Source organism: Aplidium turbinatum, chromosome 5, assembly GCF_918807975.1.
Source record: "Aplidium turbinatum chromosome 5, kaAplTurb1.1, whole genome shotgun sequence".
NCBI lineage: Eukaryota > Metazoa > Chordata > Ascidiacea > Aplousobranchia > Polyclinidae > Aplidium > Aplidium turbinatum.
In genome coordinates, this window is record NC_137476.1 from 5,795,950 (window position 1) to 5,868,038 (window position 72,089).

The 72,089-nt window shown below is 37.2% G+C and overlaps 1 protein-coding gene and 1 non-coding gene across 2 annotated transcripts; both read right to left on the minus strand.

Annotated features, from left to right (window-relative positions):
- Positions 1–15,101: 15,101 nt before the first annotated feature.
- Positions 15,102–41,897, minus strand: LOC145770874 (tyrosine-protein kinase FRK-like; the record flags this gene model as incomplete). The annotated part of the gene is made up of 14 exons (XM_082582618.1): positions 15,102–15,650; positions 16,064–16,163; positions 16,376–16,590; positions 20,085–20,240; positions 32,022–32,166; positions 33,469–33,586; positions 34,048–34,194; positions 34,340–34,401; positions 35,908–35,980; positions 38,449–38,549; positions 38,993–39,157; positions 39,370–39,519; positions 41,356–41,452; positions 41,804–41,897. Coding segments are annotated over 14 exons (1,713 nt in total), but the record flags the coding sequence as incomplete, so codon positions are not given.
- Positions 41,898–49,951: 8,054 nt separating this feature from the next.
- LOC145771439 (U6 spliceosomal RNA) lies at positions 49,952–50,053 on the minus strand. The gene has a single exon (XR_014289227.1). It is a non-coding gene; the product is annotated as a U6 spliceosomal RNA (small nuclear RNA).
- Between the last annotated feature and the right edge of the window lie 22,036 nt (positions 50,054–72,089).

The window sequence follows — 72,089 nt, forward strand, 5'->3', positions numbered from 1 at the left end:
ATTGACTGATCTTTGGCAAAATTATAAAAATATTTCAAAGTGCACCATGGGCCATGATATCATCAACAATATGATCTGCAAGTTTTTTAATTGTTTTATGTCCAATTATGTTCGTGATCTATCACAAAGCGGTAGATCAACGTCATGCCGTAAAATTACGAAGTTGCGTGGTGGATACTAACAACAACCGGAGATGTGACTTTATATTTTCGCTTAACTGCTTACAAATGTGCTATTGAATTGGTTCAATATTGGTAGTCTATGTCTATTATCTTTCACGTGCTCCTCTGCTATATCTAGGTAAATCTGAAATTGTGTTCACAGATTCTGTAAAATACCTGGGTGTATTTATTGAGAGTTCTCTCTCAGATGAAAATGATATTTCAAGGCAAGTACGCTCTCAGGACTGTGTTGCAAACAATGCAAAATCTAATTTTTCTAAATGCTCACCCACTTAAAAAACATTGCATTTCGCTCTTATTGTATGTCGTTTTACGCATCCCAGTTGTGGAACAAGTTTAGATCTTCTAGAATTAAACGATTACGTGTTGCTTACAATGATTCTTTCAGAATATTGCACAATTTGCCTCGTTATGTCAGTGCCCGTGAATATCGAGTAATGAATAATATAACAACGTTTGATGCTTTATTGAAGAAAAACATGTTTTCGTTTATCAACCGTTGCATACACTCCTCAAATCGCTTTATATCAGACCTGATGTCATCTGATTGTTTTTATCGTTCTGAATACTTTCAACTCTTCCAACGCTCATTGTAGCCTATATGTAAATTTGTAATAGTAGATATTTAGTGAACTCTTAAACTGACGACATCCAAAGTGCCTCTCTGTGACCTTTGTGCCTTTGCAGTGTGTGTATTATCTCGTTATTTCGGATTGGACAGCTTTGTCTGACGCAAATAAATAATAATAATTAACGGACAACCGATATTTTGGCGTCGTCGTCAGTGGAATCGTACCTCAAACATGGAGAAATTAATTAAAGCTATACCAGCACAAAGTTTCAGCCAAGAATGCGATGAACATAATTCAGTGATAACTTTCTTGGACATTGTTCCGCGTAGCCTACCTTGTTGTTTGTGTTGCATCAATGTCACACCTCTCCTTAAATTCACGTTGCATTACAACTTTCTGTGCTGCTTAATGTACTAAAATTAATAAACAAACATTTGCAGCTAACTCTTTGCTATATTCCACATAACTCACACCTAAAACAGTACTGCGGTGTTGTTTGTCCGGTAATTACGGTTTTCGTCGCATGGGGCCACTAGCGTATTCAATAAAAACCTGTGTCCAGTACAGGTAGTCTATAAGTACATGATATAGGACAGACTTCAGGGCCTAACCTGTCTATGCACTTCAACTTAGGATTAGCTTAGTGACTGCTAGCCCAGGTTTAGCTGTTTAATCCTTACAACTGGGTAACTTCAACCTAAATTGAAGACTTATGCAAAAACATCAGTAGAAAGCTGAACCCTTGTTAACTAGGCCTAGTCTAGTTGACTAGTGAACTCTTATACCAGTATACCCAGTAGAAGTGTGGTACAGTAGCTGTTCAAGCTAGGCTAGCCGAACCCTCATCAGTTTACTTCACACGTGGCATGGTGGGACAAGCTTTACAACGCAACAACCTAGTCCGACCAGCCAAACACAACGAAATTACGAAAATGAAGGACTGTACTGTACCTCGTGACGTCACAGCGCAAGTGGCTTATTCCAACAACGTTTCATGTAACACGGGTGAAAAATGACAATGCGCACTTTGCCCCTTGCTGGGGCGGTTGCATATGATTGTTTTTTTGTAAAAGATAGTAAAACGAGTTCAAAAATGCATAATTTACGCATTCCAATCGTTTATTTGCGTTTTCAATTTTCATTCCCCCGCTCTTTAATGAACATTGCAAAACTGAGACATAAATAAAAGTCATCATAATGGACAACATAGGCTATTATTTGAAATCCGGACCTTTCTGGAAGCTAAAAAGTTTAAGCTTGCGGACCACGGTTTGCGCACTTCTGGGATAATGTATGATTATAGGCTAATAAAATATGTCTTTAGCATGTATGATGCTCTCCAAACGATCCACATATATTTTACTGCAACTGTGACAAATATATGGCAAATGAAAAGCGCTACAGTATTAGTAATTTCATCAAAAGAGGCTACGAAGCCATTAGTTTGACATGAAGCTTGGAGATTAAGATTAGTTCTGGGTTTTTCATAAAGTAGACTATGCAAACATTGCACTAAACCAATTTTTTAGCTCAAGATAAAGTTAAGGCTAAGACGTTAAGAGTGCCATGGCGTAGCCGTAGGGAGAGCTGCTCAATCACTATGACAATTGATACTTCTGCAATGTGCACGGATAAATGGCACGGAAATAATAGCACACAAAAAAGTAGCACAAATGCAAAAGAGGAAAAATGACATTCACTTCTTTGCTGAATTTGGAGATCAAGGATAAATCTCATTGTTTTTTCACTTTAACCAAAAAAGAAAAAGAATTAAGCAGCAAGCAACTAAATTACAATAAAGAAACTGCTTAAGACTGCAGTGGCGCGGGAACTATTTTTCTCTAGGGGGGGGGGCTAAAGCTGCCGTAGTGTTGTCAGCTTCTGGGGGGAAAAGCCCCCCAGACCCCCCTTATGTGGGAGAACATTAAAAACTGGTAGTAAGCATTTGGTCCTCTCCTGTGTAAAAAACGACGCCAAATCACACACTTTGTAAATTTTACCAAATGAAGAACGGTAACAACAAAGCAGTTGTTCAGGAAATCAAAATGAAAACGTACAAATTAGAAAGTGTTTTCTCTATGAACTGTTCCATGAGTTCTTTGACATCGACAGTCTTTTTATGGACATGCATCAACGCAAGATGAGTAAGTCTTTTTTGTGTCATTGAGCTTCTCAAGCATGTTTTCAGGCGTCTTAGAGCAGAAAAAGAACGTTCTGATGATGCAACTAAAACCCGGAGGCAAAGGCAGAGCTCCACGAACTTTCGAGTTTCTTTGAAAGGATCTAGTGTTTGGGGGTTTAGTTGTGTAGCGGACAACGGGTAACTTAACTTATCCGCCCATACCTAGCTAGTCTACAGACACCCCCGCATAAAGGCAAACGGGGGGAGCCGTTTGACTTCTGATGAGGATGCAAGGCGGAACGTACAAGTGAAAGGCACACAATGCGTAGCACAACATCGCATAATACATCGCACAGAAATGACACACGGTGAACAACAAGACGGGGTCGGATAACCTCCGCACGGCGCGAGAGCCAACAGTTCCTCTGATTCCAGGGAGCGGCTGGTCGGCTCTTGATTGGTAGAAGCAGAGGTCTCGTGCGGCGGACATCCGGCCACGATGATTCCTAAATAGCACAAAGAAATGTGGGAGGTTACAAGAACAACGCTTACAATTAAGTTACAATTACAACAAGGTTACAATTACAACTACAAGGTTACAGTTACAACGAGAAGGTTAGAATTATAGACAATGAGAAGCACAATCTACGCTTTACGCAATGACGATCCAATCACTACGATTATTATACAGTAGGTTATACTGCGGAAACAGATAATGTCTAAATGCAGTATACGAAGTTTAAGTTGTGAAAATTGATGAAGCATGTCAGAGGGCACAGAGCGCACCCTCTCTACGAAACGGAGGGACAGTCCGAACAACGGCCGCGCGAAGCAGTCGCACGAACTGCCACAACCCGCGGCGCGAGAGCAAAGCGCCGTGACAGCAGGACGAGAATACCAGCTAAACGGGGAAGGTGAAAAAACGGACAAACGTTTTGAATAAACCAGACCAGGACTGTAGTGCCAGCAGACGACCAAGGGAAGCGACGAGGCTTGAAGTGCCTAGTCTCACGACAACCTGCACACATAGGAACTGAAAGATAGATGTACTGAGAGCATGCTAGCTGTGCGAAGCGACTGAACGTAGAACCGGTCCAACAGGGCGAACAAGTGACTGCGAACAACATGTCGGTTATATGCATGACATGTCGGTGAAGGCTGTGGCTTCACAGCAACGCTTACTGAGACGGACAGTGAAACCTGGAAGATACACATTAAGTACAATCCGCTGAGACGACACGCCAGCGAAGACGAACAGCGTATAAGCAAGTTTCTAACAGTGGCTACAAAAATGAACAACAAGGCGCTACGCAAACAACCGACTCTTACGGCTGACCAGTGGTCAGACAAGGATTATAACAAGGTAGCCTAAAGGAAGTGTGCTGCGTCGCACGCCTATACGGGGAAGCGCAGCTCCTAAAGACAACTACAGAGCAGGGAACTGCTAAACGAGGGAGTGATTAACTGAGGAAATCTATGCAGTTCCAAGTCTTATCCAGGACTAAGGAATGGTTGCAGTTTTCCGTCATGCCCAGGACAGACTATTGTAATAGACCTTTTGCATAACAAACCAACGGAGCGTGACGTTGGAGTCGTGAACGACTAGCCGCTGTTTGCAATGCTGTGCGATAGGGTTAGTGCATGGGTTAGTGGCGTGGTTTGCAGGCGAATAAATTGTTTAACGTTTGCTTGAGCTGTTGTTTTTTGGTCTTTACAGGCGTGTATCATTGTTTGTTTCAGTATAATGTTCCAGAAAATAAAACTCTTTTTAAGTTGTAAACTTAGGCTACAGAAGTGTTAACCTTCGACCAGTTCTTTACTGTATTGGAAGCGATCTTGCCAGGCAAAGATAGGAAGAATTTCCTGTATTATATACAGCTTCAAAAGCTAAGCATGCAAATCAAAATGTTTTGATGCAGAACTTGATGACGATGCTACTTTCGAAATACCTCAAAATGATATAGGAGCACTGCATCTAGGCTACATAGACTAGCGGTGGAAGATGGATTTTTTTCTTTGTGCTGATGAAGCTTCGCCTGGGTTTGTTTTATATAGACTTAAGCACAAGGTTTGGTATTAGTTCTGCATTCGTACGGTACTGTACACCGTACTTTTCATTCATGAATGCATCTCATGTATTTAAGGTTGATTAGTTTGAACATATTCCGTCATCGTGATGTTATCATAGCAGCTATGAAGCCAGACTTCAAAAAGGAATACTCAAGCACCATGATCGTCATCGACTGCACTGAAGTAGGCTACGTCTCGAAACACCATGCTCGATCACTTCACCGTCAGTTGCAAACGTACTCGAACTATAAAAGTACGAACACTACGTACAAAGGCATTAGATTAGTGGGAGTTGATCCAAGAAATGGGGGTATTATGTTTGTATCTCAGTTGTACACTGGTAATGTACCGTAAGTGACAAAGAAATATGTCAGAGGAGTGGATTTTTCACCTTTTGAAGCAGAAAATAGCTGCTAATGAACTGCACTTCAATGATGCTGGTATGGCCGATAAAGGGTTTCTTATAGAAAAAGATTTAGCATAGCCTACATGGTATTGGTCTACATTTGAATATCTCACCCTTCCTAGGTAAGCCTCAAATGAGTGAAGACGAAGTGTTGAATACACGAAGTATATCACGCCATCGCATTCATGTAGAGAGCGGGCCATAAAAAAAATTTGTCAATTTCATATCTTCGACAGGAAAATACCAGTGACTATGCTTGGCATCACCAATGAAGTGTGATTGGTTTGTTGCATAGGCCTATGTTATGCAGAATGAAAATAAAATGTTGCAAGACAAGGTGATCCATAATTCCCGGTCAAAATGCACATGCTCCACAATGGCCGTCCTAAATTGCCTTTCCTAGTCTGTTAGCCAACACGATGATTAAAACGAACAAGAACTGAAGTGTACCGATAACCTACAACAATTCATAAACACAAAAAATTTACTTTCACCAGCCAGCGACCTCACGCTTGCTTGCAATAACAAGAAACGCCTTCATAAACCGTAGAAAACAAGCGATTCTGAACTCTCAGACTCCGCGTAACTCAAACGTCACGCTCTGGTGATTTTGAATGTGCAAAAGGTCTATTAATACGATAACTGTATACTCCCGGTACTGATGTCACAAATTAAGGAGACCCCGTGGTCGGGTAGAGTTTTTCTTTCTAACTTCAAGGAGTGTTCGGATCTACAGAATTCAGCCACTGATTTGTCATCCTCCTGCTCGATGGCTAGTTTGAGTAAGTCAATACCTGGAAAGTTTTCGAAGATGGCATATAAGAGAAATGTCGAGACTGCCTACCTGTAGCATGGGCAAGCGTACCCTTGAAAGCCGTGATGAGAGGTTTGTGATCCGTGAATATGGCGAACTTACGACCTTCCAGGAAGTACCTGAAGTGCCTTAAGGCGAGATATATTGCTAATAGCTCACGGTCGAATGTAGAATGGCGTCTCTGAGTGTTATCCAGACACTTGGAAAAGAAGGCAATGGGCTTCTGTTTACCACCGATTTCCTGTTGGACCACGGCACCGACAGCAGTGGAAGATGCATCTACAACGAAAGAGGTCGCGGCGCCGGGGGCTGGATACGCTAACAGTGAAATGTTCTTTAAACCTTCCTTAGACCTGTCGAAGGCTGAAATTGCATCATCGGTCTAAGGTATCGGTTTCTGACCGGATAGCTTAGGAGTTAAGATGCCGTGTAGCGGCTGCAGGAGCCGTGCACAGTCGGGAATAAATTTACGATAGAAGTTCACCATGCCAAGATACCTCCTGAACTGCCCTGCCTGTAGTGGGCGCTGAAACTTCTGGATTGCTTCCACCTTTCCAGAAAGGGGTTGAATGCCTTCAGAGTCGACTTCATGACCTAAGAATTTTACCTTCGGAACACCAAACACACACTTTCCCTTATTGAGAATGAGCCCGTAGTGAGTCAAGCGTCGAAAAACTGCCCTCAGGTGGATCACATGTTCTTCCTTATTTTTGGAGAAGATTTACACATCATCGACATAGCAAAACACGAAGTTCAACCCACGCAAAACCTCGTTCAAGAAACGTTGAAACGTTTGGCTAGCATTACACAGACCCATGCTTAATTTACAAAAATCGAAGCCGCCAATGGGCGTAACGATGGCCGTTTTTGAAATGTCCCATTCGGAGACACGAATTTGATGGTAAGACTTGAACAAATCCAGACTAGAGAAGATAGTAGAGCCATGCAACGCGTCAACGAAGTCATGCAGGAAGGGTAGCGGATAAGTGTCGCGCCGGGTTTGACGGTTGAGATTTCTATAGTCCCCCGTGATGCGGTAGCGACCTGTGTCCCCTTTTGGGACCATGTGAACAGGAGAAGCCCAGGGAGAATTGGAAGGACGAATGACACCCAGGTTTAAGAGGTGCTGTATCTCCTCGCGCAGATGTATTAACTTTTCGGGCGATAACCTGCGCACGCGCGACGCTGTGGGAGGACCAGAAGTGAGAATATGATGACACGTTTCATGTTTCGACGGACGATGATAGTTTTCCAGAGCAAAAACCTTCGGGAACTCGACGTTTAAGAATGCGTAAGCGCCTAGCTCGGCAACATTGGAGTCCTTGCCTTTCAGTCTGCTAGATGGTGCGGTGTGTCGCACAGGATTAGCATAGTTATCACGATTCGGCATAATCAGGCACCTATTAGGAATATCAATGGACAGGCCAAAATGTAACAAAAATTCTATGCCTATTATGGGTACAAGTAGATCAGCGAGCTTAAAAGTCCATTCAAATTCGACGGGTAGGCCAAGTGAGAGCCGCTTGCGCACGCTGCCGAACACCTGAATGGGCGAGCCGTTCACAGCGGTAAGAACACTAGAGGGTTTCGCACGATTAAAGGAACGGCAAGAAAGTATACTTAGACTACTACCAGTATCAATAAGAAACGTTAGATTCGTGTGCGGGTCATAGAGCCGAAGCATTGCGGCGGAGTTCAAGTTGATGGTCCCCACTTCGCCCGCTCTGCTGAATTGGGACTCGACACGTTTTTTGCTCCTTTCCTGTTGCAAGGAGGGGCGCAGCGACGTGCCCTAGGACCAAACCTATCGTGATCGAAACAGAGTAAGGGGCGACCTCGAAGATTGTCACGTGAGGGCGTGGGCCTCCGAGCGGCGAGAGAGGGGGACGCCCGAAAGTCAGGCGTCCTGGAACTCCCAGAAATCTCACTACCGGAAGAGTTCATCCTGCGATCGAACGACTGTACAGACTCAGACAATGCGGAAACACGCCTATCTAAAGATTGGTTAATGTCTGCCTGCGAGGAAAGACTGCGTGAACCCTGTGCAACGGCATCATCGCCGCTTGAAATTTTAACTATTTCATCCGCTCGGCGCGCCAATGTCTCCAAATCATCACCCGCATGCGCGGCTAGAATGCGCCTAACGTCAGTCGGCAACTTGCCCAAAAACAATTCACGCAACAAGGACGTATTGTCTTTAGCGGCACTACCCAAAAGTCGTCGTATTTTAGCTAAATGAGTCGATGGCCTTTCGGCTCCGAGAGGAGTTCTATGGAACAAGGCACTTGTAACATGTACCATGTTTTAACTAACAAATTTACATTTTAACATTTAACCGAAACTTATCAGAATTGCAAAATGCATTTCAACGCTGCAAATTCAAAACCTAAATTCTGTTCTCACGGAATCTAGGCCACGCTTTCCCAGAAATGCCACTCTCACAGAATTAGCTCACCACAAACGTATTTCTGAAGCGATGTAATTGTGTAACTGGCTTCGCTTAATAATTCTCACGATAGGCTATTACTGATAAAAAGGCACTACATTATGAAATAAGCGGGGAATTGAAAAAGGAAGGCATTCGAAAATAGACTTGCAAAGCGAACAGACTGAACAACGGCAGAAGGAGAGAACTAAAATTCCCAACTGGAGAATGTCGCTATTCTGACACCGTTGCAATAAATTAAATTAAGTTAGTTAGACATATTTCAATTTCCCGCATTTGTAACTTTGATTTAATAAAAAATGATTAGTTTTATTTAATTCGTTTTGCTTTATGTAGGAAGTCATACCCCTAGACAAGACAGCCAGAAGCCTAAATTATCCTTTTTTAATTAGAGACTCAGAGTCTCTCAATATCCTTTTAAATTATCCTTTTATTTAATTTTATAAACAAATTACGACAGTTAGGATAGTAAAACCCTACGCTGGGGACTTAAGTTAGGCAAAACCCTACAAAAGGGGCTTCAGACACGTAAAAACCCTACACACTCACACGGTCTCCCTCAGTGAGACCAAACTCGCGCAGGAGGGCCCGTTTAAGCATGGCATAGGGGTCGTCACAACCGTCACTGTCGACTACGGCGTCGGCGACCCTATGCAATTGCTGCTCGTTGAGTGCCTGTATAACTAAGTCATATCGTTCGTCAGTATCATCAATGGTCCTATTTCTAAAGAAGCTTTCGACTAACTCAATCAAAAGGGGTACGTCCGTCTCAAAGAACCTCGGCAACGACATGCCACAGGGTCTGGGATGCCTGCAGACACCACAATCCAGTGTCTGAAGGGAGTCGTCCGGACGGGGGCGAAACACATTGTCATTGCTGCTGTCAAGACGCCCCGATCGCGAGCCCCGAGTAAGGCGACGACCAAGGACAGCAAAGGCGAGGGAGATTAAAAGGCTTATGGCCGACACAATAGCATAAAAGTAGTACATAGACATTGTAAATTAACACTTCTTGAGTCCAGGGATCCAACTCGAACTTGAACTTGATCGAACTCGAACTTGATAGTTGTCGCAGTCGTTGTTGAAGCGTCCGGTAAAGAGAATCGTACAATACTCCACAGGAAAGTAATCCAATATAATCCAATGTAAGTTTCACGCTAATCTAAGATCACGTCGGGGTCACCATAAATATGTAGCGGACAACGGGTAACTTAACTTATCCGCCCATACCTAGCTGTGATACTAGTCTACAGCGACATTTCGCGCACAACAATGTGGCAGAAATTATCCGAGAACGAGGTCTGTACTTCTTTACTACAAGTATGATTTTATTGTCACCACGTAACTTAAAAGATTGCAATCGTCTTTCCACAACAGAACGTAATCTAAATCATAAGCCCAACCCAGGAAACTGCACACTGAACGTTGACTGACGGAGCCAGAATTAATATCACTACTGTACCAAAATCATATTATGGTGACCTGCACCAAAATTATACAGTACTCTGACGTACTACCCACACCAAAAGTAAAATTCTCTGTCTGTCGAATGGTCGGCCAAAACGCGATATACATAGTCGCTGAGGAATGAAGCATCTGTAAGCCAGAACGTTAAAAAGACGAAAAATTACGCATATGTGATTGAAAGGTGCCGGTTGCAAGAATGCGTTTAGCTGATTGGCATACGATTTCTTAAGAGGCAAGCAAATTCCTAATCATACTTCAGGAAGCCTAAAGCACACTTGCCAAACTACATAAATTGCTTGACTTACTGGGTAACATCACATATATGCAACAGAACGATAATTTCAAAGCGGTAACAGGCGTTTAAGAAAAGTTGAAAAGACCTAAGGTGAAACGCAGGGCGCTACAGTTGCGAGAGTATCTCAGCAACCTTTTGAACGGATTTTGCGGTTTTTCTACTTACAACATCGCTGAGCAAGGTGAGTTCCGTTTTTAGGCGATTTTTCTGATGGCATCGGGTAAGATGATCTCAGTATCACATCTTTTCTCACCGTTTGCACAGCTCAGAAGTGCCTTCTCTCTGTTGGCTGCTGTAAGCAGATCTACCTGGTTGAATATTCGATCAAGCTCAACTTGAACCAAATTAAAGGCTTCGGTGTATTGTCGTTTCCACGCTCCTTTTCCGGCAGACGACAAAGCATCCGAATCCTCTGTGTTTCGAAATCTTACTGGAATTTTGCTCATTCGGGGACCCTTTGGCGTCTTTAGGTTATTAGCAGACGTAAAGACGTTCGCTGCTTCCATAAGCTTGGCAACGGATTTATTTTTTTCTGAGATTTTTGATCGGTTTGTGGAGAATGGTGATGGATTCTAAAGTTGTAGAAGCAGAAATCTTCTTGTTTTGGAGCTATCTTGCGACGGCTTCTGCAGGCTGAAAAACTTCACCGCTGCAGGTAATCGCAAAATAAAGTCGCATCGTGCGTGCTTGTTTCACCAAACCGAATATCTTTGTACATGCGTCTTCTCTCGTTGCACTATCTTCTATCATGTCGGTCGTCGTCGTCGTCTGAGCTTCTGGGGCCGAGGGTCTATCCTTTTACCACCCCAGATTCACGATGTTCCCGGACTACACTGGAAGGCTGCTAGAGAGCAGCCAGTCTTTAGTTTCATCATCCATGACGCGCAGACCTTCCACTCCGTTAGGTGGCTTGAAGATGGTACAGTCATTGATGATGTGGTCTGCGGTCTGTTCCTCGGCACCACATTCACAGGAGGAGGAAGAAGCCATTCCCCATTGGTGCATGGTTGAGCGGAAAAGGCCGACGCCCGTACGGAGACGGTTGAGGCGCACCCACGCCTGTCTCTGTAGTGTCAGGCCGATTGGGCGTGTATCATGTCGTGTATCATTGTATCATGTCGGTCAGACATTGCAACAGGGTAGGGTAGCACTTAAAAACACGAACGAGGCCAGAAGCACGAACGCACCAACGAGTAGGACACAAACCCATCAAATTGCAGGCAACTTTATGGGAAGCAAAAGCGACAGGAATAAAGATTTACGTTTAGATTTAGACGATTTACGAATTACTGTACAACTGCAACTCTTTGAACGAAGTAAGCATCGGCAATTTGCCTCACCTCCTTTACAACGTTATGTACCTTAAATTGTCAAATTTTTTTAGGGGGGGCTGAAGCAATCATCGAAAATTCCAGGGGGGGGGCTGAATTAGCTGTAGGAGGGGCTGCAGCCCCTTGAGCACCCCTACTTCTCGCGCCCTTGTAAGACTGTACACTTCATCAGGAAGTGCATTAAGGCATTTAGGCAGGGAGAAGCTACAGTCTCTGCCATGCTGGCACAAGATGCTGTTGGCTAACCTCTTTAGAAAATACGGAAGAAGGTCAACATTGAACAACAACGCCTGATCATCCTCCGTGAAGACTACATAGCGGGACGCAAGACAATTGCACAGTTCCTGGCTGGTGTCGGTCACAGTATTCGGTTTGGAAATGACTAGTGCAAACTATGTGAACAGTTGGCTATTCTGGATGAACATGTACATGTAAACAGTTATTAATCATAAATATGTTCAACATTCCATTTTACATAGCTAAGCAATGTTTACATTGCATATTAAAAAGGTTTTTGAAAAAAGTCACAAAATAATGTGTTTCTCATCAAGTTGCCCATTTTTTATTGTAATTTAGTTTGCTCGATACTTACCCCTTTTCTTTAGTTGATTAAGTCACAAAGAAATAAAGTTGCGCCATTTTTCTTCTTTTGCATTTTTGACGCTTTTTCCAGTGCCATTTTTATCTAAAATCCTTTTGCACGGTTAACGTGTTGAATGGAATCGTCACAAACAAAGTTGGAACATCATACTTATCCTACATGGAGTCTGCATGGTGACTATTTGGTTGACGTTCTCACTGATGTTGTTTCTTTGCCCCCTCGTGTTTTAAGTTGTGATTTGCATGAAACAATAAGTAAAACAGGCATGACCGAGTGTAACTTAACGACCTACGGTACTGCGTCAATTTGCCAGCATTTCTGAAAACCAACTTGTGGAAGATGTGGATTGTGGAACTGGTGTGGTACAAACTAATAACTTTTAAAAGATTTTCAACTGAACTAATAGTTTGGGGCTAGTTCTATAAGCTCACAATTAGTTGTCGTAACTAAATTTGAAACACAACAAACAGCACAGGTTTGCTTAACTAATTGTTCTAAACGTGACCTAGAGTGGTGTTGTTTCACTGATGGTGGTGTAAGTTCTGATTTCGACACTCTTTTGTGATTAACGATATAACTTTCTTTGGTTGTTCTAGTGTAAAATAATCAAAATGTACTCGACTAAAAAATTACAGTACATAGACTAAACTGCATGACTGCATGTACGATTAGCATATTTACTTAGAGTGTTTTAGTTTCTAAATTTTTCAGAAAAAATCTTTATTTACAAAGTTTTGAACAAGTTCTCTAAATATTTGGACACAAACTTTTAAATTTTAATTTAGTCGTTTTCTTAAATGATCAACATTGCAGATAATATTTATCACAAAATTTGTGCATTGAACATGTACAAAGCTCATACATGTCAAGCTGAAAGAACTAATGTATTGATGAAATCAATGCAAGGTTAAAAACAGATTAGGCTAACAGTTATTTCTGAAAGCTTACAAATATTGTAAAATTTTCTAAAAATTTAGGTTCAAGCATTTAAACTTTTATTTAGTTTGTTAAACAATAAAAATGGTGGCCAATTGATAAATAAAATTAGACCGAGTGTAGTAAACACTTGAACAAATGTAACAAAGTAGCTGGCAAAGTGCACTTATGAAGATGTTCAAAATTTGAAAATAGTGCAGGTACACTGAAATAGTGGTAATAATCGTGTGTTTTGTGTTTGCTTCCATTGCGATAACATTCAGTACACTGCTATCACAGATCAGTGACGATCGGTGAGGGAAAGCAAAGAAAGCAGTGCTTACCTGAGCGAAAACTATGCAAAATATAATGACTGAATTCTAGGTTTAACTTCTTATTATTTTTATTACGTCTATTTTAACTTGAAAATTACTGTATTTGTGACTAGAATTACTCGTAATGCTTGTGAGTAGTCTAAGTTCTCACCAAACCGCATGTCTTGCCTATAAATGCGAATTAACGCAAATGCTGCTGTCATAAACAACCACTGAGGCTTCAGGGAAGCAACTATCAAAGTTGCTTTCCCCAGGTTCAAAAATTTCAAAAAACGCCTTCGTTTTATCCAATCCTCACTCGTTTTGCTAAACGTGACCAGCTGCTTAGCCAATCAGATGTGTTATGGTTAGAATTGCTTTCCCAGTGACGTCAATGCGTACATTCGCTAGAGCGGCTAGACTAACTCGTCAGAATGGTCTCTCGTCACGGTACACAGCACAGCATCATAATGCCGAAAAGATTGTTGCTGTTTTTTGATGTCTCCTCGCCATGTACTTTAGCCTACTGTACTAGCTTTCATAGTCATGCCTTTGCCCTTTTTACAGCGTTGGTATAACGTTACTTCGCCAACGAACGTTCAGGTGCGGATAAAATATTTAGTTCGTTAAGCTTCTATACGCAGGAAGCACACTTATCCAGCTTTTTGTACAAATTGTATGGGGTTGTAATGTTTAGGCCTAAGTGTTAGTTTTTGTAGTGTAGGACTAACTGAATATCTGAGAATGAACATTCATGACGAATTACATATTTAGACAACTATTATTCCATGTCTAACACAGGATTTTGGTCCTGCAACGTTAAAGTTAAGATTGTTCATGACTTCTAAACATTAAATGGATGTATGATCACGACAAAGGCGAAGCACAATTTGACAGATTTTTATTTTTGATTTGTTTTGGAAATGCTCTCAGAGTGCACCAAATTGGAAGTGTTTTTCAACAATTTCTGGGGGAGGCCCCCAGACCCCCCGCTGGAAGTGTTGTCTTCGGCAACACGTCTTCGGGCTTCGCCCGACGGTTACGCCCTTCGTGCCTACTACCTTGCTGCACCATATTTCCAAGTTGCTTTCCCAACGGCTTAAGCCACCGAACGTCACTGTCACAGGTGGGATACTATAAACAGGAAGCAACGAAGTGACATAAATTATAGTCTTCGAGTCAGCTGCTCCCATTATTTTGGCTTGGTATTACTAAAAGTGTTTTTGCCGAGACGAGGTGTGCTCTGGAGCGGTGTCAAACCCATGTCCTTTCTAACGTCAAGCAGACGTTGTCGCGACTCGGCTACGCAGCCAAACGCGGTACAAGTTTTCTCTGTCAGTATGGTACTTGTGCCGTGTATATTCAACTTGCACATGTCGAACATGTACTGTTCATGTTTCTGGCAAATAAACCATTAATTCATTGATCATGGTAGCAATGGGAATCCTTAAAGTGTGTAATTTGATCATAAATATTGATATTTGGCCAAGATTTATTTTACACTCCCAAAAACGAACCACAGCTAACAACCCAATCTACAACATTGAAAATTTATTTATTCCAGATCAGTTATCCCTTTATTTCTACAGTGCAAACAGAAATCATGCAGTACAAGACAAGCGTGTTTAAACATATATCACAGAAAAAAATAAACAAGTGCAACACATCTACTGTTGCGGCTTTCAAGAATTTATATTCTATTAACTGCATAAACATACCGTAGAAAAGGGACAATATAACTGTTGACAAGCGTTGTACATACAACAATGCTTGATATAAACAACTTCATCAGCCAACGTGATTAGTAACTAAACAAAATTAATTTATTTGTGATTGAATTGAACAGCACGAAGCTAAATTCAATCTTATTTCATACACATATTATGACCTATAATAACAATATAACTAATAGTTTTGTTTCATAAATAATAGTTCTATAAAATTAGCATGGAGTTACAAGTCTTTCCAGAGTTAGCCTATTTAGAGTTGATTTAAGTCTGGCTCCAAAGATTTTCTACTTTGTCTTCACCCGATGGCAAATCCTACAACATCAATGGTCACGTCTTCATATAAGTTTGCTTCCTTCATAACGTTTTCATACACTGGTTGATGGTTCTGCGTAAGAGATGAAGTTGCATCGTTTTTATAACCCATCTACTTACTTTTTTACAAGATAATTGTTGTTCGAAATGAATAGCCTATTGTTTGTTTTGAAGAAGTTTTAAATTTTATTTTCTTTCACCTCAATTATTTTCCATTTTATCCATAATTTGGTTAGGGTACATGGGAAAGTTTTATATCGTTCACTGTAAAATATAATTACGTTCAAGTTTTGTTTTAATCAAGCAAAAATAGAGTCACCACTAAATTTTCAAAAGAGAACTGTTAACATACTGAAGTTTTTCCAGGTTGGCTAGCCAGCAAGACATCCCATCAGCTTTGTCAAATAAATTAATATTCTATGATCTTTAAGTTAAAACTAGCAATTAATTAAGTCAAATTGTGTTTTTAAGAACTTCTTTATTCACCTCGATTACACCAACCAGAGATTCCAGCTCTCTTCGTAACTCTGCAAAGGTCGGACGGTAAGATGGATTGATATTCCAGCAGCGTTGCATTATGTTGTACCTGGAAAAACACAATTTTCTTTTTACGACGTGTCTAAAACATACACGCAGTTATTTCAGTACAAAGTGGATGTCTTGCCAGAACAAGATTCTTGATTGTAATAAGGTTATGAAAGGAGAAAAGTTAAAGCACAATAACAACTGTAGTGAATTTGCCTCTGTTGTAGTGGCAATGTACAGTAGTAAAAATTAAAAATTACAATAGAAACTCACAATTGAGTTGGGCAATGACGGGGTTGAGGCAGTCTGTAGTTTTCCTTTACAACTTTGTTTTGTAATTCTCTTCCATTCAACTTCTTGTACGGGGTGTAACCAAATGCCACTATTTCCCACATGACCACTCCAAACGACCAGACATCACTTGCACTGGTGTATGTTTGGTCAAAGTAAGCCTCCGGTGACATCCAACGACTTGGCAGCTTTGCGCTCTGTAAACGAATTACATAACTTACATCCCGTAATGCGTATCATGATATGTAGTTGGATCAAAGTTGGGTTTAGGTCTTCTTTTTCTTCGTATAACCCTTTATCTTATTTGCCACTCAAAGGGTCGAGAGGCTCTGCATATAACCACCTTTGAGCAGTGGTAAAAAGGCAGAGAAAGTCCAATAATAAATTTTACTTTCTTTTGAAACACCACATGGAATTTGATGTCGAATTCTATTCTGCACAACCTACAACGTTAAGAAATGGAATTACTTCAACTTTTCTTTCATTAGAAAAATAAGCAAAAGTAAACTTGCTTGATTTGCACTAAAACAAATATAAAAACAAAAGCAATTTGAAAAAGGAGTAGCCCACGAAAGAATAGTCGTCGAACTAGATTAAAATAAAGGACAATTAAAAAGCAATGCCGAGTTTATATATGAAATTTTCAAATATTATCTTTGTTGAGCGAACTTTATAACAAATTTTGCAGGATTGTTTGAAAGATGCACAACAATTTATGAATCTTCAAAGTTTTTAGTTGCTTTTGAACATTGTCAAAATATATTTGTACTCAACACAGGTATTAACAGTACAGATACAATGCAGTACTAAATAGTTATGTATTTCTTGGCAGTCATACACAAATCTACACGGAATCGCCTTTTAACCCTTTTTCCTGTGACGTATTTTGGCCAGTTGACTTGCGGACGGGGGGGTCGGTTCAACACTATCACTTTGAGCTCGTGTAACTCAAAAACTACGCAAGATAGATCAATCAAATTTTCACATGGTGTAGATAATTTGTCTGACAACATAACATCGAAACTCTTTTGCAATTTGTTCAACAGCGCAACTTGAAAAATCAAATAATTTGATGGTTGGTCATATTTTTTTTATTTGACTTAAAAAATTGCTTCTTATTTAACTTATAATTGAGTGTGACGGGATAATTCCATTGTGTAGATTTTAATTTCTTACGCGGAGACGTCGTCCACGCTTCAATGAAATCGTAATTGGCATCCGACTCGCGTTTGCTTGTTGTTTTGCCGGAGGCATTGTAAAAAAAATTTGCTTTGTTTCAACATTTGCAGAGAATGAGACAAAATCACCGCAAAAAAACTATTGATATTGATATCATCGCGAAGGATCAAATAGCTGCGAAAATCACTTCAAGCAATTCTTTGGGGTGATTTTCATTATGCAAACCAAGGTGAACCTCAATATACATATTTTTATGCCAAACGATAAAAATCGTTCTTTCTTTTTTTCAAGGTCAAGGAAAACGATCCGTATAAAATATAATTCAATTCAACATATTTTCCTTATTTTGTCAGATATGCATTTTGTGTAACAAAGGTTTAGAAAAATTGCTGAGTATGGTATAGCGTTTGAGATGCAGTCAGAGAATACAACTCTGTGGTTGATGGCGTTATTACAAAGGCCAATCTTTTGTCACGGAAATGTATTCGAAAACAAAATAGCACAAAAGCGCTGACTGATAGATTACGTTACGATACGTTACAAAAACGAGGCATTGATTTCAGATTCTTTCAACCCAACAAACAACTTTGCTCCAAATGACACAAACGTCCAAATTTATGCAGAAAAAGATATAGGCCTACACCGTTTTGTGAAAATAAGCTTTTGAAGACCAACATTTCAATAAAATGTTTAAAGTTATTGAGTTTGTCCTAATAGTGTCTCTGCTGAGATATATCAAAACTTTTCAATCCTCGTATAAAAAAATAATTTTTTAATCTCTCAAGCAACTGCAAAATTACCATTTAGGTAAAGATTCAGTGATGATACAATATGCACAATGCTTGTCAAAGCACAGTAATTTAGCTGCGCGTGTTTTTCCACAAAAGCCAAGCAGTTTAGATAGTCTGTGTCAAGTTCTTTTCAGTATCCGTCAATCTCTCGTTTTCATAAAACATTTTCACAACTTCCATAAATATTCATGTGAATATAAGTGTACAGGCACATGCAAAAGTTTATTGGCGGATCAAGAACGCACTCCTTGCTTTCCGACAAGAAATCAAGAAACTTACCACATCAGTCTGTTTGTTTTATGAGATAAACAGAGTTTTGTCAAGAATTTTCCTACTGCTTCTTGTTATTAGTTAGAAACAAAATGTATTCACCATAGAAAACAACGTAAAATTACATTTTTTGAGCATAGCTTATCGGATGCTCTCTGATAATTTCAGAGCAACTCAGATGTAATTAAAAGATTAATCAAAGCAACTCAAAACTCGAGTTTGCAAACAAAAGGCGGAATCATTACGGTTGAATACTTTACAACAAAACCACCTCATGAGATATCTGCGTCGCAGTTCCACGCACGGCGGCGCTCAGTAATCCTATTAATCCGTATAATTTGAAAACAAAAGGGCTAGCTAGTAGCTAGCTAAAATATCAGAGTATGTTATGAAATTCATGCTTTATCTCTAAAACTATAGACAATAGCAACGTCATTTAAAGCGGAATAAATACTTGGAATAATTTTTAGGAAAAGTCAAGAAATTTCAAAGCTGTGGATCGCGTAGTTCTTTAATGATATTGCTTTGAAAAGTACCAAGTCCCCACCGACCCCTTCCCCACAGGAAATAGGGTTAAAACGTATCTTGAAAACTTTAAACTTGAAAACTTGCAATAAAAGAAAAAATGCAAAAAAAATTTTAAACTGTAAAGTTCGGATCGCATTAATTGTCCTTCAAGCCAATCTCTCTCAATGTGCGCAATGTGCTAATTGTCGATTTCGATAGCCTTTTATGGCACATCTAATTCCGCTTGATGCTCTTTGCCTTTGTTGTGAAGGCACTATACAGTGTGTGAAGGACAGTAGAGGATTCTCCTCGATAGCTAAGTTGGTTGGCGCGTGACATCGTTAAAGAAGCAGCTTCAAGATCAAGCCGCGCAAGTTCGACTCTTGGGATGTGCGTTTGCACAACGCATTTTAAAGACTGCTCTCCGTTCAGAGACACCTAATTGATGGAGTAATTCTCGACAACAACACTTCGACAAACGGAAACTTTACTCTGTCAATCTGACCTGCCATGCGTCAAGAGCTTCTACAAGTAGGCGAAACTACCAATATAGGAGTAACCTACCAAAGGCTTCGTCAGTCTGACAATAAAGATTCAAAACCAAAACAACCGATTGAGGAACATTGTTTCCACTGGAAGTTGCAGTCTGACAGTAATAATGCAATTACATCAGAAGACAAAAATCCAACATTGATCTTTCCGGAATAGTCAAAACCACAATAAAGGAAGCAAAAACTACAAACAAGTTTAAAAGAAAAGCTGGTTGCGCTGCGGGCTCCACAACACTCTACGAAGTAACAATGCTACAAAAAAAGACTAAATTCGTCCGACTAAACACGCACAGTAACATGAATTGCAAAATATTAATTGAGCACTTAACAGGTGGGGTTATTTTGTAAACCAAACGAATTCGAACTAATTATTAAAATCGCCAAATTAGTTACTTTGAGATTAAGTTTGACATAAACTCCTTCGGTCTCAGTGACTTGACGGGAAAGCCCAAAGTCAGATATTTTGCATCGAAGTTCCTCCGTCAACAATACGTTCCTACAAGCAAGATCACGATGGACCAGATTCATACCAGAAATAAATTCCATTCCCTACAAATAAAAATTTTGATGAAATGTTGAAGCAATTGTAATGTTAATCTTAACCCTATCTTAATACGAGCTGTTTTCGTACGCGGAAAGCACGTCACGGACAATCTTAGTCCGTGTTACTTAATCGCTAATAACATGAGTGTGGTACTCGATTTCGGACGTTTCTGTCCTGAAGCGCTTTGCGCTGACCCTGATTAATTTGTACGCTTACTTTGTTTGCCACAGTTGAGTTCTGTCTTGTGTACTGAGCTGCAGTTGCTTTGTTTAGTTTAACCTTTAGTAGAAGTGTTGTTTGTTGAGTTTTGTGAGTTAACCTTATTGTGTTTTAGGTTTATGCAACTTCTTAGTTAATTAAAACCAACTTTATTTGTGTGACTAAATGTATGGTATTACAATTTAATTAACTAAGATTAGCGGCAAAGCTGGCCATGTATAAAGTGCTGAAACCTGCAAGGTTTGATGTCAGCCCGAATACTCAAGATGCAGCAAAACTGTGGCGACACTGGCTTGTCACGTTTGAAAACTTCGTTGCTACTTTGCCGCCAGAGAACCTGAACAAATTGAATGTACTCATCAATTACGTGGCAGCCGATATTTACGACTTGTTCAGCGAAGCTACTACCTATGAAGACGCCTTAAGAATTCTTAAAGCAGCTTTCGTTAAAACACCTAATGAAATTTTTGCGAGACATGCCTTATCCACTCGTAAACAGCTTCCAGAAGAGTCCTTGGATGAATTTTTTCAAATTCTGAAGAATATGAGTAAAGATTGCAATTTTCAACAAGTAACTGCCACTGTTCACAGAGATGAGGCCATTAGAGATGCTTTCATAAGCGGTATTTTAAATAGTAGTATTCGACAACGTCTCCTTGAAAATCAAACGCTAACACTTGCAAACGTATTTGATCAAGCGAGGGTTTTAGATGTAGCACGAAAAAGCTCGGAATGCTACAAAAGTCAGGATGTCGGTTGTCGATCAATACATCATGTGTTGAAAAAGAAGAGTTTGCGTCTAAAAGTGTCGAGGAATCAACTCTTTCTTTTACAAAAAGGACTTGCTTCTTCTGTGGTTCAGACTATCATCCCCGTTCGTCGTGTCCTGCTCGAGAGGCTACTTGCCACAAATGCAAGAAAAAGGGGCACTACCAGCGTGTATGTCGAGCAAAACAGACCAAGTCTTTAAACGCAACAGTTCGAAGTCTTACACTTGCTACTACAAGGTCTGTTGGTGTACCTGATAGTTTAAGAAAGTCCTCCATCCACGTCGTTGGATCAACATGCGACTGCCCTCGTTGACTCGGGAAGTACGGACAATTTCATTCACTCAAGAGTGGCAAAGCGTTGCTCCTTGGAAATAACTCCGAGTCGGGAAAGCGTTTCAATGGCCACTCATAACTTGTGTGCTGAAGTTGAAGGACATTGCATTGCCAGTATTCGTGTTGGCGATAGGCATTATCGTCTTAAACTGTTTGTGTTTCCAAACCTGTGTGCAGATATTATACTGGGACAGGATTGGCAAGCCAAACACGAAAGTGTAACGATCAAGTACGGCGGAGAAGAACCACCTGTAAAAATCTGTAACTTGACCACCTTGGATGCTCCACCACCGCCGTTGTTTCTGCATTTGTCCCCGGAATGTAAGCCTACTGCCACCAAGTCGCGTAGATACAGTCGCGAAGATCACGATTTCATCAAGAATGAAACTGAAAGATTACTTTCAGAAGGGATTATAGAACCAAGCAACTCACCATGGAGAGCACAAGTGGTTGTCACGAGAAATGAACGTCAGAAAAAAAGGTTAGTCGTTGACTATTCACAAACGATAAACAAGTACACTAATCTAGATGCATATCCACTACCAAGGATAGATGATACTGTGAACAAAATTGCGCAGTATCGTGTGTTCAGTACCGTGGACTTGAAAAGCGCGTATCATCAAGTCGCTATTCGAGACGAAGATAAAAAATACACTGCTTTCGAAGCCAATGGTCGGCTTTACCAATTCCGTAGAATACCCTTCGGTGTTACGAATGGCGTAGCTGCGTTCCAAAGAATTATGGACAATTTTATTACTGGCGAACATTTATGTGATACTTTTGCGTATTTAGATAACGTAACCATTTGTGGTAAAGATCAAGCACATCACGATCAAAACCTTCATCGCTTTCTGGAAGCAGCTAAATGTAAAAATCTGGTTTACAACGAAAATAAGTGCATATTTTCCACGACAACTTTAAGCATTCTCGGAAACGTAGTTTGTAATGGTCAAATAAAGCCAGATCCAGATAGACTTAAACCTTTACAAGATCTTCCCCCTCCCTCCAACATGAAAAGTTAAAAGCGTGTTATGGGATTATTTGCTTATTATTCACTGTGGATACGCAATTTTTCTGACAAAATCAGACCTCTTAATCAAAACAAATCGTTTCCTCTTAGTTCAGAAGCATTATCAGCTTTCCAGCAGCTCAAGCGTGAAATCGAAAATTCAGTAGTTGCTTCTATTGACGAAGCACTACCCTTTCAAATTGAAACCGATGCTTCAGAGTTTGCTTTAGCCGCAACGCTTAATCAAAATGGCCGCCCAGTGGCATTTTTTAAGAAGGGAAGAATGTGGTACTCGATTTCGGACGTTTCTGTCCTGAAGCGCTTTGCGCTGACGCTGATTAATTTGTACGCTTACTTTGTGCTTTGTGTCAAACATGTAGGCAACTGACTTCTAGTCAGTAATTAAAGTAAATCGTTTGCCTGTGAGATAGTGTTTCCACTTCCGAACGGATTCAATAATGGCGGCTGCCTCTTTTCCAACTGCTTTAATGATCACTCAAGTAATGACGAAATTCACCAACAAGTTTCTGAGAACAAGGAAAATTCATCAAGCGGGCCTACTGTTTCAAGTCCCTCAGATACCGCTACACAAGTTAAAAACGACTCACAAGGAAAGACGGAGCTTCGGCGCTCGCGAAGAACAAAAAGACCTCCTGATCGATTCAACCCATCTAATTACCTGTAATTTTAAGACTATCGTGATAATTTGCCAAAACATTTTAAGAAGGGAAGAATGTGGTACTCGATTTCGGACGTTTCTGTCCTGAAGCGCTTTGCGCTGACGCTGATTAATTTGTACGCTTACTTTGTTTGCCACAGTTGAGTTCTGTCTTGTGTACTGAGCTGCAGTTGCTTTGTTTAGTTTAACCTTTAGTAGAAGTGTTGTTTGTTGAGTTTTGTGAGTTAACCTTATTGTGTTTTAGGTTTATGCAACTTCTTAGTTAATTAAAACCAACTTTATTTGTGTGACTAAATGTATGGTATTACAATGAGCTATGACAATCACAGAGCCAAAATGAAGGGTTCAGAACGAAAAGTGACTAAGTCACAAAATGCTACTAAGAAGATATTGGCATGTACAGTTTTCAATGGTATTGTAAAATCAAGATTTAAAAGATTTTTTTGTTTTTACCATATGTCAGTGTCTACAACCCCAACCTAGTTCTGATTGCACTATTAATTGATTTTTTAGTTGAACTTGTTAAAAAATATTGATAATATTCTTTTTTGGACTTATGCACTTTTCTTCAAAATTGCTGGACTTAGGCACTTTTAGACACAAATGATGAACTTAAGCACTTTTAAGTGTTCTATAGGCCTAACAGAATTTGCCATCTCTTTCTCCAGATACTACTGTAAAGTAAGCTATTTAAATATATTTGTTCAAACCTCGTACTAATATGACATTGGAATAATCTGCAAAGAATTATTTTGGGTTAGAAATATCTTGAAAAAATTAGGCTAGTAGCACATAATAACTGTTACTGGTAATTAGCCTAATTGGATAAAAAAAAAAGGTAAAGTACAGAGACTTCCCCACCTTCATTGGCAATGTACAGTAGAATAATAATTGGGTTAGGCGTACTAGACTACATAATAATAATTGTGTACACTTTCAAAACCTTCTTCCCTTCATTAATAGTGTAGGCTAGTATAGAAGTAAAGAAGACTGGTAGATAGGCTAGGACCTTTACAGAATAAGTTATAAAAATAATAGTCCAATCTAATAGGCTACTTATACTTAATCTTAGGTTAAGTGTACTTCATTTCGTTATCTGCTGGCACCAACACTCCATCGAATAGCCTAATCATGTTCCATGAATATTGAAGTATGCACTGCTAAACTTCTTGCAAACTGGACCTGCGGACTGCTGAATTTGATTCGAAAGCAGTAGGCCTATAAATACTACCGGTATTTGATCACTTATTTGCAAAATATCCACAATCAAAAGCTGATAAAAACACTACCGTTTTAACACTACCAATGATCCTAATCTTTCACCTACCCTACCTAAACCAGAGGCAGTGTCCCAGTCTAAATAACAGGTAACCAGCTAATGACTTTATATCCTCTAAAATGGAACCCCATCAAAAAGCAAAATAAAAATCATGTCACGTGGTTAAATGACTCGACGCTAGTGGTCAGAACGGACTTAGCTACTTTTAGAAGAAAAAATTACCTTTCCGCTCAAAACCTGTATTCGAAAATGATGGCTTAGCAACCTTTATACCAAAATATTTTTGTGTCTGGTGACAAAGGACAATGAAAGCAATACGTTTTTGTACTTAACTCAATTCGAGTGAAAATGTGACTTATTCACTTTTCGTTCTAAACCCTTCAAATATTTTACAAGATAATAGCCATGTGTGTTATGCGTATAAAAAATAACTTTTTACCCAATAAATTTATTGAAACAAACTGTTTGAGAAGAAAAACGTCAGAAAGTCGGTTTTTATTCTAATTTCCAAAAATAGCTTCAAATTTGAAATTTTTGAATTATAACACAGAGTAATGCTAAACTAAACAAAAAGTTACTTATGCTCATAAAAATAAGCCATTTTTGGGCGTTTTTATATTTCAAAGTAATTACACTAACATTTGTATTGCACTTACAAACCCTATATGGACAAATTTATTGTTTAGTTAAAAAAAAAAATTTTTTTCTATTTTTTGAAAACATTTTAGTCCAGTCAAAACATGTTGTATTTTAAAAATTTTTTTTTTCAAGTACTTTAATTTTTTTTCAAACGTAGCAAATCTGTTACGTCAGGCACATTCGCACTACCTACAGAATTTTGAAACGTAGCAGATCTGTAACGTCAGGCGCTCTAGCAACAAAACCACACAATAAACAGTAACAAGCAACTAGTTTATTTTCACTCAAACAGCACAAAATTGTTCATTTTTTGTGGAATTTCAAAACAGTGTTTCGTTTTGTCTATGCAAAGGTGTTCTTCACACTTCTAACAAAAGTATAGGCAGCTTGTCCAGCCAGACATTTGCATAATCCCCTTTCTTTGTAAATATATATGCAAGCTTCATAGCTGTTTTTTCCGAGACGTTTGGAAGGGTCTAACTGGACCAAATACAAATAGGACTGCTCCACAATAGCTTCATCATATAACAGTTTGAAGTAATTGGCTGGTGATGAAATGTGGGTCAGCTTGTTCACGCACAGTGGTCATCAAAGGGGTGTTTCTCATGGAAGGACTTTTTCTTACACAGCTCCAAATTGAACACTGTGGTTTGGTTGTCCTTGTTGGTGGATTGATGGATTCCATTATGCCTTCATCTAAAAATAACAAGTTGTAAAAGAGTAAGGAAAAATACTACAAAGCTGCAGCATAAAAGTAAATGACAAGAATCACCATTATTTTCCATTTATGAATTTGACATACATATGCAATTATGCATTGTACAAACATTACCTATTGTGGGACTGAGAAATAAGTGAGACATTCTCAAACAAATACAAAACTCAATGTGGCCCAAGAGAGCATGGTGGAGAGTCCTTTTTACCATCAGAGTATATATCGAACACATCAGTTTGATAGTAGAGAGGTATGATTTATATTTTTAGTTGTCGTCGCCGTGTGGGCCTCTGGTTATCATTATAACATGGAATGGATTTTTTTGCAGTACATGTAAGTTTTTTTGTGACAAAGTCCACTAAAGCTGAGTTAATGCTTGGTTATATGGAAGGCCAGCCATTATACGTGTTCACTGATAGTGTTTATTTGTATAAAACTTACCTGAATCACTAAAGCTGTCATCTGGCACATCAACAAAGGTAGAAGGGCCCACTACTGGAACATTCTTAGTGTCAGACTCCAAAATATCAAAACATTCATCTTTTTTTTTCCACCAACTGGTCTTGTATACCGATTTTTTCCATACAAAGATCATGCATTCATTTTGCACCTATGAAAATAAAACTTTATTGATTACAAATCTAACAAAATAAAAGTTTTGAGGTCAAAAAACAGTTGCATGATGGACGAAGTCAACAGATTTGTTACGTTTGAACTTAGGATGACTGTAGCATATATAAACATCATTTATGAAATATTTTGTTATCAACTACTCCAACAGTCTTATTTTCAAATAAAACAAAAAATCCAACGCACCTGGGTGATCTGAAAATCCAAAACTTCACGAGAGAACATCTAGGCTAAGCTGCTGTTGCTATGACCTGACTCAAAGAACTTTGTGTTCGAAAAAATCAGTGAAGCGCGACCGCAGTGTTTCCAAAATGAAATAGCACTATAGTCAGATGCCACAGAATCAAATTCTTCAAAACTAAAACTTATGAATGCTTTTACAGTAAAATAAATTGCGATAATTTGAAACGTAACAGATCTGTCACAAATGTCCAATACTACAAAAAGTGCTCAATGCTAAGCAAAAAAGCATAGCAGAGGGAATTAAATCATATATACTTATTACTATCTAAACACTTAACAGCCTGTTTCACCTAAAGGAGGATCATCAGAAGGTCCTTATTCAAAGAAAATGATTCTATTTGAATAAGGACCTTCTGATGATCCTCCTTTAGGTGAAACAGGCTGTTCGGGGTTTAGATAGTAATAACCAGTGATTTTTTAAGGTGTTTTGGGGGACCGAAACGGTCTCCCAAATTTCTCCAGCGGTTTTCCAAAATTTGGACTTGCAACTACAGTAGAAAAGTAATGGTTGCTTCTCGCTATGTCTTGTCGACGAGTATAGCCTACGATCAATAGTTCACGTCGGGAAAAAAGAATAAGTGGAGGTACAGCTAACAGTTGAATCAAAGAGTTACTCACAAAAGAAGTGCACCTTCGATACTCGTCAATGTTTATTTCTGATTTATAGCGCATAATGATCAGTTTTTACGTGTGGAAACATAACAAGCAGAAGCCAACAAGCACACTTTGTTTGATTGTGCAGCAAACTTGTTTGGCGGCCTTGTTGGGCAGGCTGTTTGGTCGCTGTCACAATCATTTAACCGTATCTGTCACTGCTTCCTTTTGGCGGCAAGAGTTACTGGCCGAGACCATCAGGTCTACGTCTCTCTTATTGCTAATTACTCCGTCGGCTAATATCAAATAACACCGGGAAAAAGTATGCCGTTGGTCAAAAGCGTTATCTATCACTTCAATCAATTTATTTCGCAAAATATATTCGTGATTGTGTATTTTAGGTAGAAAAGGTGATAAAGACTCGGTTTTAGACCTATTTTCGCCATTTCTTGTTCATATTTTTCAGTTGACATTTCATTTTAAAGTCTTCTTGCATTGAACACAGAATTTCATTAATTTTGTTTTTCCGTTTCTGTGCAAACAGTATTACATGCACTTTTTGCACTACAAAGCAATTTGCGCAAATAATGAATTACCTTCCTAATTATTGTCTGCCAGCAAAGAATGACTCATATCGCGTCAGAGACCGACTCCCTACCCAGACAGCAAAATCGACGTTGAATCAATGTAAAAATGACGGATTTTGCTGCCTGGAATTTTAGCGCCGCCGACAAACACAAAATGAAACCGCACTCTAATAGTAAACTGTTAATCAAGCTATTGAATATCAGCAAATTTCTTGCATTTCATAACTGGCTGTGACAAAAGGTTTTTTTGTGAACTTCACAATTATCCGATACCAACATAATCAGGATTAAAATTTGGGGCAAGAAAAAAAAGTAAAAGTCAAGAAATCTCAGGTTTCTAGCGTCTCTGCTTCTATGTGAAAATGCTGAATTAGCAGAGGGCGAGACCATAAGGTTTATGCCAGTAACAGATACGGTTAAGCTGTGTCTTGTCGAATAATTCATTTTATGTTGCGTTGATTGTATGTAGTTATGGCTATTTTTTGGTATTTAAATGAAACACTTGCGGTCTGTTAAAACTACTTGGCGTTTACCCAAACCGAACCTTAAAAAAAACCTGGTAATAACTGTATTTGATTTACATTAAATTATATATATCTAGCATTGCACGTAAATGTCTAGCCGTCTGAGACGAAATGCTTATTGTGAAGGGCAGAAAGGTAGACAAATTAGCAGTGTAGGGTTAGAAAATTCACAAAGAATAAAAATTAAAAGTCAAGAAATTTCACATTTCTAGCATATTTCACTTTCATGAAAAAAGGCTACAATTTGTTCCGTAAAATGTGCAAAAAACACTTCATCAATAATCAAGAGCTATAAAAGCGACATCCACTACCTGACTTTATGTCCATTGTTATTATTATTATTTTTTGTATTTCTTGCGTCTGTATCTGTAGTTTTTTTTATGATGTTCCCTTTCCTCCTTTTTTGTGTCAATTTGCTATTTAAAAACGCAATACTTTCTTTCATATAATTGTTTGAATGAGGGAGTGCAGACTCGACGAACTTCTACGCCTTCAGGGCTACGGTCTTTCGCATTCTCTCATTGGATGCACACTCTACGTCTTTGTTTTATGTACGTGTTAGAACCAAGCAAATATAAAATGACCATCCATACTAGACTGAGTCGTCCTCATGAAACCTCGTGTCGCTACAGACAGGGTTAAGCCGTAGAGTCATTTCATTCATAAGAGAAAAACTTAAACTAATTGATAAGATAAACTATTTCGATAAGAAAGACTTTTCTGGCATTTTGGCAATCGTCGGTTTAGCAGTTTTTACACCAGTAGCGGCCTGGCAACACAGTTTGACGGTGTCCGACGTTTTTTTTGTAAACAGTTGTTCGTAAAACAATTGTTCGTAAACAATTGTTCGTAAAGTTAGTTCTTCGTAAAGCATTTTTTCGTGCGTGCAATTGACCGTAATACTAATTGTTCATAAAACAGTTACAATTCTTTACGAACAATTAATTAGGGTAGCGTATATGCTAGAGATGTGCTAGATGTGACGTGCTGTGGACGAGCAGACAGAGTGTAGAGTCCCTGGTTCACAATGGCAGCAAAAAAGGAAAGCCAAAACTTTTGTATGGTGGCCAGCTTTATTACAAAGATTATAGTGCACTTAACGCACAAGGGCAAGAAAGAAAAAATTTGAGCATTTTCAAAGGAAATGACCTGCACGAGTAACAACAAGGGCGCCGAAACAATTTTTGACTGTGGGGGAGAGGCAGGATTATGAAAAAGGACACTTTTGTTGCTGAAAGGCCAATTTTTTTTATAACTTTAAAGATAAGATATAGCGATAATGCTCATCTATCAGCTTACTATCGGGTTATGATACAAGTGTCCGGTATACAAAAAAGGAAATCATGCTATGTTATGATGATACAACCTATTGTGTTGCAGAATTTGTGCTGTGAATATTATTTTGAGCTTTTGATTGAAAGCTTTTGATTAACGATTTCAAAAATATTTTCATTGTCGAATATCTCGAAAACTAGAGCCAATTTGAAAAAACTAAGTGCACTTTCGGAATTAGGGGCCTTGAAATACTTTAAAATGACTCTCACCTTTATTTGTGCCAAAAAAATTTGTAGACCTGTGTTATAATTAGGCTAAAAGCAAATAGCAGAAATTGTTATATTGCAAAATGTGCAGTAGCTTACATAACTTTAAAAGGGCACCATTGCCCCCCTGTCCCTCCATGATGCCCCCCTGCCCCCGCTTATGGCGCCCCTGAGTAACAACTGAAATATTGTTCACAAACAATTGACCTATCATCTGTTTACGAACAATTCACTATACGAACAATTGATGTATACGTAGAAATGATTTACGAAGAATTGTTTTACAAAGAATTAATTTTTCGAACAACTGTTTACCAACAATTGTTTTACGAACAACTGTTTACGAACAATTTACCTATAACCCAGTTTGACAAGTAGAAGTTTCTGCTTGTAAGCGATTATAAATGAGACGTGTTGCATGTAACTAAATCAATGCACTGCGCGCAAGTGTAATGAAAATTGTCACAAATTGAACATACAGTAATTGAAACTGAAATATTTTTGTTAGATCCAGGGATGTCTGAAGAAGGGTCTGACAAGTATTGCGTCTGACAATAGAGGGGCTTTTGTTTGTCGTAGATAATCTTTGTTTATCGTAAAATTACAATTGGCACTGATAATATTTTAATAAACCTTGTTATGATAACCTGCAATGCGATATTATCATCAGGTATGGCTTTTCACTGAATAATAATAATAATCTTGTTTATATGTAGCGCGGAATCCCCCGCAGAATGCGTTGCACCTCAGCGCTTTACAAAGCAGAAAGTGCCATTCTCATAATTATTTGTTAATTCAACTATCCATATACTCGCTTTACATCTAGCCTACTACAAAGGCTTTGTTAAGACAAACAACTTACTGGTAACCTTTCAACCGTATTTTCCATCAAGTATATTTAAATATAGAACGTTCATGTACATAGAACGTTCAAAGTAGGCCGATATTTCCAGCTAAAGTCGCCTACGTCCTTTGCTCTATGTTCTAATATCGTTTATAATTTCAGTTGTTTGCGTGATGCAAGCCTGACATACATCGGTATGTCAACAAGACATTTATCGACTAGAGCCGGGGAACACCTGAATTTGAATTCTACACAGAAAAGCGCAATTAAAGATCACATTTTCTCATGTACAGAATGCTAAAATAACGTTTCTATCAAGCAATTTGAGATCATGTCCAGAGGCAGGTCTGAGTATTAAACTAAGATCTTGGAAGCCTTGTACATAAAACGTTACAATCCACTTTTGAACAGGCAATGCTTGCGGCTCGTCTTTCTTGTTCTCTGTATTTTAAAATTAGTTTTTTTCGCACCTTGCCTTTCTACCATATCATGTGATCTGTTTAACACCTTTTGATGCAGTTACCTTTGATTCTCGTGGAGCCTATATCATTGAGTTTGAGCTAGTCAGAAGAACTGTGCAGCTTTTGTCATTTCCTGTTTATAGATTTATTAACAATTGTACTTTATTCAGATGTAGTTAAGTTGTATGTATCTTATTCCTGAAGAGGACGTCTTGTGATGTCGAAAACGTTCGATACTTAATTGGTTGCGTAGTTTTGTGTTTCTATGTAATAAACTTGAAGATGTTAAACTTGATCACGTTACTTGGCTTCATATGCCTATGGTGCATCAAGACAAACTCTCTACCCAAGCTCTATGTTTAAATATGCTCTACGTGACATTTGCTAACTGTCTTCTGTAACTGACTGCAATTTTGAAAAGAACCGCATGTTTAACACGACTTTAACTACCGGTCTTCTTGTGGCGTGCGAATAAGGCAATCGCTGCTGGCTTTCCTATCTCATTCTCTAGATATCCTTGGTTAAATCTTAATATTTTTGTAGTCTAAAATAAGATGCATGGGCCTATCAATTAAGTCATTACAACAGATCACTAAGTAGGCTGTTAATCTACAGGTTATGTTTAAAATGCAACAAGGAAATGTCATTGTAAAACTCCACTGCATAAAGCAAAAAAAGTACATTTGTTGGAATAAATCGGAAACTAACAAATTACTAACCGATGCAATATCTCGCGAAAATTCTGTCATTGTTGTGGTTCCAAGTGGGTTAAGTGGCTCATAATCTTTGGAAGCTGCGGGGCGATTTTTGACCAAGAATTGACGAAGATCTCCGTTCATGACAAGTTCTGTGAGCGCTACGCTTCTATCTGGAGTTAAAATCACAGAAAATGTAAAAGAAAAAACTGTTTGAAACCACATGGTAAAGAATTACATGAAACTTTTTAAAAATGTTTATTGTAAATATATTGTGATGAGCAATCGATGTAAATTGATCTGCTGGTTTTAGCTAACAGTGCCGTAGCTGATTTTTGAAGTTAAGTGCCATTCATACTTCAAGTAAAACAAATTTACAATGAAACTAGTCACTTTATCAATAAAATGGTGTATACTCTGATATTAATTTTTAGTATCCCTAATAAGTTTAAATATCGTTGACCTTCCTATATCGTTATCGAAACTTTCAAATAACAATACTTCAATCAATATCTTTGTTAATGCTTCATGGTTGAAAATTTGGATTGATTGATTGGATTGATTGGTTTGTTGGTTTTGAATCTTTATACTCGGACTGACAAAGCCTTGAGCGGTCTTTATGGTAGTTTCCTTTCTGGTAGTTCCGTATACTTGTAGAGGCTTTTGACGCAGGGCGGTTATCTAGATTGACAGAGTGAAGTTTTCCGATTGTTGAAGTGTTGTTGCCGGGGAATGATTCCATCCACTATGTGCCGCTGAATGGAGAGCAGTCTTGAAATGCATTGCTTAAGCGCACACCCCGAGAGTCGAACCAGAGCCGTATGATCTTGAGTGGGGCACTTAACCACTGAGATAACGGGGAAGACAAATTGCACCCTTTCATTGCAAGATTGCTTGCATTTAGATTATACACATTTTTTCTTTGATTTCATCCTATTTTTCTTTTACATTTATTTATTTTCTTTCAAGTCGTCTGGAGTCCTTTCAGTCGGTACGGTGAGCTATCCATTTTCTTTCACTAAAAGTGTCGACAACGATCGATTGTGGTCTCATGATGGTGTTTCTCTATAATTTTTCACATTGCCAATTCATGCCATTTCAAATTGACTTGTTTACCGAAGCCATGATCATCGTTGTTGTTCTCACAAATTATATATTGTTGACTTTGTTTTTTTTATTGAAAATGTGTATGTCTTTTCCCATGTTTATTTTCAAACAAGCTGCGGCAAGTATTCTTATCTGTCGCTTTCTAAGTGAACATCTTTCTGGTTCATAAGTTCACATAATAAAATACTATTTTATCGGCTATGTTATTTTGTTTCAAAATGATTAAAGCATTATATTATTTAAGACTTTATTCATATAAAATTCAGCTGTCAAATAATCATTGCTCACAGACCTAACAAATTTTTGATTATTCAGATTACCAACTTATAAAGAGATAAGAATAAATATGTTTTGTTTTCCTTACTGACCTTTATCTTGGCTGATCCCATAAAGTTGAATGACAAACGGATTTTGTCCTAACATGTGCATGAGTTCCAATTCCATTTCGAATTCTTGATGTTGTTGAGCAGTGAGTTGAGCTCCTAAATTACATCGTATCAATTATGCTAAAATTTGTGATTGCGATGTTTACTAGCAAACCAAGTCAAAAATCATACTACAATAAAAAAATAAAAAAAACATTTTCTTTCCAAGTAATGTCATATTCTTTGTACACAGATTTTTCTCACTAATCGGGTAATTTAACTTTGTTGAAATTGTATCGATTGTTTCTTAAATTATAATATTGTTTATATGCTACTTGTTCAAGTGGTCCATATTTCACTATCTTGCAAAAGAAATCTTTTCTTTCATGATGTTTCGTTAGAGTACTATTAAGCTTAAAATAGCACAGGTTAAAATGTACATACACTATAATATAAACAATGATATAAAAGTTGTTTACGACTTAATGTGAATATAATTGCAGGGACAGGTCAATGGCTTTGAATGGGTCACTTTCTATATGGTGTCCTAACTCTATTATAGGTTATTATTTTCTTGCCTTTTATTATTTTTGCAGCAGCTTCCACAGAATTGAAAGTCTTATATGAAATTCTCGCTCTCCAAACTTCACTAAAATGACCTTCTCCTAGTTTGTTTAGCATTGTAATGTTTTCAATCGGAATTTCCAAAGGTTTTTGTGATTTGTCTGAAACAAGTTCTGTATTTAAGCATTATCAAATTGTAAAAACCATTTCTTGTTTACAAATACATAGAATAAATACTTGATTAATACAGTATTTTTCATAAAACATTCTTCAACGTATGTAACAGTGACAATGTTACGTACTAACCTGTTTGACCATCAGAAACGTGATAACGCAATACTTCAGATGATTTTGATGAAACTGTTTTTCTACGAAATAAAAAAAAACAATAACGTACTTCAGAATACTTCTTTTGTTTATGTTGTTTGTTTTATTGATGACTATATAAAGTTTATATAGAGAAATGGCCCCACCTATAACATGAAGATGAAGGGTGGCACAAATAATGGAAAAGGGCCGCACGTTGCCCACCCCTGATATAAACTAGCATTGCCTAATATAACACATGCCACTTATTTTTTTATTCCTTTGTGACAACAACAATACACGTTACTATGATTAATAAGTATCTATAAAATTGGTCGAAAATTTTGATATGAGAATTGCAGTTAGGTTATACAAACGAATTTATTGTCACACGAGTCAGTTCAACCATAAACAGCTAAAAATCGATTTCGATCAGCTAGCAGCTAGATTATCTTCGGTTAAGCGGAAAGCAAAAAGCACATAAAATCAAATGGTGAAAGTGAGAAAGAATGAAAAACATTTCACTTTTTCTACGTTAAAGAATTGATGGAAAAGACTAACAGCCACAGGTAAAATAAATGAAAAATGGCACGAAAGAGCATGGTATAAATTTGTAATACTGTAACATAAACCTAACCAAAAAACATCAACAATACGCAAAATAATTGTTAAATTGACAAAAAGGATAAAGTCTGCACTATAACTAATAAGGCGCCTATTTTAGCAAATATAGCGACGAAAAGAACTAACAACATGAAAAGATATCCATGATGTAACATGACAATTACCTGCACAAAATTTTTTTTTACTGACTAAAATTGCAAGATGTAAAGGTGGATAGGCCAATTATCCTACACGTCCAGCAACTGTACCTGCACGATGTATTCAAATGGAAGAATTGCAAAAAAAAACAATTGTTACGTCATCAGTAATTGAATACACTACAACTAAACAGTCTGCAATCGCAGTCATACACTTAATGCGTGTGAATCTTGCTTATAACCTGCTGTATATCTATCAAACCAGTAGTGAGTCACGCGCCTTTATTTTGGATACATTCCCTCCAAAAATCAAGTAAATTTTATACCTTTTGCAAAATTTTCTGGCTTGCTACACTTGTCTCCCAGATCTTCTGCTAGACTAATTTCCAACCTCAACTTTTACATTGTCAGTTTTAATTTACGAAGCTTGCTTAAAATGTGTTTAAACCTATATAAAAAATTAAGCCTACAATATATGTCGTTTTATCCTATTGCCGGTACGCGAAGTTCGTTTCATTTTAAAACCGGTCCGTGATAGTATTTTTTGTAAATTTTCTACAAAATCAATTACTTTTGAAAATTTCGCTTACTCTTTTTTTTCCAGATTTTAAAATTGTTCTGCGGTGTTTCGGTCGTTTCAAATGTTAAACGAATTATAATAATTCGGTCTCAAGCACAACATGACGTTTTCGGTTTGATACTTTCAACGTTTTTTAGACCTCTGCCATGTTTGGCAACATGACTGTAATGGTTTTATTGTGACAGCCAGAAATTAAATTAAATTAAACTGAACTATGTTGTTCTCACCGTTTGAAAAAAGCAACTAGTAGTGCAATGGCTACGACTGCTAAAACAGGTCCAGCAATCCATGCTTTGTCTCCTGAAGCAACAATTTTTTAGATCATAAGTTTGACATTATAACAGAATCACGCCGTAACATAATATTATTGTAATTCGTTATAGTATGAAAGTAAACAGTTTATCATTTCAACCATGTGGCCTTCCCTACAAGTAACTTCGACCAAAGCTAACAAGCACTAGAAGTGAAACCAATGTCTTCACCACGTCACACGACAACCGTGCCTACTCTAACGCCTAACCAGCCCTTTTTAGGGCTTGCTCTAACGGTGATCTCGGCCAAAATCGAAGGGTTTTCTTCAGAAAAATCAGCCATCCTTGCTGAACTCTGCAAGCAACATCAATGCAATGTCCTCTGCCTACAGGAAACTCACCGAAGTGCTACCCACCAAAGGCCAAGAATACCCGGAATGGACCTCGTTAACGAAATCCCTCATGGGAAACATGGCAGTGCTATGTACGTAAAATCCGGATCACGCATTAACTCAGTTTCGTCCGATGATAGCAATAACACTGAATGTCTCACTCTCCACCTCGATGGAATAGACGTAACATCTGTCTATAAGCCCCCAAATGAACAATTCATACCAAACAATCTGATGGTGCAAAATGGCAGTGCGTCTGGCTTGTTTATTGGTGATTTCAACAGCCACAGCTCGAGCTGGGGCTATAGAAACACCACTAAGGATGGCGAAGCTGTTAAAAATGGGCTGACAATAATAACTTACACCTCATACATAACCCCAAGTTGCCTCCTTCCTTTAACAGCGGAAGATGGAAACGAGGCTTAAACCCGGACCTCATCTTTGCAAGTGACTCCATCACTATGGGCTGTGTGAAGCATATATTGGATCCAATCCCACATACTCAACATCGCCCAATCCGGCTCCGAAGTACAAACTTTTACCAAAATATGTAAATGAGACAAAAATCTCGTAGGAAAAAATATTTCGCATCCCGGGATGCATCACGCCAACTAAACATTTCCTGGAATGGAACCAAACTGGCACACTGTATCAATCCCACATACCTCGGTGTCAAATTAGATAGGTCCCTCACATACAAATCCCATATCGAAAAAGTAAGAGCTAAGGTGGCTTCTAGAAATAGTATTTTGCAGAAATTCGGAAACTCTGATTGGGGTGCCCTCCCTGACACAATACGGTCAACTGCTTTAGCCTTATGCTATTCGGTTGCAGAATATGCTTGCCCAGTGTGGGAACGCTCAGCACATGCCAAGAAAATTGACCCCATATTGAACCAAAGCTGCCGTCTGATTACAGGTTGTCTCAAACCAACCAACATCACGTCGCTGCACATTCTGTCTGGAATTGCTCCGCCAAACATCAGAAGAAGCGTGACCAGCAGAAAGGAAAGATCTTGTCAGGACATAGATTTGAGACACCCACACACCAGCACACAAGAAAAAGTTTCCTTGCTTCAGTTGTCCCATTAGGTCAAGACGATGTCGCCGCCAATGTGTGGGTTCAACTATAGCAGGAGGGACTGGTAGCCGGACCAACATTGGCCAATGTGGAGCTCACACCCATGTAGAGCCTTCCTCCCGGAAAACGTAAACTGTGGAAGTATTGGCGATGCCTCAACCGCTTAAGAACTGGTATTGGCAGATGTAAAACCTTGATGAGACACTGGGGGTATTCCATGGGGAGCACAAGTTGCAAATGCGGACAGGAGCAAACGATGCAGCATCTACTCGAATGCCCTGACCTAAAAGCAAGGTGCTCTGCACAGGATCTGGCCGAGTTCAACGATAGAGCAAGAGCCTGCGTGATGCTCTGGGCTACGGCCGTGTGACACACGATAAAGACGAAGAAGGCAATTAAATCATTGCAATTAATATTACCTCACGTTATTGCACTCGCCAAGTGGATAATCATGAAATAATGTTGTGAAAATATTCATCCTCGGACTTAGAAGGCCTTTTTGAAAAGTTAATCTTGACAGCTTCACCCACTTGTAAGGTCTTTGAGCCACTTATGCAGGTGTAGCCACCAAGATTGATGGAGAGAAGTTTTCGCAAGTAGATGGGTTGTCTGGAAATGATTCACTCAGCATGATGTGAACTGAATAGAGAGAGAGCTGTTCTTATAGTCGGTTGCTCAATCACACACCCCAAAAGAAGAGCAATTTCTTGATATTGCTGTTTTTGTGTTCAGCGTTATCCTAGTGGACTATTATTATAACTTATCTGGAACTTTCTCATTGTAGCATTTAAAATAATATTTTATTTCCTTTATGAAAAACATTTTATATAACTTAGTATCCTATTATTTTTTATTTTTAGCTAATAAAAACTAATGTGCATTGTAAAACCACAACTTAAAAAAAATAAATCTAAACTATAGTAGAAAACCGTTGCTTCAATCATCTAGACCTGGTTTCTAAATGCGCATTTTTAGAACAATAAATAAATTAAATCTTTGTTAATTCTAGCAGATTAAGTGTTGTTGCTATCAGATTTGTATTTACCTGTTTCGTTTGCATTCGGCTGACTTGCAAAATATAGAGAATCACTAGATGCAAAGAGTATTTTTCCGTCAAGAGTTGGAGTCGAAGAGATAACATACATCCTAAAGAATAATTAACAATAATACTAAACAATTAGTTACTATAGTTATTTATTATCTTTCTACTCTACTATAGACTAATAGCTAATCATATTATTCAAAGCAAAAAGAGCTGTCATAACAACATAACAACTTGCAAGCGATACGATGTTGAGTTGAAGTCAAACTTCAAACTAATCAGATAAATATTAATACTTCATGACGCTAAATTCTTAACCATCTTGACATCATCATATTAAATGCGATCTTATTTGGCTAAAATTAAATTTCTTGTGATATAAAACTTAGAGCATGAATCGTTATGGAGAAAAGAAGCTTTTAACTCGGTGCTTTTAATAATAATATTTTTTCTAACTTGTAAAACAGAAGTATTATTTGTGAAGACTCTGCCAATGTCTTGATTAGGGTTACTATTTTTATACAAGTATCAAGTTAAGGTGTCTTACGTATAGTGTTTGTTTTGCACAATAGGAAAGTTTCTTGCAGCGTATGCAGCAGTGGGCAAACTGCGCCTTTCACGTGCAGATGACGTAACTTCTGATCCCTCCGTGATGTCACAGCTACTTATGCCGTCATCTCCCAAAGTAAGATCGATGCCTTGCTTTTCCGAGCTGCAACAGTGGGAAGTTAGAAAGAAGATACTGTTGTACTGTACAAAAAATATTTCAATAATACTCTCTAATAGTGTAACAGAAGATTTTTATAAATTCCCAGATTAAAATAATTTTCTTCTAAGTAGGCTATAGTAGAATTATTTAATTTAAAATATATACGGTACGTTTATAACGTTGGCTCTGTGTTATGCTTTACAATTAAATCTTACTGTTTCACAGCAAAGGCCAAATAAGGAAGTCCGTTATTCGCTTCTGATGAATTGGTAGACTCCAAATCAATGAGAAGTGATTGCGAAAGATTTGCTGGTTTGTTGTTAGACAAGGAAGAGTCAGCAAATTGCACAACCAGGAAGTAACAACTGTGTGAATAACGTAAAGATAGTAAAACTATGTAGGTGTAAAGTTGGATGGAAACCAGGAAGAGGCGGTGTAAAGTCGTTTTATGATATAATTATGATGACAATCTGCCCATATTACTATAGCTTCTGTACGGGCTGTCATCCGTGCCTAACATTGTTCAGGCTTCTCGAGAAAAATGAAAAAAAGTAACGTTCACTGGATAACTAATCTGATTTTCTTAGGAAGCACGTGGCATGATCTCAACCAACCTCAAAATAACAAAATCGGTCATTTGTTACGATGATTTTAAGCAAACCTTTCATTCAACACGGGAACGCTTAATGTTACATTGTTGTAACACCGCTTAACTTTAAAACGATGATCAAAAACAAAACTTCATTGTTTAAGCTGCTGAATTTGTATTCTCCAGTACTTAAAACAAATTTTCAACTGGCATTTTTTTCTTCTACATTCTTATTTATAATACTAACGTTATGCTGCTATAAACTTATTTTTTTATACTTTCTAATGTGACACTTGTTCTGGTAATTGTAAGATCAATGTTGCCTGGCAATTTAAGGTGACGTAAAAGCAGTTCTTCATGTTTGTTCGGTTGTGTAGGGTTCGAAGTGCATTGTGCTTTACGACTTTTGAGACACTAGCAGTGAGTTTTTTTGCGTGTCAGGGCAAGTATCCAGCGAGCAAAACAGTTCATTTTGCTTATCACGGTTAATTCAATGCCAAACGCCTTGCCAATGCCTTCCTTATATGTTAATATTACTTTTATTACAAATTATTTTTACAAATTTTTTTGAAGGCTATAGAATTATGCTTCAATAATTTAGGCTGCCATCACTAATGCATTATGCATAAGCCAAAAATGTGTAAAAGTTTCGTATGTCGACCGGCATTCACTATTATATTAGCGCTGTCTGTGACTGTGGCCACTATTACAGTATCCATGTAAAGAAATGTTAAGTGATGTTGATCGTTCCTTGTTGAGATTTTATGCAGTCTCTTGCACAATTCATACCACTTCTTAGCAGTAGCGTACGGTGACTATTTTTTGGGTGTTCCCTTTTGTTCAGCAGGCCCTAAACACGCACGAGGTATGCAGCTTACTCAATAGATGTTCACACAATATCAAAATAAACTGATGAGATACGGTAAATAAAAAAATCACTGTGCAAAGTCTATAAAAATTTAAAAAAAATCTGAACACTCCAAAAAATGGTCGCCGTAGGCCTACACCACTAGTTAAACAGCATATTATTAAATAAAAAAGAATAAAAAAGTTATTTGAAAACCGAAAAATTTCAAAAGTAGAATTTTATGATATCGAATAGAAGATTTCAAGCGGCAAAATTTGGTGTAAAAGTGGGTTTTGGTACTGCTGCAATAAAATACTTGTAGATTTCAAAAACGATGCAAATTTACAAATTCCTGGGAAGACTACAAGGTAAAAATCATTCACTCAGCAAAACGTCAGAACGAAACTGCATCGTATTTATTTTCAAAATTAATAAAAAGTAAATTAGTTATATCACTGATCGAAAAAGTGATTAATGCCGTAGATCCATGCTCCTAAAAATAAAAGCGACAACATTAATCAGTTTCAGATCGATTGTCAAACTCTAACAACCAACTGTGATAAGACTCTAAATGGGTAGCTAATAATATCCAAGCCTGGCTTAAAAGATGAGCAAACAATCACATCTAAAATGTAAGACAAATAAGCTTTTTGACCAAAACACGTTCTGTGTGCTGTTATTGATATATTCAATATTTTTTATATATATGTTGATAATTTATATAATTGACATAATAATTCATATAACTTCTTTATGTTTGTTTACCTGATTGGGCCATTAATTTCATCAGAAAATCTTATTGAAACTATGTGATTGTTGGTTGATGATTCGTGTAGTGATAATGAGGGTAAAGATGATGGATCTTAAAAAAAAGGAACAACAACTTAGCCATACAGCATAGCAACGCGCGTGGAAAGTAAGCTATGTTCAGCACAAAAATGCAAAATATTACTTTATTTGATTACATTTAAATTAATTCAGAAAGATGATTTTTGACTTGATAGTAAATACGTGATCTGCTACGCAGCCCCAATCAAGTAACCTTGCTTGTATTGAAAGTTTACCAACAACGTTTCATAACCTATTTGGCATAAAATGTTGATTAACAATGTTATTCAAGCGATAAACCTTTTTTATTTACTAAAAAAAGCTTGATTAAAGAAATACTTCTCTTATACTTCTCATAATGTTTTTATTGTAATTTAACGTTCACTTGAGATTGGTGCAATGCATTCTCCAATCGCTTTAGCCGCTATTCCATTTCCGGCGCATGATTGGCCGAAAACTTTAATCACGTGACGACGATTTGGCAAAGCAGCAAACGAAACGGATCGATTGTGCGACGTCACATTTAGTTGAAAGTACTCGTGACTGAGCAGCTCGGAGATTGATTCGTAACTGCCATCCCTTGTAATGTTGGGAAACATCTTAACGTTGACCTGTTGGTAATAAAAGTTTGCGAAAATTGCTTACTAGAAAATATTAGATACAAATAAGACAGATGTTTTGATGAGATGATCACCAACCATGATCTACACATACATGCATTGAATAGGAAATGAAAAGAACGAAACTAGCAAGAAAGGATAGATAAGGGGCCACATGTTTCTTGTCAAAAATGTTTGCAATTTGTAGTTTATATTCACTTTACTGTATCATGTTAACTGCTTGCTAGGTGTTATCGCGTTGTGGTTAAAAAAAAACTCTACCGAAATTGTAATGAAAACTGTTTTTTATATAGTGCAACTACGGTCAATTTGTAGCGTTAAATACTTACGGCAAAATGTTCAATTGTATGTTCCGTGTCTTGTGGCCACATCCACGTCACTATGCAGGTATTGTTGGTGGTTTGTTGCAGCGTCGCATTGCTCAATGGTTCAGGTGTGACGTAGCCTGACACTTGCGAGGACGTTGTAGATATCGGTTTTGAGCAATGTGAAAAAAGAGCAGATATCTAAAAACGCAAGTAACTAATTTATCCGCATACAGTTCTGATATACACAGGCAAGTACATTCTAATTTCTTCTATGATAAACGTTTTAAACCTATAATAATTAAACATAACTAACAAGTTGTTAAATAAATAAAAAAGATACAAACAACTTTCTAATAACTTTTTAATAACTAGTTGATAAACATAGAAGTTATGTGGAACGTCTTTTAAATTGTAGAGATATTTCACTTTACTGTGTAGGATTTAAACTGTTTTTCTTTAATCATAATTCCTGCGTTTATATGAATTAAAGCTTTAGAAAAATCATTGATTTTAGCAAAATAACGATTTAATTTCATCACAAAACGCAGTAAAAGTTTTCTCATAATTATAAAATGATGTATTACTGTGTGTGCTTTACATACTGCTGAAGTGAGCAAGGGCGTCAATAAACTGGAGGAAAGTTTATGGTTTTAATACTGTATATAAGGTGGGTCAAGAATGGTAAATAAAAAAGTTTGAAGGTGTTATTGATAGTGTATACTCTATGTGGTTCATGACGAAGCGTAATGATCGGCAACCACCTACTCATTATGTCACATGCTACCATTATTAGTAATAAAATGTGTTGAAATGAACACTACAATTTAAGACAACAAAAGAAATCACACACTTACTTCCTGAAAATAATACAACAAGCAGTGGAATGATGCGATACATTTAAGAATGTTCCTTTGCCAACACACAATCGTCAGTTCTGATGTAGGCTAAAGCATAAATTGTTTTAAAGGAAAACACCAACGGATGCAGGTACCTCGATATCGTATCTTTTCCGAGATTTCAGTCCATGATATAAATGTGAATATGTTTTCTTCCTGTTTTGCTCGTCATCCAGATTGTAATGGACCACTTCAGTTGTGTTGTTCCCAGTGAGAGTGAGAGTGTGGTTCACTGCTTCCATATATGGAGAAGGGCGCCAAGAAACGTGTAACTCACTTTTGCTACCTCTACCACAAAGAGGAGATGTAATCTCCACAAACATGGGAATTTCTCTACCTGATAAAGGAAAGACAAGGAAAAAAAAGTTTTTTTTTTTCGATGTAAAGTGTTAATTTGTAGAACAATAAGTGTATTGTTTATGCCATGTAGTTAAAAATAGTTTTGTATAAAAGTCTGAATGAGATGACCATCAAATCAATGAAGAGTCAATTTTATCAACTAATAAATTTGTAAATTTGATAGTTTAAAATTAGTGACTAGGTTCACATTTGTGTTGTTATAGAATTACATTGAAGGATGGTATTATGTAAAAAAACATTTTATTAGTTATAGTTTATTAACTCAAAATGCAAAGACACAACTACACAATTAAGTGCTTGATATGAAAAACATTTGTGTGGACAAAATATAACAATTGTATAGGCTACATTAGAAACGTAACTTTTGAGAATAACTCATATCACGTTAGAGTAAAAACACAAGGCTGATCTAATAAAATGACATCAAGTAATGTTCATGAAAAGTTATTATTTAACTATCAATTATATTATAATAAAAAAAAATTCACACGAAACATCGATACTTCCACGTGTCACATTTCTTCCACATTCTTAAAATTTCTGTACATTGATTGTATGTTAAATTATAGTAGCCTACCAGGTTTCTGGCAAATATAATGAGCTTTGAAACCTCCTCTTGCTTCTGAACAAGTTTGTGTTTTCCACTTGTTGCTTTCAGACATGTACGTGCAGGGCAAATTTGTATTAGGTTCTCCTTCTTCCCAGTTAGAGTAAGTTACTTCTTGCTTATCAGGCCAAAGTCTGACCCCGTTTTCGTTTAGTCGTAATCCAATCCATAAATCTGCGCAACGCAAGGATTGCACAATATCAGTTGCAAAATTCATTCTAAATGTACAATTTTTATAAACGCTTTGATCCTCAATAACATCGAGAAACCGGAACAGAGGTTAAGAGACTTTGCATCTACTTCATTTGTTATAATAATTTGGTGAGTGCTAAAGTAAGGAATTTGAAACACTTTTTAGCAAGCTTTACAAGATTAAACTTTTGAGCTATCATGTATTATAAACAATGAAATTCGTTCTTCGTATTTATTCTAATAACAGTTGCTGGTTAAGAACTTTTCAACATATAGTCGTTTTTGTTTTTACCGATGCTATTTGTTATTACAAGCAGTTGTTATTACACAATGTTGTTGCTGTTGACAACTTTTTTATAAAAAAAAAAAAAAAAACTACGAGTTTTCCAAAAAATGAAATTTTTAAAATATCCATAAAAGCTGTTGTCAATGCTTCAAATAGAACAATTGTTACAATCAAGAAACGTTATTTGACGAGAGTGGTAATTATAAGTTTAACCCTATCTGTAGCGACACGGGGTTTTATGAGGACGCCCCACTCTAGTTGTGAAATATTTTACAGAAGGAAATATGCTGGAAATGTGAAACTTCTTGACTTTTAGTTTTTGTTCTTTGCAAATTTTCTAAACCTACACTGGTCATTTTTCTACCTTTCTGCCCTTCATAATAAGCAGCTCGTCTAAGGTGAGTAGACATTTTCGTGCAATGCCAGATATATATGATTTAATGTAAGTGCGATATAAATGTCAGTGCAATTACTTTGAAATGTAAAAACGCCCATAAATGCTTTATATTTATGAACAAAAGTGATATTTTGTTTAGTTTAGCATTACTTTATGCTATAATACAAAAATTTCAATTTTGAAGCTCTTTTTTGGAAAATAGAATAACAACGACTTTCTGAAGTCTTTTCATCTCAAAAACTTTGTTCCAATAAATTTGTTGGGTAACAAATTAATTTCTATACGCACAATGCACATGGCTGTCATCTTGTAAAATATTTTGGCTCTGTGATTTTCATAGCTCCCGTTATTAACGATTAATTAGCACGAGGCTAAGATAGCCCGTGACGTGCTTTCCGCGTACGAAAACAGCTGATATTAAGATAGGGTTAAGCATCATTCAAATACTTACTAGGTGATCTCCACGATGACCGATTTACAAGGTTGTTAACATTTTGCTGCAAGAACCTTTGCGTTGTTTTTTCAGAAATGTGAACAAGGCTTGAACGCAAATCGGTGCATGCTTGCGTGGAATTATCCGCAGAAAGGACTTCATCAGAAGAAAATATAAAGTAGTTTGTTTCCAATGATTCATAAGAATCTAAAAAGAAATAAACAGCATTTTTTTGTAATCTTGCATTTCAAAACATTAGGTTGCATGATTAGGTTGCATGAATTCATGCTCTCCATATAAGTGTAAACGTCTACAAAAACAGAAACGTTATATGCTGTAGGTCTACATTAAGCTATGTGACTTATGAAGTACTTTACTCTGAAATTTAATAAAAGAAACAGTCTCGAGCCCATCCCGACTAGATAATAATGCACTGCTTATTCATAACCTAATGTTTGCATAGAAACACTTCAACAATCACCATATATAACAGTTTGCGCTCAGATGTGTTTGAAACTGCAGAAACTGAAGATCAGAATATTCATTCATTAAACAAAAATACGCAAAGTAAAAATTACAGTTATTTAGTTTGAACGAACGCATCTTCACTTCTCTTGACTCGTCATTGACTGCCCAACATGACGCCTCACTCCTTCCCAAGCACAATCCACCAGCTGACATTGTCAGTTTAGATTCAACTTCAAATCCAGTTATTGAAGTTTCGATGTTGAATAGTGATCCATTAGAAATCAATACATTCTCAAAAGAATCTTTGTGCGTTTCATCATAAGTGATTTTCCAATTCACTGATGGTATTGGATTCCCTTCTATCACACATTTCAATATAAAGTTGTTGCTGAAAATGTTGATTGATGGTGAAGCTATAACGAGGCGATGAGCAACTGTAATAAGCGAAAGATGTTGACGAACTTAGTTTTAAACGAATTAAGAACCAAATTTGGTAGAGTAGTTTTAACTCTATCTGCAGCAACACGGAGCTTTATGAGGACGCCCCACACTAGTAGTGAAATATTTGATACAAGAAAATAAGCTAGAAATGTGAAATTTCTTGACTTTTAGTTTGTGTTCTTTGCGAATTTTCTAAACCTAAACTGGTCATTTTTCTACCTGCCTGCCACTCACAATAAGCATTTCGTCTCAGGTGACTAAACATTTTCGTGCAATGCGGGTTTATATATGTTAATGTTAGTGCAATATCAGTGACGATCGGTGAGAAAAAGCAAGGAAAGCAGTGCTTACCTGAGCGAAAACTTTGCAAAATATAATGACTGAATTCTAGGTTTAACTTCTTATTATTTTTATCACGTCTATTTTAACTTGAAAATTACTGTGTTCGTGACTAGAATTACTCGTAACGCTTGTGAGTCCTCACCAAACCTCATGTCTTGCCTATAAGTGCTAAATAACGCAAACGCTCCTGTCAGAAACCACCACTGAGGCTCTAGGGAAATCAACTTTCAAAGTTGCTTTCCCTACGTTCAAAAACGTCAAAAAACGCCTACGTTTTATTCAATCCTCATTCGTTTTGCAAAACGTCACCAGCTGCTTAGCCAATCAGAGGTGTTATGGTTAGAGTTGCTTTCCCAGTGACGTCAATGCGTACAATCGCTAGACTATCTCGTCATACGCACAGAATGGTCTCTCGTCACGGTACACAGCACAGCATCATAAAGGCGAAAAGATGTCATAGAAATATTTCAGACCGCTGAGAAACTGCACTTCTTGTATAGAATCTCATGTCAGTCTCCGTAACAGTTACCCCTGATGGTAGCCGACTGTATTGCAATTGGTAATAGAATCAACAGAAAGAATCAGCCTACATAAGCTTATTATTCGTAAGTGCAGACAGTGGCACACTATTTCGGCCTTCTGGCCTCCTCAGTGCAATAGGTAGCCTACACTAGATAAAGCTGTAAAGCAGCTGCTTTTAATTATTGGAGTAGAGTTAGCCTAGCCCTTGATAGTAGCTTATAATGTGTTAACCAGTTGGAATTCCGAAATGCAACAGAAGCAATTAGCATAATTAATATATTATGCAAAGAAAGTGCTTATACCATTATGTAGCTAATAATGTGTTAACCAGTTGGAATTCGGAAATGCAACAGTAGCAATTAGCCTAATTAATATTATGCAAAGAAAGTGCTTATACTGAATATATGAGAATGAGTATTCATGACGAATGAAATATTTAGACAACTATTATTCCATGTCTAACACTGGATTTTGGTCCTGCAGCGTTAAAATTAAGGTTGTTTATGACTTTTAAACATTAAATGGATGTATGATCACGACATGGGCGAAGCACAATTTTAAAGATTTTTGTTTTTGATTTGTTTTGGAAATGCTCTCAGAGCGCACCAAATTGGAAGTGCTTTTCAAAAATTTTCGGGGGAGGCCCCCCAGACCCCCCACTGGAAGTGTTGCCTTCGGCAACACGCCTTCGGGCTTTGCCCGACGGTTACGCCTTTCGTGCCTACTAACTTGCTTCAGCAAATTTCCAAGTTGCTTTCCCAACGGTTTAAGCCACCAAACGTCACTGTGCAATATCAATGTTAGTGCAATTACTTTGAAATGTAAAAACGCCTAAAAACGGCTTATATTTATGAGAAGCAGTAATTTTTAGTTTAGTTTAGCGTTACTTCATGTTATAATTAAAAAACTTCAATTTTGAATCTATTTTCGGGATATTAGAATAAAAACCGACTTTCTGACGTTTTTTTCATCTCAAACAATTCATTTCAATAAATATGTTGTGTAAAAATTTAATTTCTATACGCACAATACACATGGCTATTATCTTGTAATATTTTGGCTCTGTGATTTTCATAGCTCCTGTTATTAGCGATTAATTGGAATGGGGCCAAGATATCCCGTGACGTGCTTTCCGCGTACGAAAACAGCTCGCATAAAGATAGGGTTAAACGCATTACACAGTTTAGTAGTAAGCATGGTTAGCATTTTAAAAAATGTACATCCATTCTCAAGTACATTGACAAAGTATCTGCGACAGGAAAAAAGATTAATTTTCCCCAAAAAACAATCCCCATTGTGCCATCATGTAAGACAACTCTAACAAGAAAAAATTATTCGGTAGACTATCAACTAAATTCATGGTCCAATCACGATTTCGAGAGAAAGCTCTTTGAATCTTCAAAATCAAAATTAAGTTTTTGCAATATCCCTACAATCGAAACTTTGGCACTGCTGACATTACAAAAGCTAACGCAACAATATCACGAAGTATAAAGTCTACCGATACTTGATCGGTTGTATTCTATATTACAAGAGATTTTTATTAGGTTAATAAGTCACACAAAAGAAGTGAATTAAGTAACACCTACAAATCTGACAAGGCAAATTAAACGTATTTTTCAGGAACCTATCGTCGGATGGATAAGATTCTCACAACTTTTTTTTTGTTCTTAGCAAATATTCAAAGTAGCTTTTACCGCTTTTCATGAGATCACATTAATGACAGTATTCAATAGACTTCATATTTGTTAGTTTACATTATCAATCGCAGTCAGAAAGATTTTATGATTGTTGTAGATATTTATAAATTACTAACCTGAAAGCAAGTTAATGTAGTCTGCTATTGTGTTGCACGTAATAGATGTGTTCTGATGCGGAGACCACTTAGTCATAAAATTGCGATTAAAATATAAAATAACACTATATAGTTAATGTTACGCTTGTAGGTAAACGTAAAGGAATTAAAAAGAGGTCTCAACACGAGTAGAGCTAAAATGAACTAAGGACAAATCATTGTGTAACTACCAAGAAGTCCTGCTGCCGTAATTAACATACTACTCACAGCCACAGGGCGGCACGACGTAATCAAGTGCACGTGACTCGCTGCAATGCACTAGGCCAGGGGTCACCAAATGGCGGACCGCGGGCCGCATGCGGCCCGCCACGCTGTATTGCTGCGGCCCGCGGAAGGTATCAGCGTACAAGTATAACCAAAAATACTTTTCTTGAGGGAGTTAAAGAGCACGAAGGCAAAAAATACTTTCCTGGAAGCATATTTTCGCATTGCATACGATTCCACCAACCGACCAATCAGATTATAGTTCAAGGTGGAGGTTGCTTAAAGTTATTCCAATGTGATGTCCAGCCACACTGTCCCAGTGGTTGATTAAAACGTATGTTTTCGAATTTTGAAATTGTCTGTGAGCATAGGGTTGCTTATTTTAAGTTTGCAAATGTCATGTAAACACTAGTGCGAGTTTCACCGTTATTGTGTTTCACGAGCAGTGTTCTCTTTATACAAGTTTTTGTTGGCAAAATGGGTCGGTGTGCCAACTCAATTTATAATAAATTGGTAATATATTACATATAAATTTAGATCCTTTTTCTGATGGTATTATGAAAATATTTAGCTTAGTACTGCAAAATGTTTTTTTTTTTTAAAGAAATATGAAACGCTTCACGATTTTGCGTGTCATCCTTGCGCAGGAGCCATGCTAATCTGTATCGTTCCAATTATAGCATATGTACTGCCGAAGCAAGTACTGCAAAATGTTGTTAATCAACAAATTCTTGCCACGCTGATGAGCACCGCAAGTGACAGTTGTCTATAATAAAAGAAAGACGGTTTTATAGATTCTCACAAAAAGGATGAAAAACCAACTCATTGCTTTTTTAGAGGGAAGACTGTTCATAAATTACGATTTTTCGGTGATTTCCACAAGCGTTTGTTTCATGGTACCTGGTGTGATGATGTCTAGTTTAGCGTTGGTGGTGCCTTCAACATTTAGTTGCAGAATGGTTACTCCTTGACCTACAACAGCTGGTGCTGTTCGCCCTGACAAGAGCGCTGTGCTGGTCTGGGGGTGCCATTCTGATGATTGTTCTTCCACATAACTTTATAGCGACAGTTGTAGCAAATTTAGTTTCCCAAAGTCGGTACTTGCGGGAGCGGTCACGTGGAGGTACTTGCTTTCGTCGGCAGAGAGTGCTGCTTGTGAGTGTGGTGAAACGCAGACGGCAGCACACATTATCAAGGATTGCCGGCTATACAGACCTCCTCATGGCATGGAAGGCCTAGTTTCCATCGATGACGACACCAGGCAGTGGTTAACCAACGGATGCCCTGACATATAGCGACAACACGAGAAAAGAGAAGATGGTACCTGGTTTCCTTTTTCCTGTTATTAGAGCCTATCGTTCGCTGATATGTTTGCAGGTCACTATTGTTGCCTGTATTGCGATGTGTCAAACATTTCCTTGTTTACTGAAACTGTTAATTGCAAGATATCTTTTGCGAAGCGAAGTAACAACACCACTCCTGCTTGGCGATGAATATTCTGATGAAACCACTCGCCTCGCTATAAGTGCACAAAACGAGTAGCCTCTATTTATTAGGCATTGTTAAAAAAGTCAAAAGTGTTGTAAAAGGAGCTTGGCCTGGCAGTAGCGTTGTTAGATTAATTTTGTTGCTACAGTATTCTAACATAAATATGAACAACATGCAACGCTGGATACTGGGTACGAAATGCGTTCTTTTCTAGCATAAGAGTCAACCTACCTAACATTTTATTAGTGCGGCCCACCACAGCTCTTGTTAGTGCCAAAGTGGCCCGCATGCAAAAAAGGTTGGTGACCCCTGCACTAGGCAATGACCATAACGCAAAATAAACGTTACTAACTGTATCAGTTAATTTCACTGTGGGCTACGTCACTTACATAATTCGCAGTGTCGACCATTGTAAGGTTCTTTGCATTGACAATTATATGAGCAACCAACATCATCACAAGAAGCTCCATTCTCACATGGAGAACTGTCACACGGTTTGCCTGAAACTGATTTGATGTAATACTTTAAATTAAATGGTAGTACGATATGTAAAACGTAAAAACAAAATGATACCATAACGCTTGAAATCAGCTGTTGAACATTGAATTAATGATAGCGGTAAATAGAATTGCTATTGAGCTACAGTTGAAAACTAAGATTGGAAATTTATTCTGGCATTGTTTGCTATCAATCTATTTCAGTAATGATTACGATATTGGTATGATGAATTAGAAAGTAACGTTTGACTTCAGATAAACATTTGCATCGCTGTTTAGAACGCAGCGTATTACTGCTTGATTCATCAAACAAGAATTGCAAGCAAACAAGTAGCCTAACTTTGATGGGTATAAAAACCTTTTTAGTACTTTATGTAAGCTTCAACAAACTGGATTGCGATTCTTTTGCATTTAAGGCAATTTTCGAAAAAAAATTTTGTTTTCAAGCAAATAAAACCAGTGTCAATTAATTAAGAAACTAAATTGGTTTTGATATATTACATAATTAATGCACAACAGAAAAAAGTTTTATTAGGAAATACTTGGCTGCGTAATAAGTACTACATGAAACGACCATTTAACAGGTTTTAATGAACTAAGAAACAAAGTACATCTGCAAAACACAAGCCATAAATATAAAACGAACAAAGTAAGTCAGTTAGAACAAAGTCACACGATCAGAACTTAAAGTAACAGAAAGTCTCTTTAACTTTAACTGAACACTACATGAAAAGCTCGAATGAAAACGGGCTTGCTGAGATTGAGTGAGCCAAGAGGCGCGATCAGAGAAAACAATCAAGGTAAAGCGAGCCGAGCAGAGAAACCATAACGCTACAAACATACATATATTAAACGTAAATTTACAACACTACATAACAAAAAATATTTTCAATTTGCTTGTCAATATACTGTATGTAATAAACTTGTCAATAAACATAGATACATTATAATAGTAAAGGTGCAGCGATTGAACAGTATTTTATTATATTACTGTGTTTTGCTATAACAACTTAAAGCGATAGAAAAGAACACATCACAAAATTTATTTTAAACGTGTATTTGTTGCATACAGTAGTATTTCATAAATAACACTAGCAGACCAAGGATTAGCATAACTTGTTGAAAAAACTTTATCATGCTTTTATTTGTTAATTAACTTTTAATTAACAACTATTTACAATTGCGCATTCATGCACTATGCACCCCATGTGGCAGTTGTGTTGCACTCTAGGAGGCACAGTGCTCCCTATAGGTAAAAAGCACTGCATTAGGTTGTTATGTGTTTGATAAATCTATAGCTTATTGTTCTACCTAGTTTTTCATTTTCACCTAGTAACTTATGTGGCAGTTGTGCTACACCCAAAGATGCAGAGAACCCTGATTGAAAAGAGCTGAATATTAAATAGCGATGGATAAATCTATAGCTTAGTATTCTACCTAGTTTTTCGCAAATAACTCCAGTTGACCAAAAATAACCATAAGTGCTCCAAACAAAGTTCTTCGTTTGCTTATTTTCTCCTTCTGCGGTTAAGATTACTACGCCATATGGGTCTCGGTTACCGGGTTGGTATTTTCCCCATCTTGGAAACCCATTGGATTCGTATCGTGGAATATCAGTTCCGTCTCTCCATATCAATTCTTGACTTTCCTTATAATATATTCCACCGGTAGAAAATCTAATCTGTAAGTAAATTATTCATTGTTAATTTAATTTAATATATTGTGCAGTATGTCTTTAGATGTCTGTTATGTTTTAATTTGCAGTAGCATATTTTACAGTTAATTCACAGTAAGGACGGTACCTGATTGTTTTATTTTATAAAAATTGTGACCAGTTTTATTTTATAGTGATCAGCATTATTTTATAAAAATGCACACAATGGAGCAAATCAAATATTGTAATGACAATTGTGTAACTATGTTTTGAATGATATCATCTCATGACTGACTCTCCACCAACGACAATCAATCCAGCCGATCTTTTTGTCCATGGAATAGTGTTACACAAGAAGATGGCTAGCACCTATTATTCAATGCTTACAATGGCGATACTTCCCCGAAATTTCCATACTGCAGAAGAAGATTTGGTTCTACTGTATACAAACAAAAACTTGAGTATAATAAAGGAGGTTCTCACAAAGAGTTTAAAGTTAATTTCACCATATCTAAAGAACAAGATCTTAACCCTCTGCAAGGCTAGAACCGCCATCTCACCTTTCCACCTCAACAACAATGGTGCTTGCTTTCAGCTACAAGTCCAATGTAAACATAGTCTCAGCAACCTACAAAGCATGTGGACCTCACAAACTTTAACACTAAGACAAAGCACAGTCCAGTCGCAATTATTGAGGGTGTTACACACTATTGCACAAGTTGGAACTATTGAGGGTGTTGTCTGAACTGTTGCCAAATAGGCAAAAAAAAAGAAGCTTACAAGTTGTTTAATTTTATCTTTTTTGGTGATTAAATTGTATGATATTGTACTGTATTAGGCCTATCATTCTAAATCACATTTAAAAGACGTAGGATGATTATTACGAAGCAAGTTTATTCGTTTCGAATATATAATAATATACAAAGCTACTAAATAGACTGTGCCAGACATTGCAGCATAAAATTGCAACTGTCCTACTCAATTTTGGTTGAACAAAAAAGGATCGACGCACCCACTGTAGGAAACATTGTAGCCTATGTATTGCATACTGTGGGACGAAAAGAACATCAAATGTTTTGGTCCCCTGTAAATTTAAAGATTTTTTTCCTACGTGGAAGCACCAACTTTATGACTATTTCAAATCAAAACCAGAATAGTGGCGATTTTTTTTTTGCAGTGAAGAGCAATTTTGTAATTTCATAGGTAAATACCAGTTTTTTTGCTCTCTGTTGGTAAAAAAATTCTTTGGTACAAATAAACCAACACACATAAGTGTGCGCATTAATAAGTTAAAGTATTAAGCTTAAAGGTCGATATAGGTTTAGTCTATCAAAGCTGAGCTTACATTAGCTAATATATATTTTTTCCATTGATTTGCTACGTGGGACCAATCCAACAGTTTATGGCCAAGTTTTTCATTGCTCCTTTGCCTTAGATAAAGCTTAGTTTTAAGCCAAATAAATCAAAAAGGTGTGCATCTCAATATCAGCTGTGGAAAGCTACAACTGATGTTTTTTCACAATGAACCTAAATCTGCATTGTGCTTTTTTTGTATTTCTTTTACTTAAATGCTAAAAAATAAGACCTATGTGACTCAACTGTTTTATTTTGTTTGATAAACATGTATTGCGAATGATACCAAGGTTTAAAATGCCAAATTGTATGTTTTAAACGTATGCTTAAACATTTTTCTAAAGGTCCCATTGGGAGTTCATTTGGTGACACATTAATGGGACCTTTGGAACAATTCACAACTTTTTAACAGTTTCTTGTGATACACTATCAAAATAAAAAATTAGGCAGTTGTAGAGGGTAGGTGAGTCGAACAATGCAGGAAACAAAATCAGGAAATTTTAGTTTAATTTGTAGACATAGTAATTACTTAACAAAAACCGTTACATGGATCCAGCAATTCTCCTACGTGTGAAAGCTGCAGACAGCCAATTAGATAAAGCCAAAGAAAAACACAGGCAAAAGTTTATATTTGTTTCAAACATAAGCTTATTAGACTGTTATATTCAATAAGGTCTATACTGTAAAACAACAAGCCAAGACGTAAATTTGTCAAAAGTCGCCTTACTTTTCAAGCATTTGGCTTCATAACAACGGATATTTCTAGAAACTTGTCAAAGTCAACAGTACGCAACAGTACATACACAACAATCCGCAAACAACTGATTTATAAACTGAATTCCAGTAGGCAAAGTATATGTCTTGAGACTAAGTAAAAAAAAAGATTTAGAATATCTAACACCCGGTGGAAAATTCGGGGAGATAATTAATTGATCAATTATATGAAAAAACAAGCATTGTTGTTTGAACAAACGTAAAATAAAAGGACATTTCAGTCACAATAACGACATAATTGTGCTGTCAACTTACCAAATTCTCGTTTTCATAAGCTTCTAGCGATAAATAGCTTATATCATTCTGCTGTGTTAAATTCTTCACATTTGCCAAATCCGAGTTCAGTGATTGACAAAGCACGCGGGATTGATTGATATTTGTATCCCAGATGGGTTCATTGCGAATGTGATACGTACAAGAAAGATGTTTTGTTGGTGAACGAAGAAAAATCGCTGAACAAAAATATGTGTTTTGAATCACGTTTTATCTTTCTTGTTTTTTTAGCATAAAAAACTATCCTCAAGTTTTCCAACAGTTAAAAATGAATATCACAATCACTTTTGAATAAACATAAAAAATACAACTACTTTTAACCATTTCTAGAGCTACTTGCAACGTTCATCTGATGAAAGTGAAAGTAAAAGCAACAACAAACAGGTTGATTTATTGCTTCTCTGACCTTTCGCGAACCATGACAATGCGCATCCTCAGAGCGAATAACATGCAAAATAAAATTTACAAAGTTATAACTTCATAACTATATAACTTTGTAAATTTTATTTTGTATGTTATTCGCTCTGAGGATGTGCATTATCATGGTGCGCGAAGCGTCAGTGAAGCAATAAACCGACCTGTTTATTGTTGCTTTTACTTTCACTTTCATCAGATGAACATTGCAACTAGTGCTAGAAACAATAATTGTCCTGACGAACATCCTAACTTTTCAGTATTCCATTTTTAACCATTTACATTTTTCGCAATTCTGTCCTTCAAAAAAATTGAAACAAGTGCAAATGTAGTTATTGGAGCAGTCACTAGCAGGATTGCATGTCCCTCCGTTTTTACAGATTGATGAATGACATGGTTGCCTGGTACCTAAAGCGAATATAAAAATGCTTTAAAAAATGATACAGTTCTCATAAGCAACTATTTTATCAATGTTGCATTTATAAAGCATATCACATTTACAGTATAAAGCATTTATATTGCAAAATATATAGAACGTGTGCTCAGCTCTCCCGTGATTTGTCACAACCTAATATCCGCCATTTTCAAGTTTTCGAGAAAAACGACTTTTTGTGTTTATAGCTGTAAAATTAACAAGGTAAAACACTCGAAGTTGACTTTTGGAAGGCTGGAGCGGACAACCAAACAAAACTTTTAAGAATGAAATTTGAGCCAGGTTTTTGTTTGTTTATTAAAATATGGCTTATATTTGGTTTTGCCAGATAACTAGTTATAAAAAAAGTATTAGGTTTGTATGATAAAACCTAATATATACTCTCGATGTTGACTTTAACCGCCTTATTGGCTTATTTAATGTTATGTTTTTGTATGATAAAGCCTCATATAAGGACTTTGACCACACTATGTTGGCTTTGTAAGCCTAAATCAAACCTAAAGTACCGGTAAGCCTCTGGATTTCTCCCAGAACTGTGTATCATTTTATCACTGTAATCTCTAGATGACTTTGCTGATATCACAAAAAGCCTGCTCGGTTAAAGGCTATCGCTGACTCAAAATTAGTTGCTGGTAGCCTACTTAATAACCATGCCTTCATTTAAGGCAGAGGTGACGAACCTGCGGGCCGCATGCGGCCCGTCAATGAGTTTTGTGAAGCCCGCAAAACGATTTGACGATCGCTCAATCATTAAAGACAAAAGACATCTCAAAGCTGTTTTATGCATTCACTGGTACACCTTTCCTTTGCTATTTTCTTGCCCTAAACACTAACTTTCAAGGTTTAAAGTTAGAAAATAGGAAAGCTATAAGGCAAAGTTGTTTAAACACTATTCACCAACTTCACCTTGTATTTTTGGTCGATTCCAATCTATGACGTCATAGAATTTTGACAAGCGCTAATTTGTGTGGCCCGATAACTCATGTGTAATTGACAAAGTGGCCCGCGACCGCAAAAAGGTTCGTCACCCCTGATTTAAGGCTACCGTACTACATTGGCTCATTGGCTGCACACTGCACAGCATCTGGGACGGTTGATTAAAAATGACCAAACACACTGAGTAGCGTACTCCCGGCCCCGGGCCTCTGCTTTACAATCTTAATAATCATATGCAAGCTAAGTTATTTAGCGTACCGTAAAGTCAACTAAGCCATCAGTACACCAGTAGGCTACGAAAAATCAAACTGATCGGCGAGACGTAAATGATACGGCATTTAATGAAAAGAAAAGCTAGTGTGTTTGGATGGACATTTTTAGGCTAGCCTACATAATTAAGCTTAATTAGTGCTTGACAACATTTTCACCCAATCTACTTTATCAAACGCTTTTAAATCCGCTTCATGCAACTCAAGAGATGTAAGATGTTGTGAAATAGCCTGCTGCAATTGCTTCTGAAATGATGGCTGTCACGTGACGATATCCTGTTACGTGATTGGAGTAGATGAATATGTTAGGTTTCAGAAAATTATTCTTGCACAGATTAGAATATGTTAGGTTTTACCCACCAATTATCTCGAAAACCATACTACATTGGGGCACAAATTTTTGTCAGGAGATGCATGAAGTCTTTAAACGTAGAAAAATGCAAAAAAGTCATTTTCGACAAAATGGCGCATATTAGGTCTACCAAAATCACGGGAGAGCTGCAAATTATTTTTTTTATCGTCTATGAGTATTGATGGTTTAGTTATCAAACTTACTGTCACAATTAACATTTTTTGGGTTAACAAATTAGAATAAGATATAATAGGATTGAATTTTCCAGTATTGATGCAAATCTTCCAGTTTTGCTTTATCATAAACAAGAGTTCATCATTTCTTTTTGGGCAAATAAATCATATTTTTTGGGCTGAAAACTACCATTTCTACATTAATAAAATTTGAAAATTAACACAGATATCGTATATTTTTTTATTTTGATATGTATAGTTTTTGAAAACAAAAAAACTGTAGTTAACTTGAGATATTAATGTCTTACTTTGATTTCCAATAGTAAATGCTGTGTTTGGTTACAATAAAAAAAGTTATAACAGTTACATTGCCCATACGACAATGATTTCTAAAAATCCTATAACACGCTTTCACAAGGATTGTTTTTAATTGTCAATTCCACGTTAGATAATCTTTAACAGTCGGACGTTTTTAAAACTACATAAACTGATGTAACAGCCGAGCAAAATAAGTCCTTGTAGTTTAAACGCTTTCTTAGTGCATTTTCATAGTAGGTACATGAAACTAAGTTTGAAAAATACCTTAAAGATGTGTCTTATAGCCTAAAAACATTCTTAGGCTGTCAACAAGTTCTCCCAGATAACAATATTGATGAACATCACTTACATGTTTCACAATTTTTGCCACTGTAACCATCCGGACATTTGCATGTGTAGTCATCGACACAATCTTCCAATGCCGTACATGTTCCATATTTACATGGATTGGATGAACACGGTTTTGCAAGACCTGGAAATAATTTACATCATGAGCTTAAAAGTATGCGGAATAATACCAGAGTACAGACACAGCATTTCCTAATTATTAAGATTACGGATAATGAGCTCACACGCTTATTAAGCCTTATTTGGTCCGGTCCGGAATCACTTCTATTCATTCTTGTAATAAACTACACTGTACACACTCTTTCATTTGATATGCTGTGGAATTTAGAACAGATCAAGTATTTGAAAGAAGCGCACCTACAAAAACAAGAAAATCTTAATACCAGTTAAGGTAAAAATTGTTTGATGCAGATCAGTGTCGTTTAGTTTAATCACTTACATATTTCACAATCTTTGCCAGTGTAATTATTTGGACAGGCACATGTGTAGTCATCTACACAATCATCCCAAGGCCGACAATCTCCATCATTTTGACATGGATCTGGCAAACACGGCTGTGCAACACCTGGAAAAAGAGATTTAGAAGACTATAATTTTAATTACTAATAAGTTCAAACTGACCTTTAAATTCTTACAAAACTAACGTGTGTTTGGTTAAGTTCATTGTTTTCTGTTGAAAGTCGTTACTTTCTCTAACTCAAAAAAATTGTGTTTGGAATCCAAAAATGGATGTATGAAAGAAAAATCAACACTTTAAAAAACACACCACAATGTACACCTGCACAATGTAACTTGCACAATGTAACAACACCAACAACACCAACACCTGCACAACGTAATTGAGTAGCCTCTTGTTGTTCCAAACGCTTCAATAGTTCAAGATATACACAACAGGAAGTAAACTGTGTTAGATAAATCCAAATCATCGGAACTCAGCTTCGTTGACAAAGATTGGATAGTTGTATTTAAGACAAATTCTTAATGCGCAAGAGCTTATTTTGATTATGAGGAAAAAAGTATATCATACGTCTAAATTCCCAAAATAGAAATAAATTTACTGCACGTAAGAAAGAGTTGAGATGAAACTCTTTTCTAAACCGTTACGGTAAAATGGTTTGATTTTTATACTGTACACTTTGTGTTAGCATTAGTATCTATTTTGTGTTTATTTCATTTTTTTAGTATTAGTATCAATTGTATTATTTTATACGTTCTTACCTTTAAGTAGCCGCGTATCACATTATTCTAGATACACGAGGTACGTATGATGGCTCATTGTGTTTGTAATTAACCCTATTCGGACCAAGCTATTTTTGGCAGCCAATGGCCTGACATGTGGACTTATTCTATCCACAATTTCATTTCTAATAACTTTTGATATAAAAGCGTTACGACGTTGCTTTTTCCGCAAAGTTAGAGAAAAATTATTGACAATCTGGTTAAAATTTTAAGTGGACACACATACTCTAGCAGTTTTTTGCTATTGCTTTTTTGCCAAAAGTAGCCATTTTTTTTTTAAATTTGTCTGACATCTCCTCCATAATCTCCTTGAAATCGCTAATCTCTTCGTTAAAGGCACGCACGGTCCAGTCACACTTTCTTGACATGACCTACTTTCTTCCGACAACCACTGACGCAAAATCCAGCGGTATAGTTAATACCTCCTAATCCCTCTTCAATTTCACGCTGATTAATGTTTTACTAGTTTTGCTGACTATTTTAGGATTGGGTGTCAAAAATTGTTGGTGACTAAAATACTATACCTCACAAAAATGTTATTTTATTATTAAACCAAAGATGTTTTAGGAAAAGTCATAAAACTTCAGTTAATTTGAACTAGTAGCTTTCCTGCAATCGATGGAAGTTTTAGGTATGGATGGAACCGGTCTACCGGTCAGTACGAATAGGGTTAAACCGTCGTCTTGAATGATCTTATAATACTTTTGAACCCTACGAATAAATGAAAAGTAGTTTTGTTTTAAAGTATAGTTACATTTCTTTTTATAAATGCTAAAAAAACCAAGCATCTTACATTCTTGACAATATTGTCCTTTGAATCTTTCAGTACATTGACAAGTATAAGAACATCCAACATCAATGCAAGCTGCCCCATTAGTACAAAGTGAATCATCACACGGTTTTCCTTCAGCTTTGAAATATTGATCAAGGTTTAATAAACTGAACCAACAGCACATTTTTGCAGCAAGAAGTAATTTTCTTAACACTGATTTGTGAACTTGAATTTTTTGTTTAGCTTATCAACTGGCCTAGGCTGTGCAGTGTGCATGGTACATTATGATTTAAACGGATGTATACAAAGTAAAACAATAACATATTGTGTTAATACTACCTAACAATCAAATTGCCAACAATTATAAAATTAAAATTGCCTATAAACCTATACGCTGGATTTTGCAAAAACCAGCATAAAATATCATTGACGTTTCAAGTATATTTTATTTATATTTTGACCAGTTTGCTTGACATTGGGACTACGTACGTTGTATCAAGCAAGAGTAGTAATAATAAAATACAGCGTGTTATCTACTGTACTTACCGAATTTTTCGCAAATCAATCCTGCTTTTGCTGTTGTCAGAACTGAATACCACAATGAGTTTTTGCTTGTTACCCTAAAACGAATGTATATGTCGTTTGGGTTGTCATTAGGTTGTTTTGCCTCCCATGGTGGGTATCCATCAGAAGAAGTAATAGGAATTGTTGTGTTGTCCAACCACAGCCAGTCTCTGCTTTCTGCAGTAGTTTCTTGGGAACGTGATCCTCCAATGAAATAGTTGGACTAAAATATATGCACATAACATAAACATAAAGGCGCCATTCCAAGAGAAAAGTTTATTCTTCTGTCGAGAGATTGTTTTATATTTTATTTTAACGGTAAAGGTCCACATAAATGTTCACCACCGAACAAAGTCAGCCAAACCACCTAGTCAAAACTTATTTAATAAAACTACCAGTTTGAAGCGTCTGACAACAAATCCCTGCAACTAGACGGCATTAATCGTACCGTTATACAAAAGAACCCAGACAGTCACTTTATCTGATACAGATGCTTACCAGATCGGGTTTGGATCTGACCAGACCTATACCAAATCTGGGCCAAATAAAATGGCTGTCTGGAAAACAACATTATAGAACAATTTTCGGATATTCGTTTAGCTTTTTTCGAGGTTTTAACCAACTGTTTTACATTGCATTAGAATTACAACAGACTTCGTAACAAACAAACAAACGTAAAAGTTGGAATCCTGTCTAACATACATATGGCTCGACATGCAATCTTGTGACTCCTAGACTAAGAGTCACTAACAAAGGTAAAAAAGCAGTGAAGATTTACTAGTTAAAACAGCTGTTTATAAAGATTTTCTACTGAATTGGCAATTGATTGTCATTTAAGGTTAACCAATTTTGTTTTCTAATTTTAACAAAAAATGAAGACGCTTTGTTTGCTACAACCATCCAACCTTGTGTGTTCTTTGTTACTGTGAGTCAAATTAACACCTTCTCCTTGTCGCTTCTAGCACTAGTTGCTACGTTCATCTGATGAAATTGAAAGTAAAATTAACAACAAACGAGATGGTTTATTGCTTCACTGACGTTTCATGGTGCGCGAAACGTCAGTGAAGCAATAAACCATCTCGTTTGTTGTTAATTTTACTTTCAATTTCATCAGATGAACGTAGCAACTAGTGCTAGAAGCGATAATTGTCCTGATGAACACCCAAACTTTTCAATATTCACCTTCTCCTTGGCAAGTGAAGCAATAAATTTAATCAACAAGAAAGACAAACCAAAAAGGAAATCCATGGAGCTTGAGACTATATACAATAAAAAGTCTTTTTTCTTATGGCCTTGATGCCAACAAACATTCTATAAGCCTTATCATCACCATCATTTTCCAAATTCGGTTTTGTCCCCACTAGTGGGGTGACCGATTCTTTCCTTGCAGCGATTGTCCGTACTTCCATTATTATCCATCTCGTTCTGTCCATTGCATTGTATTCCTTTAGTCTAACTTTGTCTGCCTCATTCTTCACCTGTTCTTTTCATGTTCTTTTTGGACGTCCAGTTTCTTTTTCACATCTACTTTTAAAGTCAATGCCTTTCGAAGAAAAATTGCTTCCTCTCTCTTTAGTACATGTTATTGTTCATACCATCTTACTCCGTTTGTCCTGGCAAGTTGTTAGATAATCTCCAAATCTCAATCATATCCATCTGTTCTTCGGTATTTTTCTCACTTCTGGTTTTTACTCCACACAATGCTTTCACCATTGCCCTTTCCGTTCTTCTCAGAATAGTCAGTTAACTTTCTATTAACCTACAATATAGCTGGCCACACTCAACTTTGATAGACATTCCCTTTCGTTTTGAAGATTGTTTTTTTTCCATATCGTCAGACTAATAAAATAATGGCGTAACTCATTTTTTCTTGTTTTGAGATAATCGAAAAAAACTGTCTACACGGTTGTTTTTATCATATTTTTTGTGCAGTTAAACGAAAATAGCATGTCGATGCAAGTACAATGAGCATGTATACTTTGATTTGTTTCATTTTGCATCCCATAATGTGCTGGGCTGACTTAGGCCATTTTCCAAATGCACAGACATGACTTAGGCCATTTGATATTTTGAGTTTATCAATATGAGTTTTTTAACGGTGACATAATAGCAGTGATAATACGACTAGAATTAACAGCCAAATCCCTCATAGCAACTCCAATCTAACGATAGGAGTTATATTTCATGCTAGACTGCATATTTCGCCCAAAAACAGTTCACAGTTGGCAAGAAAAGCTGAATAAATTATCAGTAATGAGGCAAATTATCAAAAAAGGAGTGGCACAATGTTGGCATAACATGTTTCATAGATTGGAGATCATTGTATTTCCTCAATTTGATTGGAAGATGGCTTGAAAAATTAGGAATTCATGTAGTGTCGTCTAAGTTTGTTTGTGACCGCTGTGGCAGATCCTCCCATTGTGTAGCCTCACATAATGGGACCCTGTACAATGCCTTTTCACTGCTTTCATGATTTCGGCCTCTAAGATCATGAACAGTGGGATCTCCAGCTTTCTTTCCAGGCCTAATACTCAACAAGCATCATCCATCGATTTTCATAAAATCACTGTGTTGCATCCTCTGTACATTGTTGGGATGCGGTCTGATCCTGGCATTCTGGATGATAATTTCGTAATCTCTCGTCGTAAAAATGTTGTTTACCAATTTTCGCTCGATAATACTGTGCATGCTATCGCACTCCATTTGAGTGAGACCAGCCACGAGGTCCTTCTGAGTAATAGTGATGTCATGCTTCCATGCAAGGGCACAGTAGGCACTAGAGACATTAGAGTTTCTATTTTGATATCCACACCCATCACTCCAAATAACTATCTCCTCCAGACCGGGGCTTCCACAAATTACCCGTTCGAAATGATTAAACTGCAAGAAAGCGAATACTTCACAGCGAAAATCACTTTCTGTTTCATTCCAAATAGAGCAATAAGCATCTTTTGATTCAAGATTGAATAGTGTAAAATTGTGTACCTGCAGCTTGGTTTTATAGTAGGCTACATAAATAGGCTACTGCTTGCCTTAGTTTTAGGACACAGAAGTACAGCCTGTAAATCCATTGTCCATACGGATTTTACTGTACTAGCGGACTCTTTGTCTTCGTCTTCTCATCTCAAGCTTCAATCTTCAACTTGATATGGTCATCGTATTGTTCCTTGGTAATAATACTGTATTTGAATGAAACACACACGTCGCACTGACCCTTACGTGATATGAACAGAGCACCCGGCAGCCCGTTGCAACCAGTTCCCCTGAAGCTGCACGTTTCGATGTTATTGGGCCGCAGTGGACATGGAGCTGGCCAAGAGTGTGTGCGTGGCCCTCGCGTAGTTACGACCACCGTAAATAAACATACAAGCAAATGGCCTAAATTGTTTCAATTTGGACCTGGACCAAACAAAGCCCAATGGCGATGATATCACGGGTAACGGGGCAGGCTTGGTAGAGTTGGAAGCCTCCAGCCTGGTTTCACATATTGGCGGCGGATATATAATGATCGTCTCTCAGTACCTTTTGCCCAAGTCTTTTCCATCACAGACTGGGCCTCCAAAGCCACATACGACATCACCATCCAAACTCAATTTGAAGATCAACCAATGCTCGGACACGAGCTGGAGCCGACGATGAAAACGGAGAAGTTCTCATTATGAAATACTTCCCTAAAAAAGGCTGTGCTTAATGGTAGTATTCCTGATGATTCAGCAAGCTCTTTAGATTGTGGATAAGAACTTCAGCTGCATGGAGGTATGGGCTCAGGAATGGAACGAGCTGCCACATATCCCTCCCCAGTTTTCAGTTATACCAGCACTCTCCATCCCTCCTGGAACAGACCTCTCAAGAAAGGCATGGGTCACATTGAACAGGACCAGATGTGACGTTGGCTGCACTGGAGCTAATCTGCTTAGGTGGGGGTTGCATAATACGCCGATATGTGTCTGCGGAGCGGCAGAACAAACAATGCAACACATACTCCACGAATGTCCCATCTTACGGCCCCCAAGTGAAATCATTGTTATTCGACAACTGGACGCAACTACCGTATCATGGCTGCACGATGAGGCATTGCCAATCTAAGCTACTACAAGTCAAACGAGAGAAGAAGAAGCAAGCTCTTTGTATTGCCGATGAGGTTGGGTTATGGTATAGTTCCAGGGTACAAGAATTTCTTCTTTCTGTTCATTGTGACCTTTCTACAGTAATGGGAATCTACAGTAGTCATGCGTTTGAGTTAGGCCATTTGACATTTTTACGAAAATACCACTTTCCCGTTAATGTAGACCTTAGAAAATTATGTGGCAGATGCGCTACATTTTAGGGACCTACAAAACACTAATATCTCAATTTCGTCAAAAGTGAGTTACGCCATTATTTTATTAGACTGACGATATAACATTTCCCCACATTCCCTGAATTTTGTCTACCCAGCATTTTTACCTTTTTATCACAGCTACTTTGCGTCCACCGCTTCCACCTATTCGATAACCCAAATAGCAAAAGTTGGTCACTATTTTAATTCCATAACAGAAAGTTTCTTTGTAATCCTCAAATAAATCTCTTCCTTTATCACATTTCCCACAAATAAAAGAATTTTTTAGTCATGCTGTAGCTCTCCTTGTATTGACCTATCTTGCATGTAACCACTTACTACACACCATGCATTGCATCGAATTTTTCATCACTCTACCTCTAAATTTTGCGCATGAATCGACTTTGTTCTGTACAGCTATAGCTTCTGCTAACCGTTATATTCGTTTTTTTCTAAATTTACCTTCATATCGTTTGTCTCAAATGCTTCTTTCCATTTTTCAAATTTTTTTCTAGTCCCTTCGTGCTATATCTTGTCAAGACCAGATCATCCGCATACAAAATGTCGCTCAGCAGCCCCTTCCTTATCCCCTCAGTCACAACATCAATCAAAATAGCAAATATAAGAGTGACAGCACCTATCCTTGATGTGCCACGACTTTCACAAAAAATCCATCTGAGTACTGATTTGAACCAAATTTTACTTTTGTTTTGGCTCCTTCTTAAAGCGACATCACCGCCCTTATAGCACTCCCAGTATCCATCTTTTTCTCATTGCCTATTCCATCACTTTTTTAGAACTCTATCAAGCGCTTTCTCCAACAGCACATGTACAGTTGGTCTCTTTTTCCTTGTACTGTAATCTTCATCAATCCTTTTCAAATGAACAAAGCTTCTGTTGTTCCCCTTTCTCGAATGAATCCAAGTTGCATATAATTCAATTTCACAACTTTTCTCAACATCTTCTCCAATACTTGTTCTACAATTTTCATCCTATGTTCTAACAATTTGACTCCCTTATAGGCATTGTAACTTCTCGCATCCCATTTTCCCTTTAACAGTGGAACAATAATGCTTTCTTTTCACTCATGGGGCATTCCTTCATCATCCAGTACCATATGACAATCCCCAACACTTCACTAGCTTTTATCATCTCTTCATTCATATCTGATGGACTGGCCACTGTACGCTGTTTCATTTTCTCCATTGCTTTCACCATTTATTTTCGAGTAACCTCTTCCACAGGCCCCTCCACTGAATTAGCCTATGCGATAGTATCCCATTCATTTTCCTCATTCATAATACTCCCCATGCTTCTCCTCTGCTTTCCGACTAACCTGTAACTTTTCATCTCTATTCTTCATGCATCTTCTCCCTACAATATCCTTGCGTTCATTTTTCATTTGCTTTATAAGCTTAAACACATTGTTTTCGCTCTTTCTCAATTTGTTAAGTTTTTTCCTTGGAAATGTTTTTCATTGCTCTTGCCACCACTCGTAATTGCCACAAACCGTAAAGATTTATTTATTTAAATGCAAATGCAACATCAATTAACTTACATCGTATGGTGAAACGCTTCGTAATAGTTCAGTTATTTCTTCTTGTTGATTAGGGTTTTTGATCAAAGCCAGAGATGAATTGATTGCTTCACATATCGATGCAGATACAGGATGAAGTAAGTTTGAAATCCTGCTAGAACGTATGTGATACATACAAGAGGTTTCTGGTGACATTGTTTGAAGAAATTTGCCTAAAAGAAAATGCAAGAGAGAAAATAAAGATGGCGCTTCAATTACATTATTTTAAAACAAAAGAATTGATAATAATGATTTTCATGTTGTTATGTGAACTCATTGGCTACCATAAATTTCATTATAACATTTATATACAGTAGCACCATATCTTTATGCGACGTTAGTTTGCAAAACAACGACATACAACTTTTTATAAATTAAGTCTTCTGAACACATTAATACTCAATGTTCCCCTATGGGAACACAATTTTGACAGGGAGTTTCGGAAATACGAGAAAACATATTTAACCCAATCTTAATACGAGCTGTTTTCGTAGCCTACGCGGAAAGCACATCACGGGCTATCATAGCCATTTTTAGGCGTTTATACATTCCAAAGTAATTGCACTAAAATTTATATTGAACAAACATTAACGTATATACCGTAGGGAGTACCGTCAATGTACTTTTTTGTCAAATCACTTAGCAACTCGGCTCAGATAGGAGGCTTAGGTCACAAACAAATAATTAATCAGAAAACCTTTTTTAGACTGGGCCACGTGAAAACGCCACACAAAAAATTATTATCACCCAAATAAAGTAAAAAAATGATTTTTTCCACCCCCAAAAAAACGTAATTAAACAAAACGACGCGTCGAGACAAAACGACGCTAAACAGTCAAAAACTTAGCGGCTGTGCAACAGCTCAGCTGTACCAAGGCCTTCAACTATTGTGCAGAGCGAACTGTAAGCGAAGTGATTCGTCTCTAAACAGGAACCGTATTCCTGCACGAACAAGCTTGTTTTTGTCGACTACCATCGTCGGATTGAAATCATTTTTTGTGTCCAGTAATGTTGCGGTTGAGAGGGCAGCTGTTGCTCCACTGGTAATTCCTTACCTTTCTGCCTCACGCGCAACTGTACGAAGATCGAAAGTACATCTCTCCTGACCTTCTTCGAGTTCTTCTCTGCCAATTGAGCACTCTGAAGGGAAGAACCTTCTGGGAGATTCTTCTGTAATGTCGTGATCCGAGACATTCTTCGCGTTTCTTCCGCTCGTTTTCTCTCTTCTCTCTCGAAAACAGTTGCTCCTTCTGCTCGTCCCTCTTCTGCTCAGATTTTACCGCCTCCGAATCGACGTTTCCAATGAAACCAATGCGTGCTCCGCGTTGGTCCTGAAATCAACCTCGCGTGAATGCCGAAATTTGTCGTCAAACGATGTCGAAAAGAGTGTCGAAGCAAAGACTGGCCTTCATTGAAGCTTTCCATTCAGCTGTCTTTCTGGCCTTGGGGATTTTATTCTTCGTCTTGGCCATGCCCCATTCCTTCAGAATCTTCTTGATCACTCCGTTACGGCTGATGATCGCCACTGTGGCGAAATTTTAGATTTTTGTTATCTTAGTCGCCACTGCTTCCGCCATTTCGCACAGCCCCAGTTCTTTCTTGTAATCTCCAGTGTCCGTCTTCTTCATGATTTTGTATACTTCTTTTGCACGGGTGCAATATCGGAGAACGTCACCATTGGTGGGAAGAACCAGCTCATTCATTTCTTTAGCAAAGCCGAACACCGGATCAGCAGATCGAGTATATGCGGCCACGTTATAACTATTACAAACCAATTAACTTCAATTAATTGATAAACTGCCACGGGTACTGATTATTTGTATTCAATCAATCAATGTAAAATACGACTACGACTTATTGTGAAGGGCAGGAAGGTATAAAAATTACCAGTTTAAGTTTAGAAAATTCGCAAAAAAATAAAAACTAAAAGTCAAGAAATTTCACATTTCCAGCATATTTCCTTTTGTGAAATATTTCACTACTAGAGTAGGGCGTCCTCATAAAGCCCCGTGTCGCTACAGATATGGTTAAATATTCTTTGATACATGATAGTTAAGTAAATTCGGTACTATATTATAATTGCTCTTAGATTGTTCTGAGTTTATTCAACCCAGAGTAAAGATTGAAGTTCAGGAAAGCTTGCGTTTTAGGGATCGTCTCACATTTTGTCCATTCTTTAAAAGACTAGAGTTGAAAATAATTCTTTTGAGTTGTAATCGTATTTTCTAACTATTTGGATACATGCATACTTATTTTCATGTTTGTGCAAAATTATAGGATATGATATTTTTGTGTTCTTGAAGATTTGTTTTTGTATTCGACAAATATAATACTGTACTCATTTGCTAGCACTGCTGAAAGCCAAATTGTGGGAAATATGGTCTTACTGAATGAAAGGAATGCGCATTGCAGCAATAAGTCACTGTCAATAAAAATACAATATTAGTTTAAAGAACTCATAAATTGTTGTCCTGACTTAGTTTGAAACTTAGCAAACTACACATGTCTGCTCAAATAAACGTTTTGCACGTGACTTGGAATAATATTGTTTCACTAATACTATTGTAGGTGTCGATTTAAACATTTTCCATAGTAAATGGTATAGTCTTTTTCCAGTCTTTCTAATGTTAATTTGAGAGCATTGTCATCATTAACTGTAAAAATGTTTTTTCTCAGATATGGTAAACACTGAAAGTAAGTTTGTGTGCATACTCTGGTAAGCTCTTTTCACAGCTGCAGAGGTAGCTTAAATTCCTTCACTTCTTTATGCTAATGTTAGAACTTTAACACAATAATACCAGTTACGGCACGGACATCATACACATTTTGTCTAAAAGTTTTGATTCCTTTACATATTGCGAGAACAGCTCTTGCACTTTGATTGCCGCATTATCATTTCTTTCTAAGTAAGCTATACCTGTATTTTTTAACCATATCTGTAGCGTCGCAGAGTTTTATGAAAACGCCCCAAACTTGTAGTGAAATATTTCACAGAAGGAAATATGCTAGAAATGTGAAATTTCTTGACTTTTAGTTTTTATTCTTTGCAAATTTTCTAAACTTAATCTGGTCATTTTTCTACCTTCCTGCCCTTCACAATAAGCATTTCGTCTCTTCGTCTCAGGTAGGTAAACACTTTCGTGCAATGCTAGTTATATATATGTTAACGCTAGTGCAAAATAAATGTTAGTGCAATTACTTTGAAATGCAAAAACGCCAAAAAATGCCTTATATTTATCAGAAAAAGTAATTTTTGTTCATTTAGCATTACTTTATGTTATAATTCAAAAATTTCAATTTTTAAGCTATTTTTAGGAAATTAGAATAAAAACCTACTTTCTGACATCTTTTCATCTCAAGCACTTTATTTCAATGATTTTTTTTTGGGTAAAAATTTAATTTCCATACGCACAATACAAATGGCTAATATCTTGTAAAATCTTTTTGTTTTGTAGTTTTCATAGCTCACGTTATTAGCGATTAATTAGCATGGGACTAAGATAGCCCGTGAAGTGCTTTCCGCGTACTAAAACAGCTCGTACTAAGATAGGGTAAATGATAAAATGTGGTGGATTCACATTTTGTCCAATCTTGTTACTGCATTTACCTGAGCTTGAGGGTACGTACGGTAGGCCTACTGCCGTAACAGAAATCGTCTACTAAAGCACAAAAAGTTTTTGTCCACCGTCATTCAACCATAACCAAAGTTTCAAAAACTTCTCTGATTGGTTGCAGTTTGGTCTGTCATCATTATTAGGTATTGTATAGACACGTCGAAGAATATTTTCAAAGTTGAGGCAAATGTAATTCGAAACTAGTGTAGGCCTACAACTAGTGGCCTACAGCAAGCACATGCTTACTTTCGTCACAAGTAGGTCCATCAAAGAATGACATGCATTCGCAAGTGAAGTCATCTTTGCATTGATCGTCTTGATGACACGTTCCTCCATTTTTACATGTGGTTGAAAAGCAAGGTATTAAAGGACCTAAAGTATGACAATATTTTTAAAAATTTTATATTTCTTTTTGATGATAACAATAATGACAAAATATAGAACATGTTGTAAAAGAATAATAACTTTTAAAGATATTTATTTAAAGTTAACGTTTAGTTATCCGAAGACTATAAACGGATATTTTGTTCCATTACAAATTGCAATCAATTAATGTCAACTAAACAAATCAACATCAATAAGACGTTTGCAAAGGAACCAAAAGTAGACACAATGATTAGTTTCCTAATACGTTCTTTGTATCCCTGCATTGGTAATGTAGTCACTATTATTTTTTTGTGATTGTTAGTGTTCATTGTTAGCACAATCTGTCATTGTTGGTTCAGAAGTCACATCAATTCAACTTGCATTTTTTTCAAATTAATGAAAACATCCTTTTCTGACATACAAGTGAAAGGCTCAGCAGACAATTTACAATCATTACAAAATAATTGCAAAATCAACCATTTCCCTAAAGAATACAATATAATGACACCGTAACACAGTTGAGCATTTTTTCAGCTCAGTTCAGTTTGTTTTTATTTCTGACCATCACAACGAAAAAACAATATATGACAAATTTAGCAGAGGTCTAGAAAAAGGTAGAAGCGACAAAACGCGGACGTTATAACCTGCATGATGCTAAAGCAGGACAATCAGTTTAAAATATGGTACGCCCGCAACACATCAATAAAAATTTAATTTTAATTTAGAAAAAAAGTAGGCTGGTCAATTTTTTTACCGATTATGAGTAAAAAACAATCAAAAAAAGGCTAAAAGACAGTTGCTATGTTGATCGACCTTGGTGGGTTATCAAAAGTGTTAATGGTCTTGAGGGGAACACTCTTGATGCGTTAGCTCATCACGTAAAGCAAGGTAGGCAAAGAAAACCCCTGAAAGAAATCCTACCACGGGAAAAGCCATTTCAGAACACAACGCACCAGGTCTTGCAAGACTAACAAAAACGATACGGTAAATATTATTAAAACAGCAAAGA